Genomic DNA, 72,089 nt, shown 5'->3' with positions numbered 1-72,089 from the left:
TTTTGGTGGATTAACTTTAGAGATCCAGGATTGTCTGGAAGTCAAGACCTCCAAATTGGCTTTTATGACCAAGAGAGACAGGAAGAGATGAGGAGAGAGCACTGAAGTATTTCCTCTGGGTAGTGAATGCAAGAAATGTGTGTAGACAGAAATGGAGAAAAGGGGGTTTAAAAGGGGAATAAGACGCAACGAACAAAAAGTGAGTGAGAAATAGAGTTGAAGTATTTCCTCAGGGGTAAGAGCTGTCTTTTAGCTGGATGTTTGAAGATTGTAAATCCATTCTCTATGGATATTTATCATTTCCCCTGTGAATGTGCATTCCCAACCAGCTGCAATTTATCAAGGTAGACAGACAGGGAGAAAGAGGGCGTGGTTGCAGGGCAGAAAGAGAAACTAGGGAAGCGAAATGCACAATTTGGACGGAATCACTTTTGGAGACTGTGCATAAGAAATTGTTAATACAGGACATCTGCAATATTTGTGTATGATTTGCATAAGGTAAGAGCTTTCTGCAATTACTGTCACAAATTACAGAGATGAGCGTTCGGACTGCTGCAATTCCATCACACACGAAAAATTGTCAGACGCATCATTCAGCTCGTGAATTGAGTGTATGAAAATTACCTGCTATGACATTAATCCATCATGACTGCAAAAAGAAGGAAAATTCACATTACTGGACAACTTAAGGTGGCACAGAATCCATCTCAATACAATTTGTTAGCATAGTAGCATTTGCTGATTAGCACTAAGCACGATGTACGACTGAGAATATACTTGACGAAAATATACTTGAAGGTCAATTAACCAAAGAATTGGACAAACTAGAAACCAGATGGAAAGAGAAGCAATCACTATAATCCATTCAGCTTGAGAGGGGAAGGTGTTTACCGAATTTTACGACAATTTATCAGATGTCATTTCACCCAAAATAGCAATTGTCAAACATATTGGTGCTGAGGGGGATTACTAAATTAGTATAATTTGAGAGCATAAATGTCCATCAAAACAGGGAATAATTAAGTTGATAGTGATAACTTTATGGTTATGAAGTCGAGTACAAGAGCAGGATACAGTGACAAAAAACAGTCTCGCCGAATGATTTTGAGAATGTATTGCACTGGTGAGAAGAGACTCAAATAATAATATCTGTCAACAGGAATATTTAGAGAGAAAATTTTACTCTACTCATTTGAACAGAAGAGGCACCTCAGTCACATCAAACAGGTAAGACTCTACCTGCCACCAGCTGCTCTCCGAACAGTAGATGTGTTCTCAGGATTACAGATCACCAACCTCTGAGAATGAGAGCAAAGCAGTTTTTGATTTCGGAGTGGGTTAGTGTCAGTGTGTTTACAGTTGTTAGACAAACAAATCTGTCAAACCACTGCCTCCCTATTTGATGCCATACTTTGATGCAAAAATTTCTTTAAAACTCTTGTAGTTTTTCACCAGTTTTTGACTGAAGGGAACAAGAAAGGGCTACTTGATGGGAAAAGGCATAAGAGATGTTAAGGACACATTTCCTTTAGGGCAGAGTGTATTGCTCCTTTGAAATATTCTGGATGTGTTGTTTGATGCTTCACTCTCCAGCTATTCTAAGGGAAGTTTAAACCCATAGAGCTCCGTGGCATCTTCAGATGAAAATGAATCTAAGATTTTTATTTTAAAATTAAACTTACGCTTTGTAGGAAATTGACACCTTCACTGAAAAATTGTCTGTGGCATGAATAGAATAGAAGACATTACAGGATATTGTTAAAATTACGAGTCCTTGCAGACAGAACTGACTTCCTGGGGGAAATTGATATTAAGGGTCATCATTTATTGTGTGTCACAGATTATAGTCATTACTGTAGCCATGTTTAAAGGTAGGTATGCCATGGCTTCCCTCAACTGGCTTGTTAACAGAATTTGTCTATTTTCTTATATTAATGTAGTCATTTATTCAGGTTAAGTAGGCTGAAATTTCCACTGGAGATTTTGCATGCACTTTTTCTCACAACCACTAGAGTTGTCTTATATAATCTGGGCTATTTTCTGTTAATCACTTTTATCTTCAAATAAAGCCTTGTCTCCTAGTTCAGTTTAAAATCCCAAACTGAGTAAGTAATCTCCAGATAAACACCTCAGTTACAGGCCAGACAAATTGAAATTTCAAACTATTTAAGAGAACTGGAAAAAAAAAATCACCCACAAATGAAAATGATTAATTTCTGACTGTGGTCTTCCTGCCAATGCCCTCTTGATATGAATGCTTAGAGAAATAAGCTTCTCTAATTTTCCAAAAAAATAAATGAACTCCTGGGAGTAAGGTTTTAAAACATCGTCCTTTAGAAACAAGAGGAAGACCAAAACAGCAGTTACTGTGTTAAACAGGAAATAGTCTTCAGAGAGTTGATTGAGACAAGACAGTCGTTTAAAACGATTAATGAAAGATACTTAAAGTGTGCATTAAATAATCCAGTTAAATGCATGCACTTGTAAAAAATAAGGCAATATTTAGTCTTATCCATTTCAGACAGTTGACCTGCAATTTTCTGAAACATTACAAGTAAATGGAAAAAAATGTGTACATGTAACTGCAGCCATGTAACTGCCTGCTGCGGCCATTCAGTGGGATGATAGCATTCACAATGGCGTCTTTCTCTTTTCAGACCTTCCAAACCAATCCAACCATCCAGTAAGTCCTTCTGGTGGTGTATTCCAGCCCCTTAAAACCACAGGTGCCAGTGTCGGTCAAGTTACTTGAAAATCATAATTAGTTACTAATTACTGATTAATTCTCCAAGAAAGTAATCCAGTTAGTTTACTGATTACTTATTTTCAAAAGTAATTAGTTACCTTATTACTTAGTTACTTTTTAAAAACATGATACACAATCTGTATACGTTATAAAGCAATAGACCTTTTAGTCCAATTCTATTTTTTCTGCGTAATCCATCATATAAAATTGAATCAAATGAAAAAAGTCTTTTTAAAACTTGTTTTATTAGTTTTAATCATTTAACTGTATGCACATTGCATCAAGCAAAAATTAAATTATATACAAAATTCTATAACTTGAAGAAAGAAGTTTTCTTCCCACGCAGAGTGTACAGCGGACACTAATGTTTTTGTCACTTTTTATGGAATCAAACTCAAAGTAATGTAAGTACTTCCAAGCTGTAAACGCTGCATGGTCGTACTCTCTCCCCCACTCTATATGTGTTGATCTACAGAAGGACGGACATCGCACTCACGAACGTCATTGTCATGAGACACTTCCCAAACAAAATCATGGTTTAGTAACGCAGCAGCTGCTTACGGGAAAGTAACAGTAATGTAATTACTTTTTTGGCAATAGTAATCCCTTACTTTACTCGTTACTTGAAAAAGTAATCGGTTTACAGTAACGTGTTACTGCCCATCTCTGGTAGGTGGTCCTTGTGGAATTGTTCTCTTTTACAATTGCATTTCACTGTTTTTCAGAGGAAGAGAGTGTGAAAAAAGCCCACTATCATAAGTATTGGCAGCCCAAGCCAGATTACTATAGCTGACCAACAGCTCCCAGCTATGCACACCACCAAAGAGCAATAAAGATTAATATGGGCTTCCTTGCCTGTGGGGCCATAGATTTGCCACTTCATATCAATAGCTATCTCTAGAAATGAATATAAAAAGACATGCGGCGATGGGGATATATGCCATATAAATGTGTATACTGTAGCAGCTCTGTGTGTGATTCTACTTTTAGCTGTTCCTGTATTCAAAATAGATTGACACAGCAGGTGGCTCTGCACTTTTGATTTGGTAGATTTTTATAGTTTTTAACGTCAGATATTCTTCCTGACACAACCCCAAAGGGATTCATTCCTGCCAGAATCAAGCCAGAGACGCTTTGTCTGTTAGGCGATTGTGTAAACCATTACACTGTGGAGTCACTAGCTCTGTGTAAACTGCATGCTTAAATATGTTGACTTTTGCATTCTTTGTTGCTGTTGTCCAAACTTCAGATGGCTGTGGTCTGATCTCTCTGTGTAGCTCCCTCTCTTCATGCTTTCCTTTTTTTTTTTCCAGTCCATTTCCATCACTTTGTCTAGATCTCTGAATCTCCTTCTGTCCATCTGTTGCTTTCATTCTCTCGTCTTGCCTCCACCCCCTCCATCTGTCTTAGAGGTTTCACTAACAGGGTACTTGACAGGAGAGAAGTGTGCAGGGAGAGTGGCCTTTTTCTAGCAAGTCAGCTAGTCATCCAAGGCTAATTAAATATCGCTTCTGAGTGCTCGAGTCTCTCTTGCTCTCCTACCTCTTGGTGTCTCTGTCACTGTCTTACTTAAAGTGGGTGCTTTTCCTGAACTGAATTAACACTCCTCCCTGTTTCTTACTTGCTTTCTCTCTCACACTCTCTCTATCCCTTGTTCCCAGTCATTGCCTTGGGCTCCTTACACTCAAATTAACCTTTCACTATAAAAATCACACAGGGGAGCAGTATCCAGACAGGTGTGTGTGTGTGTGTGTGTGTGTGTGTGTGTGTGTGTGTGTGTGTGTGTGTGTGTGTGTGTGTGTGTGTGTGTGTGTAAGAGAGAGAGGGGGGAATGTAATGTGCATGAATCTGAGTGTGTGACTGAGTTTACAGGGTCAGCCTGTAAGCCTCTGTCCATGTAATTGTGTATCAGAGTCTTAAATGAGCTCTATTTTCCCAAGCTGATCATGAGAGTGGACGGATGTTCGGATGTTAGGTGGAACAGGTAAATCGAAGGTTCAGAAAAGATGACGGGTTTACGGGTAAAACGGGAGGAACAGGATGTACATGCTCCCAAAGTCTTCCAGCTCATAAGGAATTACACCAGAGACCCATTCATTCAGCAGGCCCAGTCAGTTAATAAACTCGTGTACATCAGTCTGTCTGTTAAAACTTTAAACGTGAAGTGTAGTAACACTGGTTGGGACTGTCAAGATAGCGTGTCTCCAGGGCTGGAAATTAAGCTTTCCTACTTATAAATGTTACATATTACTGACAAGCTGTGTCCAACAGGCTGACAGTGTGGTGTTCAGCCTGTTGGACACAGCAGTGAAGAGTAGGCGGATAAAAATTAGAGTATCCAATTTCCATGTTGTAGAGATAAGAAGTGAGGGGAGCAGAAGGAAGGTACAAGAGTACAGAAGGGGCAGGAGCCAGGAGTAGAGTAAAATAAAGTGAAGTGAATTTTAAAAATCTGGATTTTATGTCTCTTTGGCTTCATGTTCCTCCTATACTTTTTTTCAAACCTAAACTTTCATGAAGGAAAAATGAGTTAACTTTTTAGGAAGAAGATTTTGGAAGAAAAGGACAAACAGCAATACACAAAAAAGCTTAAAAATCACTTTGGATTAAAAAAAATTCCTTGTTAGGTTTGTTCTCATTACCCTATAGATGTTTTTATCACACCTCTTTCACTGCTTAGCTGCATACCACTATTGCAACCCAGTCTGACAGCAAAATGTGAACTAGACCCCAAAATATTTTTATCAGGCTTTTTTAGTCTTCGTTTGTGACAATCAGCACAAATTTGAAACAAATGTGTTACAACAAGAAGTAAATTTGTCAAGAACATGTATGTTGTAAATACTCTCAAATGGGGGCTAAATCATGATATATTTCAAAACCTGAGCATTTTAGTTGTTTAACCACCTAATGATGTTGATTTTTTTTTTTTTTTTTTTACTTTATTGAGTCAATTTTAATGCGTAAACCTAACAAAGATTTTCGGAGCCCTAACCAAATAATTTTTAACACCTAAATTTAATTCATTTGTATTTTGACCCTTTCATGCATGAATTATGACAACCTCAATCAGGATTTTTTTTATTCATCTTTAGGCATGAAAAGATGAAAAAAAAAATCCCCATTGAGGTTGTCATAATTCATGCATGACAGAGTTAAATAACAATAATTACAATGAAACACGTCATACATCTATAGTAACATTAAACGACCAGTGGGTGGCAGAGTATGGAGTGGCACATTAGTGTCCAATGTAGTGGGTTATATGCAAGTATACGATCAACACTGACACATATACAAGAAAACAGCCTTTGTAGTGACCACTATGCATGAAAGGGTTAATTAATAACATATTAAGATTTAAACCGATATTTTTGGGGTGTATGAAAAAATAATTTACTCCACCACTCATGGGTCCATATTCCAGACGTGGACTATTTGCCCTTAAAAGTAGGCAATAATTAATCACCCAGTATCATGTCAAGGCATAATACAATAACTTCTTGGTTTTAAATATATTATCTCCCCCTGCTGGTACTGATACTTCTGCATGCTGCATTTCATGCTTTGCCTCTCCAAAGCGTGAAAAGGACAGGGTGACTAATCAAAACATGCGAGGACATTTGGACAGATAACAATCATATTCAGGGACACAAACATAAGGGTAAGAGGTTTGTGTCACAGAATGTGATACAAGGGGAAAATTCAGGATAGAAACACAAATTAACACAGCAGAGGTTGTGAATATTTCACCAAGTATAAAAAAGGTGAGTTTGTTGTATTTTAGTAGCTAAAATCCCCATGCAGTACAGTAATGGACAAAAGAAGAGTAAAAAGTTAATAAAATAAATAAATCTGTCATACCCCAACCACTAATATCACAGCATTTGTCTGCAGCTGTAATCAATATACTCTAACAGTGAGAACAAAAAACAACCCAGCAAAAACAAATATCACCATATCTCTTTAGATACAGCCAAACCTCTTAAACGGTTATATAGCTTGCTTTGCAAACCTTTCACATATTAAACCTTTATCCTCTTTAAAGTACAAACCTTGCTGCTTCCATTTCTTATTCTAAGAGATGCGCCTCACTTACTGAAAGTTTCTGGGAATAAATACAGATCTATGAAGGTTAAAATGTGGATTGTGTCTAACTATGGTCATTCATGTAGTTTATGGAAATACTGACCCTGTGTTATCTTAATCAAACTGGTTTTATATTATAGAAAGTATGCTATAGTAAGTATTATAGTAAGCACTTTGCTAAATATTAATATGTTCATGTCTTTGTAAATCTCTAATTGGGTGTCCCAGTCTACTGAGTGAGTTGCTTTCTGTCTGAGTGGCGCTTTGTTTCCCGTTGTGTCTCTTTTTCTCAAGTGAGAATTGTAAGGTAAAAAGAAATACGAGCGTTGGTTCGTCTTGTGTGAGTTTGTGCGTGTGTGATAGAGAGACAGTCATGTTGGGCACACAGATGGGAGAGCTGAAGATGATTAGAGTGGTATTACATTGTCACTGGGCTGGCACACACCGCTTTAATTACCAAGTACAGCAAACACACAAAGAAATTTTAGAGACACAAATTTATGCAAACAGACACACGAGCACACTGATAGACAAATTCAAGCAAATATTACGCTACACACAAGCATACTGATATAATGCAGCCCACGCACAGCAACACTCAACCACCTTATATGCAGCACAGATTTTGACACATACGTTAAATTTCGATTCTGCCTGTTTTTCGTCTAGTGAGTTCATCACAGTTACTAAGAACGTACTTTAGAAACCCAAAGTTTTTTTAAATTTACACATTCCTAATGATACCCATTTTAAAAATCAAATGTTACTAAGGGTCAGGATCATAACCAATTACCCTTTTCTTTTTCTCTATATGAAAATATAAAGCAACCTCTGCATTCTGCACTACATTGACAAAAGTATTGGGTTACCTACACAATACATCAACAGTAGCTTTTATGTCATCTCATCCTAAATCCATAGGCATTAATATGTAGATGGTCCTGCCTTTAAAGCTGTAACAGTTTCCACTTTCCTGGAAGAATTTCAACAGGATTTTTCAACTGTGTCTGTGGGGACAGAAGAGCATTTGTGAGGTCAAACACACATTGAACGAGAAGGACTGGCTCACAATTTCTGTTCTTGCCTAAGGTATTTAATGTATTGAGATCAGGACTCTATGTAGACCAGTCAAGTCCTTGCCAACTGTATTCATTCAACTATGCCTTTATGGACTTTTCTTTGTGCACTGGGGTACAGCAATGCTGGAACAGAAAAGGATTTTCCCAGACTGTTCCCATAAAGTTTAAAGCATAGAACTGTCCAAAATGTAGTATTGAGGCATTCAGATTTTGCTTTACTAGAACTAAGGACCCCAGAACTACAGAAAATCAACCTCATGGCTCAATAAAATCAGGCAGTTAAAGTCCTCTTGGAATTCTTAGACTCATTCATCAGACTGCCAGATAGAGAAGCATGATTCATCACTCCACTGACTACGTTCCCCCTGCTCCAGAGTCCAGTGGCAGCGTATTTTACGGCATTCCATCTGATGCTTGGCATTGTGCCTTGTGGAAACCCATGCCATGAAATTCCCAGCTCCAAAGCCTACTTCAGTGCACAATGCACCTCAGCACTTGGTGACCCTGCTCTGTAACTTTACATGGTCTTCCACTTTATGGTTGAGTTGCTGTGTATTTTGAGTTGTTTCCATTTTCCAGTAGTACTGCTTAAAGTTGATTGTGGAATATCTACGAACGATGAAATTTCACAAACTGACTTGTGGCATCCTGTTATTGTACCACATTTAAATTCAGTGAGCTCTTTAAAACAATCCGTTCTTTCACAAATGTTTGTAAAAGCAGACTTAATGGCCAGATGATTGATTTCTACTTTTCTGACAAAGGCACTGAAATCCCCTGAATTCAAACATGTAGGAAGTGTGGCCCAATACTTTTTGTCCATATAGTGTATTTTAGTCTTGGTCTGTCAAGTCATGCAGTATCAGTTTTCACTGCAGCCCTGAACTTGTCTAAATATTATCTGACAGAGAACCTAAATGTCCAGTGCAATCAGACATCAAGGGTCTTAACCAGCCAGCTTCCCAGTACCATCTATGTGTGACTGTAGGAGCTGTGAGTGGGTATGACATGTGCTCCCTCTTACAAGTCACACTCTTGCCTAAATGAAATGAACTATTTCTAGTAGTGAGAACAAGTTTGGACTATGTTGTTATGTGCGATACATATGAGAAAAGATGGCGTTTAAACTTGTTGTTCACCTCCCAACTTGTGTTACGCAGCCAATTTCCCTGGGCTGAAGGCCCAATGTGTGTAAGTGGCTTGGTCTATACATGAATTCCAGTGATACATTGAAGCAGAAGCACAGGGATTCACAGATGGCACAGAGGGAGACTCAGTTCAACTCTATTTTACTTATATAGTGCCAATTCACAGTAATAGTCAACTCCAATTGCTTTATATTATAGTGTAAAGAACCTAGAATATTAGGAAAAAAGCCCAAAAATCAGACATCCCCACTAAGAGCAAGCAAGGAAAAAGTACCTTTTAACAGGAAGAAACCTCTGGCAGAACCAGGCTCAGGGAGTGGCAGCCACCTTGAGGCTGCCATGACCAGTTGAGGGTGAGCTGAAAGAGAAGACAGCAAAGACACACGTATGGGAAAGAGAGACATAATTTACAGTAATTCTACTTCTACTTACTAATGATTAAATGTAATAGTGGAACAAAATGGAGAGTGAAAAGACACGAGTGAAGAAGTGCTCAGCACATCATGGCAAGGCCCCAGCAGTGTAAGCCTCCATCCATTCATCCAATCCTATCCTCTTATCCTTATCAGGGTCGCAGACGTGGGTGTTGGGGGCTGGACCCTATTCCGGCTAACATCTGGTAAGAGGCGGGGTACACCCTGGACAGGTCACCAATAGAGAGGGTATCATTTTTCCAAAATCCAAACTGGGAGCTAGTTCCACAGAAGAACTGGATGCTGAAGGCTGAATTGAATTGAAATTTATTTCAGTCAACAAAAACAATAACAACAGATTATAATTTTACATAAAAGTACTCAAACAAGGCTCTGCCTCCCATTCTACTTTTAAATACCCTACAAACCACAAGTAAGCCAGCAGTCTGAAAGCGGTCCTATATTGGGACAATATGGTCCTATGATATCTCCAAGATATAATGGGGCAATGAATTACAATAGTTCACCTTATGAGTAATGAATGCATGAACTCATTATTTACGCATCACACTGGGACAGGGTGTTTCTAATTTTAGCAACAAATAAAATTAAGCAGTTCTACTTATATTTGTTTAATGTGCACACAGAAGGATATATACTGGTAAAAGTGACTCCAAGATTTCTCACAGTGCTACTTGAGGCCAAGGTAATACCATCTAAAGGAAATATTAGAGCTGAGTACAATAACCTCAGTTTTGTCTGAAGTAGGAAATGAGAGGTCATCCAGGCTTTTTTCTTTTTAAGACATGCCTGTAGTTTAACTAACTGGTGTGTGTCGTGTGGCTTCATGAATAAATAAAGCTGGCTATCATCTGTATAGCAATGAAAATATATGTTATGCTTTCTAATAATATTGCCTAGATAAGATAAAGATAAGATATTAGATAAGATAGCTGGGTCAAGTAAAGGCTTTTTTAAGTAATGTTTTAAGTACTGCCACCTATGAAAGTCTTCAAAATCAAAAATTAAATGAAATGCCTGAATGAAATGACAGTTTAAGAGATATAACACCTAATAAGATAATCAACTTCTATGGGCAATTGTCACAACAGCTGAAAAAAATGGGAGATAACTTTGTTTCCTTGTTTAGGGGAAAACCACTGTGGATAATGGTAATCTCAAGCACATGTAAGAATGGTGCTGAGGTCTGGTTTCCACAAGCAAGAACCAATGCATTGACCATCCATTAACAAATACTGGTGCCAGTGAAAAGAGAAAACAAGCCAAAACAGAACATATGCAGTTAAACCACAGAAAAAAAGAGCCTTGAAACAAGTGTTGTTGTGATTTGGTGCTATTTAAATAAAATTGAATTGAACATTTCTGTGATAAAAATAAAAAAATCTAGTTGAGTTGTTGCAGCAGAATCAGTTTTTTAGATCCAAAGGTCTGTCCTCCAGCTGTTATCATAACCCTTGCAAGGCAAATGCAGTATGAAAAGGAATAATAAAAGAATTGCTGTTCTACATCATGGCTCTATTCTCAGCACGTGTTTTCCAAGTCCTCAAAAGATCTCTGGTATTATTACCAAACGGTCCAGCTTTATTAAACTTGACTCCTACCAACTGTGTTCAGATGGGTTGGTCATTGGTTGATCATATCATACAATTTAAATAACTGTTATTATTCATATTCATCAAAACCTTTCAGTGCATTTTGGATTACAATCGTAGATGATATAACTCCCATCACCACACAAATGTTTTAGCAAAGGCTAGACGCAATCAGTAAAACTAACTCTGTATGGATTTGCTTGCAATATGCACTAAGGAGTTGAGTAAACCGACACCAAAATAAAACCATGTTTTGTTTGAGGGGTTTTTTTTGTTTATTTGTTTGTCTTTTGTGATCTGAATCAGTCTACACTCACTGCAGTCACTCTTTGTCCCCATCTCTGTTCAAACAAACATAAAAAATGTTTGTACTGAGTGGCTGAGGAAATCATAATGGCATGAAAAAATGTTTCAGTCTTTCAAAATGTTCATAATTAGGCTGCATCGTTTGTTATTCAACAAAATATGTCACTGACAAAATGTTGTCAAAAATTCAATATTCAAATGTATATACATAGCTTCACGAGACGAATGTCTGCTATTTACATTGTGTTTGTTTGGCTTCACTTTCTCTCTCTCTCTCACACACAAACAGAGTAATAATGCCTATAAATTTGATTATTTGGAATATAAGTTTATACAGACATTTTATTTCCTCTGCAGACACATACTGTAAATTCACTCACAGAATGATAATAACAAGACAGCATTTTACACTACATGGAGGGAACAAAAGTACTTTAATATTTCAGACAGTGATAAATGCTGTTGTTAGCTTATCAGCTTGTCAGGCATACTGAGTGTTAAACTTTTTTTAAACTCCATTGTATGGGGACTGTTCTCTAAACCCTCTCAAAAAGACCTCACAAGTCATGGAAACTAATATATAAGGACCTACAGTTACATTTAAAAATGATGCAAGATCTATAAGTGTGAATGTTTGCATGTAACTTAAACTTGTCCCTGTGACAACCTGGAAAATGAAGAATTGTAAGATGTGGACTTTTTGAAGGCTGTTTTCTGTGTCCTTTTGTAACTGTAAGCACTAGTTTTGATGTCAAAACTAAAACCAAAGAGCACCTAAATAAAAAAACTTAATTATTTAATCAGTTAATTAATCTATGCAGAATGAATTAATAATGGTCCTGAAAGACATTTGCCTGCAAAACCCTTTCCAACCTTTCCAGTTCTCTGTGTTAAACTGTATGCTCTCCTACATGTCATTTAAGTGATTTTATTATTTTAGATCAGACCTCAGGGACAAGTGCGCAGGTTTGAGGACTTGCTGAAATTATGTATAAATAAAGAGTAAAGCTGCGCACACACTGGAAAGCAATTCACTGGTCGGACATTGCTTTGAAGCTGAAGGTTGATCACTTCTGGACATCCCACACTCTGGTTGCCTAGGTAACTATCAGATGTATTTACTGCCAGTTCATATGTCGTATCAACCATATCGTGTGCTCTCAGTGCAGTTCTTTTAATCACTCACCTGGAAGTTGGGAAAAGTTTTTTTGGGGGGCTCTCACAACTTCCCCAACAAAGTACTAGGAAAAGGTCTGTTTCAGTACTCCCACCAAAAGGTTGATTCTGTTCATCTGGATGTAGAGTTTTCAATCAAGTGACTCCTTCAGACTGGAACAATACTGAAAGAATACTGTTTCAGTATTTCACTTACATTCACAATATAATATTTCATTTACTAAAAGCTTGTGACCAATTTCAATGCTAGCTACGAAAAATTATTATTCTAAATAACTTCTCCATATCTACATGCGTGTATTTATGCTTCTACAAATATGCATACACGATGCTGAACAAAAACTGAATAGAAAAAATAAAAACACAAAGAATGTCAAAGGAAAGACAATCGAAAACAATTTTCTTACCCATCTACAGACTTTTGGGACAAAAACAGGAGGGAAGCCGTTGAGGAGGGGAAAAGGGAGAAGGAGAAGAAGGAGTGGGGAGGGTCAAGAGCTCAATCTATCCTTCAGATGAAAAGCAAACGGCAATCTGTGCGGCACAAACATGCGTGTCATCCCCGGGAATTGGCTGGTGGTTGGTGGCTCATCAGGTTCCTTCTTTCTCTTTTTCTGTGCAAATGGGAAAGAAGTAGAAAAAAAAGAAAATGAGAGGGAGAGCGAGGGAGGGAAAGAGAGAGAGAGGGAGGCATTTATATTGCGTTGGACTGGATGCTATGATGCCTGTTAAACTGATGTCGCAGCTCCCCAGAGAAGGGAGAGGGCAAGAGTAAAAGACCAAAAACAAAGGAAGGAGGGAGCAGAGAAGGGCAGCCACAACAGAAGAAGAGGGTGAGATATGGGTGAAAAATGCATGTGAGTGAGGAGAGGTGGGACAGAGCGCAAGAGGTTAATCTAGAACAAATATCCATAGTGATAGAACAAGAGAGCCGGATGTGGCGAGTTGTTACTGGGAGTGGATAAGAGGGGATTTACACAGTGAGTGAAGAAGATAGGGAGTGAAATTGAAAAACAGAGGAGGGCAGAAACAGAGAGACAGCCGGCAAAAATGAGAGAAAGGTGATAGAAAAGAGAGACGTCGGGACAAAGTCAAGAGAGAACTACTATATAATACGACATTGGAGGAAAGACGGATGTTGAAATGATAAAAAAAAAAAAAAGATGAGACCCATCAAAATGACAGGGACAAATCTATACAGGCAAAATGAAAAAAGGGGGGAAGAAAGCAGAGGAACATGAGACTAGTATAGCCTATGGAATCCGTCACAAACTAAAAAGTAAAGGCAGACAGAGTAGATGAAGACATACTGAGATAGTGAAGTTTACTTATCCTCTGGTGCCACTTGAAGGTATTAAAGCCTGAGCTGAAAGTCGATAAGAAAGTTGTGGTCAAAAGAGCCAGGCTTTTATAGGCGGAGGTGAAGCCCCCAAACCATTTCATCCTTCATCCCTCTCATCATCAAGAGTGTGGATTTGTCACTCTATTACTAGGCCTTTGGTTCATACGAGAAAGATCAGATTTTCTATAAAGTGTAAATTAGTTAAATACAAACACTGCTCTTGCATGCGTCTTTCTGCTTCTTTTTTAAGGCAACATTAGTAAATCAAAACAGCAATCCATAAAGCCAAATAATTTACTGAAGAGGCTAAAAACCTCAGCAGAGCAGACAGAAACTTCAGTCTGAGTTTCTAAATCATGAAGCTTTACCTTGCGAGGCAGGTGGATTCTTTCGAGATCACGATTGAGGCTTCAAACTGTGTGCTTGCAACAAACCCACAGTCAGTTCAGAACAGTTAGTGTCCTGTGAAGAACTACATGTCAATAAGGTGAGAGCCCATAAACATATTTTAACTGTCACAGTTCACATGTGCAAATTTTGTTTAAAAAAGGGCTGCTAATGGCAAAACTACATAACAGCAGAAATAATACTGCATGGCACAGGTGAGCAATTGTTGTGGATGGTCTCAATCTCAAGTATTTTTTGACAGCTAATACAGTTCAAAGTTAAAAAGACAAAGTTGAGATTTTTTAATTTTGGCAATTCTTCCTCCATCTTTCTAATTATTTTTCTGCCTCTAATACTGCTCACTAGATCATCACCTGCTTCAACGTCTACAAGTCTACTAGCTGTGTCTTACAATAAAAGTCAGAAATGAGTGAGATTTTATCACCAGAGCATTCATTCAGTTCCATCCAATCCACTTCAGCACCAACCTCTACCTCCTCTTAAAACCAGCTGTTTGTCTGTCATCAGGACAATAAGGGGCTGAAAGGAGTGCAGCTGTCCAAGCTGTCTTCACCAGGTCGGAACAGAGCAAGAACATAACTGATAAAAAACACTCATGTAGACTAATTTAGGAAAAAAAGATGTTTTCAATCTGTACATTTATTCGTTTTATTTATTTAATGGGAAATAAATGTTGCAGTGACATTAGCATCATGGTCTGACATTAAAAGCAATCTTCCTAACTCAGAAATTGGACATAATTTTTTGTGATCATAGCTGTCTGTGTATATTACTGCTTCACAAGAGAAGACTCCAAGCATGAACAAAAAAAACAACTTAGGGGGTCCTGAGGTGATGTGTTTCTCGATGTCAGTGTGGACTGATGCATTAAAAAGAGTTCTACTCTGTGAGACAGGCAAGTGACAGACATCAAATTTGCTTCTAGTGATAGATGTCAAAAACATGTTTTTTTCAGTTTCGGCTGTTAGTCTATACAGTCTATTCCTTGACGTCTTTAAAATCTGGTGCCACAGATTCCTAACCCAAACGATTTCCCAGCTCTACAGCATCAAACCTTTGCTTAGTCTTCTCAAACTAGAGCCAGTCACTGGCTAGTTGGTGGTAATGAATTCTTAAACCTTAATTGCGATGTTTCTTTTAAAATAAATATTTTAATATATGTTCCCTTATTTGTTTTATTTGCTACAAGAGTTTTGTGTTTTGCGGTTATAATATTTTGTATTTCTGTAGTCAGTTGTCATGGTCCTGGGCCACATTGGCCCAGTATTCTTAGTTTTCATGTATTTTGTTCCTTATTTAGGCCACGCTTCCTGGGTTGCTCTGTTACGTTGTTCCTTATGTGTTTTCCCCTTGTGACTCTTACCCCCTGTGTGCCCCTCTGTGTATCTGTGAGCCCTCGTCTCTCCTTGTGTTTTATTCCATGTTTTACCCAGCCCGTTATGTCTGTGCTCTCCCCATGCTCTCTCTCCTCCTGTCTGAACCTCTGTGCACTTCCTGTTTTACTTTGACAGTCTCCCGTCAGTGTTGCGTTCACTCCTGTTGTGTCTTGTTATGATTATCAGTGTCACCTGTGTTCCCCGTGTGCTCCCACTTCCCTCGTTAACCCTCTGTGTATTTATGTCTGCCTCTCCCTCAGTTCTGTGTCGCGTTCTCCCTCATAGCTGTGTGATTCTCCCTGTGGCTCCTTGTGCTTTAGTTTTCCCAGTTTAGTTTTGTATTGTTTATCGTGTCCCCCTATACCAGCAATAAAGCTGTGTTTTTGAGTTTACCTTTGTCTCTGCGAGTTTGCATTTGGGTCCTTCTCTTGCCTACACAAAGCCGCACTGTGACATCAGTATTGTCTTTTTGTCTGTATGTGTTTGTATACTAGATGACCATTTCTGCCAATGCGTTTATCGTTTGTCTCCCCTGTCACCACTGATTCAAGATGTTTTTTATTACTTATTTTACTTAAACTGGGTTTCAAATAGCTTTCTGTGAATGAATGTTTAAATATATATAAGGTAGCATGCTGTGATACTTGCAGAGCAACTATTCATAGTAAATCACCAATACAGCAGCAACAAATCACACTGTTGTTGCATGAGTAAAACTCATTTGACTCTATAACCATTTTCTGCAAGGCTAAGCAAGGGACAATAATGAAGAGTAAAATCAGAGATGGCCAATTTCTTCATCTTAACAAATCAATACGCAGTGTAGGTGCATAGGTCTATGTTTTCAAAATGTTGCTGCTCATTTTCTCCTTCTGTTGCTGCTATGATGATCGCTATATCTTCGCTTTTTCACAACATTTACAAGCCACCGTTGAATGCAAAACGCCGCACCTGTTCTCTGAGGGCTGTTGAAAATAATTAACAGTGCAAGAGTAGCTGCAGGTGGATATTTCTTTTCCTTTTCCCAGCCAAACCTCTTTGCAGAAATAAAATATTCTCTATGAAGGTCTTTCTCGTGAAGTTTATTGTGAAATTAGTTGAGACAGAACGGCGAGAGCCACTTAGAAAGATGACCAGATGCACAAACAGTATAGCTAGACAGAGGGGAGAGAGGGGCAGATGCAGACAGATAGGGATGATGAGAGAGAAGAGAGACAGATGGAAAGATGTAGATAGATGGAGACAGCAAGTTAGGGAGGATATTCGAGCAGTTGGCCTTGAGCCTGAATCAACACAGCAAGCTGACAGCTATATCTGTAGGCTTTATTAACATGGAGAGGCACAAATCCATGCATGAACACACACTCGGTCATTTTGAAGCACACACTCACACACATATGCAAGCTCCCACACAGGCAGTCGAAACTGAGTAAATATTCCAGGCAGAGGTTTGGAAAGACAACCATCAACAAACATGAAGCCTATACTGATGGATTTCAGCGATAGACGACGATCAAACAAACAGGTAAATAATGCCAGGAAGGAAATGAATTAAAGAAAGAGAGCAATTTGATATATGTTCAGTCTTGTTGTACACATTTACCGGCAGTGTAATATGGACTTTATTTTTTAATGTATATATTGCATTGTTGTCTCGTTTTTTGAGATAACACAAAATAATGCTACTCTAGGGAAATTTTTCCATTTATGACAGTTAAAGTTGTATAAAATCAAGCATGAACAACATTGTATTTTGACCTTCAGAGCAAGACATTTCTGGTTTCATATGATTGGTAAAATCTATCTTTTTTGGAGATGGAAAAAAAGGTGTGTGTGTGTGTGTGTGTGTGTGTGTGTGTGTAGGTAGGTAGGTAGCAGCTGGTTGACACAGTGGGCACTGGGATGGGTATTCTGTCAGATTTGGCACAAGGAAGTGACATCACCTATCATGATGTTTAATTAACACCTTGGCATGTGTGTGTTTGTGTGTGTACTTCTTATTTTGTGAGGACACAGATTTGATTTTAAAGTAATAAATTGGAGACTTGGCTTTTGGTTCCTTTGTTGGGGTAGTCGCCATAACATTAGATAGTAAACAATGGATTTAAGGAAGAGCTCATTTAAATTATTCTAATGTCTTTTAAAGGGATGGAAACACTGTCTGTTTGTGTGTGTGTGTGTGTGTGTGTGTGTGTGTGTGTGTGTGTGTGTGTGTGTGTGTGTGCCTGTCATGACTGTGTGGAGTTTAATTAGCATCTCAGTGCGTGCATGTGAAATTATGAGAGTGGATTTCATGCGTGCATGTCACGGAGCACATGCTCATCTATGTGTATGTACATACCCACATGTGGGTGCGTATCTGTCAATGACAGCTGAGGTCACTCCTGGGGGGTTTAATCTGGATTCGCATCAGGAAGTGGGATGGCTTCAGCTGGTCTGATTGGAGTTTCCGTCGGCAACCCAGAGGTTCACCAGCTGTACTGATGATACACTTCCTGTAACGATGGAAACCTCTCCTTTTCTATCACTTCTTTTCCCTCCTAAGCACACATGCTCTGACACACACCTACTCTTTCTAAGCCATGTGCATAGGCCTGAACAAAGGCTCACATTCACACTCTAATTATCCAACAGTGAATTGGACCTTAAGCCCCTGTCACACCTCAGAGTGGTGATTAGATCCTCTGCCTCTTCTTTGCTCACCTTCTCATAAAAGTAAATACTTTTCCCATCACACGCTGTTATTAGCAGAGCACAGAAACTTTACTCAGTAGGGTTAAGTTCAGCAATTATGATGGTAGTTATGTGGGTAGCCACAGAGCCCTTCTCAAAGACACTGTATGTTCTTAAGATGATGCTTTACTCTGTCACTGGTGCCTCTTCAAAGAAGATTACAGGGTCAAACAGAGCATTTATTCATGCTTTTTTCTTCTATCATTTTTATTTAACGGTCGTCATCTTTGGGTCAATAAAGCTGATGGTACTATTGCAAATCCAGAGCCATAAAATATCCTAATATTTTTTCACCCACTATAACCTGGCTGAGCTGTTTTTAATGTAATAGTGTAGACTGTCATATGAAGAGCAAAGTTCTTCACAGAACCAACTGCACCCTTGATGCACCCTGATGCTATAGCAACTGAGAAAGTAAGTAGAAGCCAAGTTCTGCTAATCAAATGCACTTGATTAACTCGTCATAAGCAATTGTGAATAACTCCTGTAGAAGCAGGTGTTTTGACTGTGATGTCCAGGAATGAACGACCTGGCAAATTCATTCCAAGGTCAGAACACGCAATCCTCAGAGAAACTTCAAAGAGCTACATTTAAGACTTCACAGACCTCGGTTAGCTTGTTAAACGTTAAAGTTCATTATGGTACAATTAGAAAAAGACTGAGCAAGTATGGTTTGTTTTGGGGGCTGCCAGGAGAAAGGTGTTTTCCCCCAAAAAGAACATGGCTGCATGGCTTAAGTTTCTAAAATTGGATCTGAAAAACCACAAAACCTCTGGAACAATGTCGTTTGGACAGATGAGACCAAAGTGGAGATGTTTGGCCATAATGCACAGCTTCACATTTGATGAAAACCAAACACAGCATATCAGCGCATATGCCTCATAACAACTGTTAAGTATGGTGGTGGAGGGGTAAGGATTTGGGCTTGTTTTGCAGGCACAGGACTTGGACATCATACAGTCATTGAGTTCACCATGAACTCCTCTGTATGCTAAAATATTCTAGAGTCACATGAGACCATCTGGCTGAAACTGGGTCATGCAACAGGATAATGATTCCAAGCACAGCAGCAAATCTATAGCAGAATGGCTGAAAAAGAAAAGAATCAAGGTGTTACAATGCCCTTGTCAAAGTCCAGACCTTAGCCTAATTGAAATGCTGTGGTGGGACCTTAAGAGAGCAGTGCATTAGTATCTGCAAATTAAAAACATTCCGGCCAAAGTTAACAATTTAAAGCTGTTCTGCAGCAATGGAGATTGATCAAGCCTTGAAATCTGGTGCTACGAATTCCTACAGGTGTTCCAACTTTTCTCGATTACTTACAATCCCCTCTGTCTGCATAAAAGCAGTGTTGGAACACCCCTGATAGTATACCCCCCTGAACATCAGTTGAACAGTATTATACTGTGGAAAGTACTGTGTTGCTACAAAAATGGCAAAAAAGCCAATTAACAATGGAAGAGGGACAGACCATCATAACACTTAAAAATGTAGGTCTTTCCTACAGAGAAGTTGCAAAGAAAGTCAAGATGTCAGTGAGTACAGTTTCTTTTACCATCAAAAGGCACTCAAACTGGGGCAAGCTCTGACAGGAACAGGTCTGGCAGACTACCAAAGCCACAACTGAATCAGAGGACAAGTTTCTGAGAGTTAACAGCTTGCGTGATACGCAGCTTACAGGACAACAACCCCAATTACAGTGTAATAGTGGTCATAGTAAGCAAGTCTCAGTTTCAACTGTGAAGAGAAGACTTCGAGCTGCAGGTTTGACAGGACGAGTTGCCTATTTACACTATGCTTTCATTTCAGAGTGCAATGAGACATTAAGCTGCAAAATTTTCAATAAAACCTGGAAAAGTTCAGGTGTTCTAAAACTTTTGACTGGTAGTGTATAATAGTTTACACCTGTATACATGATTTGTTATTCCTTGTCTACTACCGGTAAGTGTTTCAAACTTTGACTTTTATTCTTTTAATAAAAAAGACACCAATGTCTGGTGAGGTTCATAACAGGTAATTGCCAGGGAGGCATAACATTTTTAAAACTATTAATTGCAATTATTTTATTGTTATTTGGTAAGTTGGTAGTTGGCAACCTAAGGTTCCTAATTTTCTGAAAGTATGATTTCATCTTTTAATATTCTTGATGTTGATTATTTCAAAATTCAAATCTAATAGGTTTTTTTCCTTGACAAAAGAACCCTTGTTTTAAATTATCCTGCATTTATGATTCACCTGCTCAGAAGGGTAGTAGTAAGATATTTTTATGTGAAACAGGATTCTTCTATAAAAGAAATAAATATCCTCCCTCCGCTTTTCCTGCTCTTTTTCATCTGTCCACTTTTTCTCTCTCTTATTCTGATTTTCTTCTTTTCATCTTCCTGTGGTATGACTACTTCATCATCTGGCGCCCTATGACAGCAGGGCATTAATCATGGTGCCTCTTTCATACACACATATACACACATGCACACCACACATGAGTCCACACAGACACACATTGCATATACATGTATATATATATGTGTATATATATATATATATATATATATATAAAAAAAAAAACACCCAGCACGCCCCTGCGGGCGGTTTATCCTTCAAGCTCGGGTCCTCTACCAGAGGCCTGGGAGCTTGAGGGTCCTGCGCAGTATCTTAGCTGTTCCCAGGACTGCGCTCTTCTGGACAGAGATCTCCGATGTTGTTCCCGGGATCTGCTGGAGCCACTCGCCTAGCTTGGGAGTCACCGCACCCAGTGCTCCGATTACCACGGGGACCACCGTTACCTTCACCCTCCACATCCTCTCGAGCTCTTCTCTGAGCCCTTGGTATTTCTCCAGCTTCTCGTGTTCCTTCTTCCTGATATTACTGTCGTTCGGAACCGCTACATCGATCACTACAGCCGTCTTCTTCTGTTTGTCTACCACCACTATGTCCGGTTGGTTAGCCACCACCATTTTGTCCGTCTGCATCTGGAAGTCCCACAGGATCTTAGCTCGGTCATTCTCCATCACCCTTGGGGGCATCTCCCATTTTGACCTCGGACTTCCAGGTTATACTCGGCACAGATGTTCCTGTACACTATGCCGGCCACTTGGTTATGGCGTTCCATGTATGCCTTGCCTGCTAGCATCTTGCACCCTGCTGTTATGTGCTGGATTGTCTCTGGGGCATCTTTACACAGCCTGCACCTGGGGTCTTGCCTGGTGTGATAGACCCCAGCCTCTATGGATCTTGTACTCAGAGCTTGTTCTTGTGCTGCCATGATTAGTGCCTCTAATATATATATATATATATATATATATATATATATATATATATATATATATATATATATATATATATATATATATATATATACATATATATATATACACATATATTCTCCAGGATCCATACATTCTGGATCCTGGATACGGACTAGATATGGATCCAGAAAGAGTATTAATCTCTCTTCAGCTATGCAGTAGTTCATGTTCATTTTATTGGCGCATGGCACATGTATGGTAGATTTAAAATAAAAACAGCTTCAAAGTTTACAACATTATTATATTATATTGCTGTAGTGAAAGAGAACACAAATACAAATGCAAAGTCCTGCAGATACTCGCATATATTATCATAACAGCACACAAAAAGTCAGTTTCACATTAGAAAAACACCATATCAAATTCTGAAAACAAAACCATGTTGCAGCTTTCAGCTCCCTGTCCATAAGTCCAACTTATCTTACACACGGCATGATGCAGAATATCTCAGTATTTAGATTTAGTGTGTGGACAGCTCTAAGTCATCATCACTCCAACTGATCCAGCTATGAAATTATTTGTAACATCACGTATTGATTAGCTGTTTTTCTTCCCCATCATCTCAGCGGTCTCCTGATAATGGTTGTCAAATTCAAATGAAAGCTCATGCAATGTTGCTGTCTATTAGGAGCATCTTTACTTAATATATATTCTTATCACATGCATCTGATTTCTTCTACATACTTCAGTCCGTATTGATATTTTGTAAGGCCCCAAATAAAATCTGCAACTAAACCAATACTATAAAAAACATATTATTGCTTTTAAATAGCATAGTTTTTACTTTTGATACACCTTTAGAATTTAAACCGCAGTGATTGAGACAATGGAGATTCAACATACTGTATGTTCCTATTATTCAAGTGTGTAATTCAGCTATACTTCCAGAATTTATTAAGCGTTACTTCACACAGCAGTAGACTGGTGCACAATAAGTAAGCGAATAAGCCAGAAAATTTAGATTCTGTAGGGAAACTGGTCTCAAAGCGCATTGGGAGACAGAGCTGTGCAGGAAGTTTGGTTTTATACTGGAGGAAGCAAGACAGCAAAAGTAAGAGGGAATTCATTACAACCGTTTTGTAAAAACTATGTGAAGCGTAGTTTCTGTCTTCTGCTGCTGGTTCAGTGAATGTGAGTGACGAAACCTACAGTTTCAGCATCTGTGAGATGTTTGCTTTCAGCGCCCGATGAGGATCCACGCTTTGTGTTTACATCTTTTTGCAGAATCTGTCCAGTTTGCTGTTTTGGCTTTTTGGTGGTTGTTGAAATAGTTTTGTTGGCTTTTAGCTGGTTCCAATTTTTCTGTGAATACCACACATGCCTATATTTAAATAACAGATCTGGCAGTACATCCTGTTAAACCAGATGTTCTCCCTCTCGCCCTCAGCATTGGGTTTCAACAGGTTAATTGTTTATTGCTTAATTACTTTGTTTAGTATGAATGGCCATAAGGGAGGTTTTTTATTGGTAGGAAAAACTCGTGAAAATACAGTTAAAAGCCCAAATTTATGCGTGCGGTCGTTTGTGGTGAGCAGCAGATCAAACAAGTTAAGAAATATAAATATCTTCAAGCATTCAGGCCTGTGAGAGTCAATTAGACACTCAGACACTGAGCCATGGCTCTGTGCTACAGGCAGCCATTCAAAGACACTTATATTTAGTTTATTTTATGTAATATTCAATTCTGAACTAAAAATTTAGTCTTTTTCAAGGAAGCAATTTGTATTCAGTGTTTCCATTGAAGCCTTCTTTTTATGGATTTACTACTACAACACACATTATGTTTAAGGCCTGGACAAGTTTTAAATCTTTTGTCTTCCACAATGGAAAATGGCTAAAAATATAAACGGGTATCACTTAAGCCAGCTTCTATTTTATAAATTCTGCTGCTCGTTTTACTTTTCCACTCATTTCTCCACTTTTTTCTGACCTGTTTTCATGTCGATCCAGCTCCACTCCACGTACCTGGCCTGTACCACTACACTTGCAGTCTTCTGAACAGCTCCCACCCCTTCCTTCTTTCACATAATGGTATGATCCCAGTCTATCTTTGAGGGTGATTGGTTGCTCGGTGTCCCACCCCTGCCAACATGAATTCTCAGCTGGATAATAGTATTTCGGGCAGATGTCCAGGGGGCGTACATTTGACTCACCTGGTCTTCGAATGCTTGTTTTATTTTGTTTTGGTTTTTGTTGTTTGTTTTCTTTTTATCCTCCAACCATGCAGATAATTGAAGAGTTATAGATATAGTTATGAGTTATCTGTTTAACCAAACACTGGTTGTAGGTTCACTGAGTCATCCCTCACCTTTCACATCCAGTTTGGAAAAAAATTGAAATCTCTTATCCCCTACCAGTGGATGACATCATGGTGGCTATGCTCAGAATTTTTTCCAGCTTCAGAGCATAGCCTCACCAGGAAAAGTACATTGTGAGCACTGACTATACACTTTCACAGGCATTGCCCCAACAGAGTTTAGTCATTACAGGATGCGTGCCCTCGGGGTCATGAGGATGCGGCTCTAAATCTGCCATCTTGTAAATAACATTTTTTCACTTTAGAGTCAGAGAAAACATTTGCATCTCAAGCCAGTCCTCAAGAGGCTGTAATAGATTAGAAACCCAGTAGGTCAATAATTGAATAGCAACATTGTAATGAGAATACATGTAAATATAGATTTAATTTTAGCACAAAGGCTCTGTTTCCTAGCACTCCCTGTGAAGGCTAATTTAAAGACAGCAAATGGCAAGAGCAGAGAAAGATCAATGTAACCCCGGAGGGCAACTAGGGAAAAACAGCATCATTTTAAATACAGTGCACAGCAAGTGATAGTAATATAGAAGATTAGCTGATACATCAGCTTATTCAGAGCACTCAAGTTGTGTGAAATAAGTAGTGTGAAATGATGATATGCACAATCTTGCGGATGTTGGAGTATTAAAGGTACACGAGAAAAGCAGTCTCTTTAAAAACAGAAATTATTATAGAGCCAGATTAAATTTATGCCTTTTTCTGGCCGATCTTGTCATAATCGCACAACAAAGAAGATGCCATGTAAGGATCATGTTCATATAGTATGCTCTATAAAAATCTATAATTAAGAGAGAAATGTTGCTACTAATCACATCAGTCACAAAGCATAATTAACCCAGTTTGAATATGTATTGATGCTGTCTGCAGTATAACAGCAGAAACATAGCGTTTATAGCTATAAGTCATCTTAATTTACAATCAAGAGAAGACAGTGAGATGACTGCTTCAAAACAGAAGGATGTGTTTGTGAGATATGCACAGTTTCAGAAAATTCCTTTATGGGATTGAAAAAATCTTTGTCACAAAAAATTGCAAAGCAAAATTAGTTTAAAGCTTAAAGATGTGATTATGTCCATAATTAAGTGGATGCTACTTTAAACAAGCACCTTTAGACAACAAGAAAGCTGACATTTAATTAGTTTTCTCTCAAGGGTTCTCTACAGCATGCTGAAGATACACTAAAAAACTAAGAAGACGAAACTACAACAGAGGACATTTAAACTGGAGGAGTGTTTTTTTTAAGTCTAGATATAAATTTCAACAGGAGTGATTTTGAAAGTCTGGAAGCCACAACTTCAAAAGCATAAATCGAGTGCCTTTGATTTTACGTATGAAGCGAGGTACACCTAACATGCCCTGGGCTGTATTAACTCGGAAATGTAAAAGGAAGCTTGACCATACAAAGCTTTCAAAGTGATAACAAGGATTTTGAATTGAATTTTGAAGTGAGTAATAAAAGAGGGAAAGGAATTAGACAGATAAAAGGAGGACCGAGGAGAAAAAAAGAAAGAGATACAAGGAGGGAGAAGCTATCATAGCAGTGTGCAGACAAATGGTTCTCAGAGCTGCTTGCTAGCCGGATAAAAGACAGGTCTTAAACTATGACCAAGGTCAACTCCCCTGCTTCCTGGCTCGACCACACTGGCATATTTACACCGCTATCACCAGCAACTCTGTGTCTTTGCTCTTTTTTGTCTCGCTTAGCTGCTTCATCTCTGCCTGTCACTCCTCTCCATCACTTAGTCCCTGCAACATATAAATAGTGAAACTGCACTGGGCACAAATGCACAAATGTGTATGCAGGTGACCTAACCTTAAGCAGAGACCATTTTTTTGTTTTGATTTTAGGCTGTATGCTATAAATGCATATTGTTGAAGCCCCATCTTTGAGTATTTTTAATGCAATTAGTGGTTGGCAACCAATTGTTTTTCTCATTCAGCTCCCAAGTGCAAGTAGTTTCAGTGACCACTTTCAATTCCAAGGCAATTGCATAGGCCACCTGGTGGGAAGTGACCTGTCTCCAAACAACTGGCGACAACTGAGACTGATTGCAATCATTCTCCGACGTGTCGGTGAAGGTTTGCAAATAACTGCCATCTATTTTAAAAACACAGAAAGATGGACTGCCAACACATTGTAATTAGAGCAAGTCTGCAACAGTGTGCGAAAGTCAACTACAGTGAGACTACAGAGGGACTCGACTCAGCTGGTTGCAAATTGGTTCTATTCTTATACGCAGTAAAAGAAATGTTTCCTATTCATTTATTTTTTAATTAATCTTTAACCAGGAAAAAATAAAAATCTCTTTTTGTCTGAACCAAGAAGGACAGCAGTACTATCATAAGTATGATTCATTCATTAACTCATTATAGCAAATACAAATACAAATCCATACACCAGGAAAGTACAAGCAAAGAATATAAAGAAATATTAAAAGATAGTATATAATATAGTAAAAGCAAAGGTGCTTATGTCATTATGCAGTTACATCACTGTGCTGTCGCACTTTTGTGACTGTTCAAGTCTATGACAGTTTGGCTGGTTTTGAATGAAAGTAGCTAATGTGAATTTCTGTGAATGCAAACAGCAACAGATTTGTGATTTTTACAGATTTATCCCAATCTCTAATCATATCATTATGAACAGTTTGCATGAACCATAATTGCCAACTTGACTTTATTCAATCACAGATTGATAGGAGACTGATTAGCTTGTACATAGTTTTATTTCTGTGTTGATACACCTAAGCTTCTTTGAAGATGGCAACAGACTATAAGTGGTCACAGACCCAGTTCCTCTGCTCTGAGCAACTGTTTCAAAGTTCATTACAGATGACTGCAATAATTGTGGTTGTGTGAGGGTCTCTCTGTTGGACCCTTTATACAAATTAAATGCAAATTAAAAGGCAGTAGTGATTAATGAAGCACAAAATATTAAAAGCTGATGGAGAAACTAAAGCACACTTCAATATAAGTAAAATAAAAAATAGGCTAATTGTAAAATGAAAAAAAGCATGAAATAAGTGCTACTTAGACAATTTACTTGTAAAATATGGCAGTAAAATATAAAAAAGCAATAAGAGAACATTTAAAATATGCACATGAAAAAGAAAAAATACAAAAAAATAAGAATAGAATCATCTTTAGGGCTTGATTTTACTATGTAGTGGACACAGACATGGACTGAGATCCAATGGTTGAGTAATCATCCCTGTTACACTTCTTTTAAGTCTGCTTGAAATCTGCCATCTGGGGCGCATGCGTAGTTGATGCATTGTAAAGTAAATTCTTTGCAGATAAGTAAAAAAAAACAGGTGTGCTAACTTTAGATTCCTCTGAAATTTTTAATGTTATCCCTTGTGTGGGGCACCTCAATGTCAACCTTGTATTGGTAAATTAATAAAAGAAATTTTAGTGAATAGTTTGAGGCAAAAGAAGTTGTGCAAGAACACTATAAATGTCAAAATCTGTCTTAACTACCAAAAGTGTGGAAAAAGACATTAAAACAATGGAATCAATCCATAGATTCATCTTAAACACCTTAAAAACAGTGCTTTATCTTTTTTATAGACTGTTTAATAGAGTCAGTGTATTACAATACAGTGTAATACAGTGCACAGCTGTTTACACCTTAAATGTATAACTAAAAAAACACAAACTACATTTTCTCAACCATTGACCGAACTACTCTGTCATCTCTCTTCATTAGGACTTCATAATTGCAGATGTTAAATGTTGCACTAATTAAAAACATCAGCACTCGTCATGATATATGGTTCCCTATTGTTTGTCAGCTTTCTATTAATAGCTTTTTTTTTAGCAATGGGCTTAATTGATTTCCCACTCAGCTAATTGATTGCAAGGCTAGAGGGAGATTTGTTTTGCAAGGTAAATTGAGCTGATTGTCTGAGAGTTTAGCAACTGAGACAAAGAGAGAGTGATACACAGTGACAGAGAGAGAGAGAAAAAATGGCATGTTAGTCACAGAGGCAATTAAGACAGCCTAACTTCAGGCAATGACCAATTACAAGTTTAATTTGTAGAAATGTTTGCCAATTATTTTTGCCCAAACTTTAAATAGTCTTGTGATTTTTATTTAGAAATATATATTTATTAACTTACACTTTTTAACACACACTGTCTCGAAATGTGATTATCTTCTTTAGGCACTGATGTTGAAACATTTTTAAATAAAATGTAATAGTATAATTAGTTAGGTCTACATTTAGGAGCCTGTAACAAACTGAAATACGTGTTTTTTAAATATATTTGGAAAATATTAAGATCATATTAATGTTTTTTAACTTATTTACTTATGTACAGTACTGCTATGGAAAAATAATCAAAATGCTCAGCTCAACACTGTTTACAATTCTTTTACTTTTGGACAAAAAAGTTAAATATATAAGATGAAATGCATTATTTTCATAAATGTAAGAAGAGTAAATAAAGCTACAGATTATATTTAGTGGTTATCACTTACTAGAATTTACAATGACACAATAAATTCCATGCCATCATCTTTAGCAGATTAATTGTTGTCATGCATCTTGTTATCACATAAATTATGCAAAATGTTTCACAGGAGTATTGATTATACCAGCTAACTATGATATTTACATAAACTGAGGCCATTCAGAACTCGAATGTGCACCTACAACACTACTCCAGGGCTTAGATCCTTAGTAAACTTGGTCCCAGGTTAACTATGTGGAACAGGTATAGCATAGTGATGTATGTATGTACAGAGAGATGGAGAAATGGGAGGTGGTATGAGTGAGGTCACAGCCCATTTGGCTTTAACTGTCAGGGGCTGGGTCTGTGACCCAGCTTTTTGAGTTTATTTTGTATTTTTGATTTCTTATATGATATTGGAAATATGTTAAGTTCTTATGTTGTGTTATTATTAGTTAGGGTTTAGCTGAGTTTTAGTCTAGGTAATGCTTCACCCAGTCTCTGTGTTTGAGTCTTTTCCTGTCTTCTGTGTTAGTCTGTCATGTGTTTTTTGTCTGCGTGTTTCATGTTGTCAAGCTTGTGTTATTATGTCTTCGTCTCTTCATGTTTCCTGTTTTACATTGAAGAGTCTAGTGTTTCCATGTTCAATGTGTTTTGTTTTTCTTCCCCTGTGGCATCTTTATGTTCATTCCAGTCAGCTGTTTCCCCCATGTGTCACCTCCTGTGTGTATTTAGTCTGTGTGTTTTCATTCAATCTTTATCAGGTCGTCTGTTTTCCATCTCTCCACGTCACATCAGGTTCATAGTACTTCATGATTCTGTTCAGGTCATGGTCATGGTCATGTTGTCATGGTCCGCGGTGGGTGGCTGGAATTTCCATGAGGCTCTTGAACCTACCTGGGATCCTCCTCCGGGCAGGGCCACCTCTTCCAGCTCCTGCACACCTGGAGCCGATTGCAGGCAATCAAGCCAGAGTGATTAAAGCCTCACGCTGACACTCATTTACTGCCAGTTTGTCTTCAACCCATGTTGGTAACCGGCGTGTTTCAAGTTCTCTCTGTGAGTTACCTCGTTAACCAAACTTTCTTGTGCTGCAGGTTCTGGATTCACCTTGCTTCAAACCATTGGCTCATGCTCTACCCTCGGACTCAGGATACCAAGCCACCATTCTGGAAATCACTCTCAGGTGTTCCTCACCTGCCTCCCCTCCTGCCATCACACTCCATCTGGAACCTCTAGATCTCAGGTCAGCCTCTCCATGCCACTCAGCTCACCTTGGATCCCCGTCACCCTCTCTTCATCATTCGGTTTCTCCTCCTGCAAGTAAGAATAGCTATACAAATTACTTACCACTTCAGGCTGCCTCCACTACTTCACTAACTCCATTGTCCTCTTTCCTCAATGTGACTGCTTACTGCCCAGCTCCAGTCTGCACCTCAGGCCCCATTCCCTCTCTCTAGTTCTGTGTTCCCCTAGCCATGTTACCCAGGCCATGCCATGTCAAGCTCTACGTTTTATTGCTTTTGTTCTTGCCACATTTCCAAAGTCTAAGCCTAACCAATAAAACATTGTTAAACCGCCTGCTGTCTCTGTTCCGGTTTTCTGCGCCTGAGTCCAGTTTCCGTACAGGCCACTCGGTCCCGTGACTCATGTTTTCCTCATCATATATACACACCGGCTGGGCAGCCGTGACATTAAGTCAGTTTAACTGAGTTTGACCTGAACTTGTCAACTGCAAGTCAAACTATGTTTCTAGGCTCATGGAATTTGAAGACACATGCTATGCCAAATTAGGTTAAAATAATTAGTAGCAGGAACAATGAGCATAGAAGGGAATTCAATTAACTATGGTGGGGGGTTTTTTGCTTTGTGTGTGTGGTTTTTTTTTTTTTTTTTTTTTTTAATGTAGATGTTAGGCATGACTGGGTTTGCCAGCAACTTTAGCCTCCAGTTGCTTCATCCTTATTCAACTATCATCCTTAACTTGCGCTCTCGCTGGTCTCTTGTTCTCTAATCTGCTGTACAGGCTCTTGGCCTTTTCTTTTCAGATACGTTTTGTTTATTATAGTTGAGTCATTAATGGCAATCTAGTTTGTCTTGTTTTGATTAGTTTGATATCCTATGCAGCAAAATTCACATTAAAGATTTCTCCCTCCATCCATTTTCTTACACTTATCTGGGGCCGGGTCACAGACTAACAGCCTAAGCAAGGTTGCTCAAACACCTCTCTCCACAACCACCCCTTCCAGTTTATCCAACAGAACACAGAGGCCTTCCCAGGCCAGATGAGAGATGTAATCTCTCCAGGGGCCTCCGTCCCACTGGTGCATGTCCAAAACACCTCATCCAGGAGACATCTTGGAAGGACATATCATTTCCAAGATGCCTCAAACACCTCAGCTGGCTCCTTTCAAAGTGGAGGAGAAGCAGCTCTACTGAGCCCCTCTAAGATGGCTCAACTTCTCACCCTGTGTCTAAGGCAGAGGCCAGCCAGTCTTTGGGGAAAGCTCATTTTAATGAATTTTATCCATGATGTAGTTCTTTCAGCCACTACCCTGTGATCATAGGTGAGGGTAGGGATGTAAATCAACTAGTAAATCAAGAGCTTTGCTTTGTTGCTCAGCTATCTCTTTAACACAAAGGGCCAATACAGCATCTGCATCACTACAGTCACAACCTCAATCCATCTGTCAGTCTCCCCTCACAGAACCCAAGATACTCTTCCATTTGCAGCAGTAACTCGTCCTAATCTGGAGAAGGCACTCCAGGCTTTTCTGGCTGAGGACCATGGCCTCAGTCTTGGAGATGCTGCATCTAATTCCCACAGCTACATATACAGCTGCAAAACCGCTCCTGCATGAGCTTGAGGTCACTACCTGATGTCAACAGAACCACATCTGCAGAAAGCAGAGTCCAATATGCAACTGGAATGGGTCTGAGTTATTGCCAGCAATGCAGACCAAGCACTTGCAACAGTTATGCAAAGATTTGTTTCTTGTAGCAACCAGCCAGACACCCCACAGGATACTTCGAGGGAATTGGTCAAATGTCTTCACCACCACTTGGCAATCAGTTGACCGATCAGCTCCTCTTATCACCCGAGTGTCCCAAACACGTGGTTGCAGGTCTGATGATACAGTTAAATGTATCATCAACCTGTGACCTAGGGTGTTGTGATGCCACATGTACTTATATGAACATCCTTATGTTTGAACCTGATGTTCATGATGGACAAGATTTTATTTTCACAGATGTCTAATAACAGAACAGCATTCAGGTTCAGATGAGGCATGCCATTCAACCTTAAAGCCCCTCCACATCTTGCTATCATTGGTCACATGAGCGTTGATGTCTCCCAGTAAGACAACGGAGTCATCAGGTGGATCACCCATGAATACGCTAACCAGTAACTCAAAGAAGGCTGGGTACGCTGATCGGTAGTTTGGTGCATAAGCACAAATGAGAGTTAGGCCCCCATCTCTTACCTGAAGATGCAGGGAAACACTGACAAAAACCCAAATGTACAAGCAGCAAACTGAGGGGATACAAGAATACCCACCCATGCCTGCCGCCTTCACCGAGGGTAACAACAGACTTGAATGTAGCTCCTGTGATTACTGGGACACATAAACCCCTTTGAGATGATTCACAGAAAGTTAAATAATCGTGACAGACACTGATATAACACATTGTCCAGGACAGAATTGTAAAAATTTGCCTTTAAGTTAATCTAAACTAATGGTGAGGACTCAAGATTATGGTCAGTTTATCCATCATAAAGCTTTTTGTAGCTGTCTGTTTCTTCTTTCTTCCCACTTTTCTTCCTGGCTGGCTCATTCCAAGGTCTTCTGAATGTTCCCTTTTTGTAGGTTTGACTTTGCCTTGACTACAGACCAATTTACCTAAAGCAAATGTCAACCATCTCACCTTGGGAAGTGGTTCAGTGAGAAAAGCAGGAGTATGATGAAAGAAAGAGAGCAGACTCACAATGAGTCCAAAAAAATCAGGGTACGCATATCAAGAAATGAAAATAATAATGAGCAGGCTGCAAGTTCTATAGAAGCCGATACTGTATCAGAGAGTGCATCCTGTGTGGGTGTGCGCACATCATTTAGCGTCTCAGTATTGTTCACAGGTCTGCATTTCCCACGAGGCCATGCATGAGCGAGCGAGCGGCTGGTCCCCAGGGATGATGACAGCGGCAGCTCCATTGTTGCCAGAGTGATATATTGCAGGCAAACCCTTGGGGGCAGGAACCACTTATTTAGACATCAAATTAGGGCTGAAGACACACACACACATACCCACATATCTCACATAATAGGTACGCGCAAGATGCTTCCTAAGCACTGATTTTGATTTACAGGCGTACCGGGTCCACTTCCACAGAGGTGCAAAAACATGCATTGCTTTCTCAGTTCATTATTTTGCATCCTTAGATGAAATTTGAATAATAATTGCCTCTGACATTTTGTATATAACCCATCCTTAAATCATATTAATTAGTGTAATTAGTTTTCAAATACAGAAAACCCGAACAAGAGTATTAGATATAATTAACAGAAAACAAGAATATGGTACTGCCTATAATGACATGGATGTCTGCGTGATTGTGGTACAAACTCAAAATATTTCATGATTATTTCCTTACAAGAAACTTGAAAATTGCCCAAAGTTATAGCACTCTTACCCCAGATAGACATTTAGATAGCAGACTTTGTGAACCGTTAACTGGACAATAGGCAGTTTTAGGACACCGGGTGTTTAAGCTGCTGCCGTCTGGCAGGAGGTTCAGGCTGCTAAGGTCCCGGACAAATAGACTCAAGGACAGCTTTTACAACAGGGCAATAGCCCTAATCAGTGCAAACAGCTGACCTGATTGGCTACCTCCCTGGACTTTTTGGGGGGTTAACAACAATAACAATAATAATATTTATATTTATAACAAGGTGCAATAATAATTAATGTGCAATAATAACAGTGTGCAATACACATACACTTATTCTTCATTTTATTACTAAGTTAAGTTACTGTGTCGTGTTGTGTTGTACATAATGCCGACGTGGGACAGTTTTCCAATTTCATTGTACTATGTATGACTGTGCAATGACAATAAAGAGTTATCTTATCTTATCTTATCTTAGATATATGCACTAGTGCACCTCCTGCTAATTTAAACACATCTTATGGTATTTCCCCCTTACATATGCATATATTTACATATACACACTCAATATCTACATGAAACCAAATGCACACACATTTGGTTTTAGTAGAAGGTGTTGTAGCTGTGTTGTTGTATGTTGTTGTATGATCGAAACCTTCTTCTGAGGGCTCTATTAGAACTTTCTCCAGGCTCATCTGTCACTATTATATTTCAGCAGGGGTTAGATTATTTTCCTGTTTTGTGCATTACAAATTGAAATGAGTATCTATTTATACTGTGTGCTAATTTCTGTTCTTCTGCACATTGCCTGATATTTGTACTGCCACAACAGGGCTATTCAGTGTTTTGGGGGTTTTCTATGCACATTTATAAGAACTAAACTCTTCTAACCTTGATAGCACAATAGTAGAGAGTTGTTGCCTAGCTTAGAATAACATAAAAAAACAAAAACAAAAAACAAGGGACAAACATTGTAAGATTTGCACTAAAATAACCTCAAACAAAAACACAAAAGAAACTCTACCACGTTGTATGGTGTTCAGTTCTGTCTTACCTCTTGCCTGTTTCTTTTAGACAAGGGGCTAAAATGACAAAAAACCAGAGGTGTGGACTCGAGTCACATGACTTGGACTCGAGTCAGTCGAGTTAATTTTATGACTTTAGACTTGACTTGAAAAAAGGTTGTAAGACTTGTGACTTGACTTGGACTTTTACACCAGTGACTTGGGACTTGAATTGGACTTGAACCTGTTTACTTGAAAAGACTTGATATTTTACCCAAATCTAAAATTTAACATACATATTATATAAAAAGTGCGGACCATTAATTCACTTTATTCATTCATTCATTCTTACCACACTCCGTATGTACAGTTAAGCCCATAATTATTCATACCCCTGCCGAATTTTGACTTAAAGTTACTTTTGTTCAACAAGCAAGTTCTTTTTGAGCAGAAATGACACAGGTGTCTCCCCAAAGATAATAAGACGATGTACAAGAGGCATCATTGTGGAAAAAATATTTCTCAGGTTTTATTTATATTTTAGCAAAAGTATCATGTCCAGAATTATTCATACCCTTCTCAATAATCAATAGAAAAAAGCCTTTATTGGCTATTACAGCAATCAAACGCTTCCTATAATTGCAGACCAGCTTTTGCATGTCTCCACAGGCATTTTGCCCATTCATCTTTAGCAATGAGCTCCAAATCTTTCAGGTTGGAGGGTCTTCTTGCCATCACCCTGATCTTTAGCTCCCTCCACAGATTCTCAATTGGATTCAAGTCAGGACTCTGGCTAGGCGACTGCAAAACGTTAATGTTGTTGTCTGCTAACCATTTCTTCACCACGTTTGCTGTATGTTTTGGGTCATTGTCGTGCTAAAATGTCCACTGGTTCCCAAGGCCAAGTTTTTCTGCAGACTGCCTGATGTTGAGAATCTTCATCTATTGCTCTTTTTCATGGTGCTGTTTACTGTGATTAGGTTCCATGGTCCATTGGCTAAAAAACACCCCAAAGCATTAGGTTCCCACCACCATGTTTGACAGTGGGGATGGTGTTCTTTGGGTTGAAGGCTTCTCCATTTTTATGCCAAATGAAGGCAACATCATTGTGACCAAATAATTCAATTTTTGTTTCATCTGACCATAACACTGAAGACCAGAAACCTTCTTCTTTGTCCAGATGAGCATTTGCAAAGGCCAAATGAGCTTTGGCATGCCTTAGAAGTGCCTGGAGAAGTGGCGTTTTCCTTGGTCTGCATCCGTGGAACCCAGCAGTGTCCGTTGGACTGTCTGCCTTGAGACATTGCCACCAGCAGAGCCCAGATTCACCAGAATGGCCTTGGTGGTGATCCTTGGATTCTTTTTCACCTCTCTCACTATCCTCCTGGCCAGCACAGGTTTCACTTTTGAGCTCCGACAACGTCCTCTAAGATTTTCCACAGTGCGGAACATCTTGTATTTTTAATAATACTTTGCACTGTGGCCACTGGAACTTGAAAACATTTGGATATGGCCTTGTAGCCCATTCCTCACTTGTGAGCAGCCACAATGCACAGCTGCAGGTCCTCACTGAGTTCCTTTGTCTTAGCCATGAATGTCCACAGACCACCTGCAGAGAGCTGCTGTTTTTCACCTGTTGAGTTGATCAAAACAGCTATTTCCAATTAATCAGGGTAATTAGGATGCTTTAGAACAGCTTTGACTATTTGGAATGGTATGGAACTTTGGATTTTCCCAGAGACTGTGACAGTTTGTAAAGGGTATGAATAATTCTGGACATGATACTTTTTGCTCAAATGTAAATAAAAGCTGAGAAATATTTTTTTCCACAATGATGCATCTTGTACATCATCTTATTATCTTTTGTGAGACGCCTGTGTCATTTCCAGTCAAAAAATAACTTGCTAGTTGAGTAAAAGTAGCTTTAAGTCAAAATTTGCCAGGGGTATGAATAATTATGGGCTTAACTGTATGTGAGCGTGGGCTGTAGCACAGCCAATCAAATTAACCAGATTTGAAAAAAAACAAGAACAAAAACGCTCGAGCCAAAATGCTCCCAAGAGTAATTTCTTTCGGGTACATAAACTACGAAGTAGTCAACAAAAAACGAAATGCAATATGCAAAACATGCAAGAAGAGAATCACAGACGGAGATGGAACAACTTCCAACTTTGTCCGACATTTGAAGTTGCATAAAGAACGGTAGGTGGTGCTTTTTTTTTTCTTTTTTTTTTGCTACGATGAGACAGCTGACTTAGCTAACTTCATCTTATTAGCAAATGTTCTTCGGGCTACGTTGATGATACTGTTTGGCTTTAACAGGTATGATATGTTTGTCATGTTATTTTAAATCCGGTCCTGCAAGCGCATCCAAGAATAACATGCAACTTGTTAGCTCAGAATTGTCGGTGAATGGTGAGCAGGGTCCGTTTCAGAAAGTGGGTTCTGTAGCTGTACTCAGTCTCTCTCCGTCTCCTCCCCATCATTAACCCCGTAGATTTAACCCAGTTTAGACTGACAAATATTTATTTTACCATCACATCACAATTCAAAATCACTGTGTTTAATTTGCAATTAGTGTATGGTCGTGTTTAACTTTTGCATGTCTGAGCCAGGAAATTTTTTTTTTTGGTTAGAAAATCTGGCCCACCTTAGTGTGTAATTGAGTAGTCCTGCTATACATGGCCTTTTTCTTCTGTCATTTATGTCAATACATCAAATAAAATACTTTGATCTTATATTATTAGCTGTTGTTTATTTGCAAAGGTTATTCTCAACAGGGATGCTAGACAAAACGGCGTTTTCTACAGACAGCCTAGCATACGCTCTCCACTTGCGAGTGAAAAAAAAAACACCCTTCCCTATTGGTGTTAGAGTTTACCATGTCAGCCAATCAAAAAAAATGATAAGGCAACATGTGACATTTGGTTGTTTAGGGAGAAGGGGAAGTTTTAGGGAGTGACACCCATGACGGAAAGCGGGCGAGCGAAAGAAAGAGAGAGAGAGAGTTTTCATATGTGAGACATTAGTGACGTTTAGCGTGTTTGGAGGCTATAGTTAGTTTGTTGTGTAGTTATTGTTTTGTATTGTGTGTCAGTTATACTGCTGAATTTCATATTTGATCTAAAAAAAGCTGTCAAAGGCAGATTCCAGTGTAAACGCTGTCTCCACATAGAAAACTGGACTGTTGCACCTCCAGTTGTCAGACCTGCAGGGTTTAGGCCTGTGGTGTTCTCCTCTGTCTTATACTGAACACAAACTACATTTTTTGGACTGGCACAAATAATTTGTGTGCCTTCTTATTTGATGCAGCACACCTGATTGTTCTGTAAATAGATTTAAATGGTTATATAAAAAACGCCTGAGGCCTTGGCTGCATTTTTAGGTAAATAGTACCATATAACTTTGTTGTTTGCAAAACTTGTGCATAATTTTTAGAAATGTACAATTTCTATTTGCATTTCAAGTTATGAAAATGATTCGTTAAACATGTAAAAAAATATAACTTTTTCTACTCGGATTCTGAATTTTTTGTCTGAATTTAGATCAACTGTGCTAATATAGTATACCAAAATGAAAAAAATAACTCAAATTTCAGATATTTGAGGTTGTGCTGTAAATAATGATACCAAACAAGGCAAGAAAAACATATTTTAAAAGTGAAATATAGAAGTAAAATCAAAAGTAGTCAAGAACGGCCAATTATACCCGGGACCCCAGAGGGTTAAAAAAAAGACTTGAAAGGACTTGAAATTCAAAGTTTCGGACTTGACTTGCGACTTGACTCTGACTTGCTTGACTTTACTTGAGACTTGACTTGTGACTTGAGGATAAAGACTTGGGACTTACTTGAGACTTGCAAAACAATGACTTGGTCCCACCTCTGCAAAAAACAATTGCTTCCTTTTTTACTTTTTTCTTTCTTTTTTTTTGCTAAAAATGTACTAAATCTAAAAATCAAATGGATTTTTTTAGTACTTGTGCTCTTAGAAATATTAAAACTAATACCAACCTTTGTACTCTTTGCTTGTAATTACCCCAAAATCGTACTCTAAACAACATTCCACTAATTAATTTCAGATCCATAATTAAGTAAAGAAAAACAGGGTGTTTATTGTGATGACTCTTTTCTTAATCATTTCACGACAGTTAATTTAATTTGCTTCCCTGGAAGTTCATTAGTGCTTTTGTATTTGGCTTTAAATAAGGAAAACTTTTCCTCCATCTCTTCTCATCAAGATTTGATTTCTTTTTGTTTTGTCCACCGTTTCACTTCTTTTTCCATACTTCCCACTGGTGTATGCTCCTCTAATCTTTACTCCTCTAGCAGTTGCTTCTTCCCATCATCTTTCTTCATTCAGTAATTAAAATGTAGTCCTCCTGTCATCCCTTTAGAAACATCTTTAAAACACATAGCCCCTTCTCCTTTCTCAGTGTCTAATGAATGCATATGTTATTTTATTAGCACATTCATATCATGTCCAGTCAGGAGAAATATTATCCCTCAACATGAGATGCAGTTTTGGTGTGAGTGGTAATCGCATGTAAAGTGTTTGTGCTCATTAGTGGCAGTGATGTTGAACCGAAACTGAGAATAAATGGTGGTGATTTCTCAATGTTGCTGAAACTAGATTATTTATCCCTTTATCCTGAGATGACAAAGCTTGCTTCCTCATGACAGCATGTTCATTATTTAGTTATAAGAGTTCAGAAGTGCCACACCAGCAGGGTGTGAACTACAGCAGAGACACAGAAACTGAGCAGTTTAGGGGGTCTCTGAAATATTGACAATATGTTATTTTTCTATGCATATTTGTTTTTCTGCAAGTTTTCTTTCTTCATCTTCACTGATCCTGTGTAAAATCAGGATATTATTGATCTATGATTCATGCATGAGCTTGATTCATCACTAATTCGCTTTGAGTAAGATACTGAAAAGTATTCTGTACGTTGCCAGCTTGATTTTCCTTCTCACCTTAGAAAAAATTTATATAAAAATAATCATTTGAATCCCAACATTCTGGAAAACAAGTTAATACACGTCTTCTTATAATTATGGTGGATTACAAAAGTATTCTCTGTCACCATTAAAGTGTAGTATTATCACAGTACTGAAATAAAAAGCTTCTCCGCATACTCACATCTTCTTGTAGTGCTATAGACCACAGCAAGCAGCAGAAACTGCTTCTGTTTTCATATTTGCATTCTTATAAAGAGAAATGATGACATGAAATCAAAAAAAAAAAGCTAAATTAAATGTTTTATAAATGATGTATATTTTCTTTTTGACCACAAGGGAAAGTGAAAAAAATCCAGCATCCATGGTATAGCTCACACACTACATACAAAATACTAGTCAGGTTTCAACTTGAGTGAATCTTGTTATAGCAAGATAATGTTTCTCAAGATAAGAAGTGGGTCAAGTTAAGAACCTCATCAGAAAAATTAAAGTGCACTCACTTTTCCGCTTTAAGGAGGTTAGCCTGTGCATGCTAGCACCTAGAATCTAAGGTAGCTCTTGTGTATGTTTTTTTTGGGGGGGGGGGGGTCAGAGAAAGAGTTTGAATTGTAGTTAGAAAACAGACAGAAGTAGTAAAACAGAGTAAAGTAAAACAACTTTTTGTAGCGCTGTAGCTTTTCTTCAAATCTCTGTGGACAATCTCTCTGGAATGTATGACTTCATAATTGCAGTTATTTCCCTCTTTCTCTCTCACATAAACTCTGCTTGGAAGATGAGGCAGCTGTCTTGGTCTGTGCTTTTCAGTGACGGAGTACTTGAATGAGGGCTGTGTAGTTTGTGAGAGAGAAATGTAAGAGACATTCTGTTCTCTTTTACATTTAAGAATTAATTATAGTTCATTCATAATTATAGCTGAAATCACAGTAAACACATCATCTGTAGCTTATATGTAAGGTGATTTGCTACCAGTATGGTAAAGAAATCTTACCTCTGTCAAGGCCACAATGATTCAGTCACAAATTTGAAAAAACAAAAACAATTCTTATTAAAAGGGAAATAAAAATAATGAAAGGAAAACTGCATTTCCTCTCTCAGTCTGTTTACTCATGACTATCAGTAAATGTTAATGTACTCAGTATCAGCTTTAGAAAATCCCAGTAGGTGGCTTGCATCAAGTTAAAAATGAGAATGATTCCCTTAGGCTAATGTAGTCCCAGTGAGCTTTATGTTACAATTTAACATCCCACTGTTTTATAATTAGCATCGAATTTATTGCTGGAAATGTTTTTTTTCCCCCTTAGAATGATCTATGTGATTAAAGTAGCTTTGTTATATTATACTTGTACTTACTTGTAAATGCTCCTTCAGGCAATTTGTATACTACTTAGAAAGTGGTATTAAGATGGGAGTACCATTCCATTTCACAAGAAACAACATAAGCACTCTACTTGCTAAGGCTGGAACTGGTGGGGCACGTGAGCAGGTGAAATGGGAAGTCTGGAATAGTACAGTCCCTGTTCTGTACTTGATACTACCGAGAAGAGTGAGAAAGATGTAGAGTTATACTTGGGAGGTTTGTGGAAAGGTGATAGGATATGAAAGGCATATGTGGTAAATTGACTGTGAAGGTGAGTGAGAGAGGTGAAGAGGTGCATAGTGGGTGATATGCCCAACAGTGAGTGCACTGATTGGATAATTGGATGACTGGACCTCACCAACATTGCTCCTTGTGAGAAAAGGGAACGACGAGCTGTGTGTGAGAATGTGCAGCCCTGTGGGGTCAGAAGAACAGAATCGCATGAGAATCCCCGCACTGAGATTTCATCTTGAACTCCAATTATGAGATCTGTTCCAAGACTGTCCATCCTGTAAGAAGGATCCTTCCTCTGTTCTTCTTCTCGAGGTCCCCCCCTTCCCCTTCAAATGCTTTTTCTAGGAGTGTTTTCTTGCCTGAGTTGAAGGTTGACGGAGAGAGGCTGTGTTTCATGTAGTAACTGTAATGCGAATTGATGATTTGGAGCAATATAAATGAAATATAAATGACTTACATTCATAGTGCTTATGAGCTACTGTCAAACTCACACTCTTTAGTTCATGAATGCAAACTTGCTTTTTAGTATTTTTACATTTCTCCCCTCATTTTATACAGGTATAATAGGTGAAAAGTGTTTAATAATCTCAGAACTAATATTATTTCAACTTGTACACAAATGTAACCGTAGTACATCATGAAAGCCCTCAATATTGTAGAAATGTGGACAATACACCAAATATTTACTGATTCACAGAAGTAGAAACTGTGTTTAAAGTCTTTAAAACTGACAGCACTGATTCAGTTGCAAAGTGATAATATTCAATGCCCAGTCTGTAATGTTGACATCCCAAAACAGAAAAGTGAATCTTAAGTCCAATAGCAGTTTTGTCGATTAAATCTTTAATCATAAAATACAACTTTTACTAAATCTTTTAACAATATATAAGCAAAACTTGCAAAATGCTATTTCTGTTATGTTCAGTGCCCACACAGCTCTTTGTTTTCCAAAGCTCGGGTATGATGAGCATTTTTTCAATACCTATAAGTGTATAAAAGCACCTCTTCTCACCATCAACAATATAGTCATTTTCAGTCTGTGTCTCTTGAATGTGTCATTGCTTTAGAAATGCTATAAAGAATTGCTTCAAGAATGCTGCAGGAATTGCAAATCCACAGAACAAATGCAAGCTTACTGAAATAATTGTAATGTCTAACTGCTACAGTATAACTGCTTCCATACAGTATGTGTGCATTTGATTACTTCTGAAACTTGTGCTTTCTGAGACTGAATCACATAAAAGTTGATTTTCTGCATAAAAGCGTATTCCTGTATGTCCTTAGGTATGACTCAGCACACTAGTGTGTGTGCGTGTGTTTGTACTGCGATTGCCCAATTGAAGTACTGGCCAGGACTGAGCAGGTCTATCAGGGCTGAGCTGATTCAGCACTCCACGGCACAGAGAGAGCGAATTAAGGACCGGACACATTCACACGTGCACAGACGCACGCGCACATACACACACATTTTCTCCAGCCAAGTCCCCCTGAAGCATGCTCACTCACACGGACACTATCTCAGTCTTCAAACACACTTTGACACACATGATTATAGAAACTGCTAACACACATCAACGTGGAAGCAGACACTAGGCACACACGCACACAGACACACACACACACCCTTGTGGAGCATATGCCTAATGGAAATAGGATTAGATGTAGCACCAGTTATTACAGGAAAGTGGTGTGTAGCTCTTAACTCGCACAGGTCACACCGTCCTCACCGGTGGGCGGTGTGTGAGTATGTGTGCTTGTGAAAGACAGGGAGAGACAGAGAGAACATGTGTTTGTGCCTGTATGGGTGGATGTGTTCCTGCATCACATATACTGTTGTATTCTTTACACATTATGTCCTTGTGCAAGTTTAAGTCCTTCTGATTTCATATGTGAGTATAAATGTTAGGTTGTGTTGCAATATTTCAGTGGTCAGCCAGAGTGGCTTTTACAACAAATGGTAATATACAGCAGCTTGATCAAGATAAACATGATTTTCTGTGTGCTTGTAAAGTTATAATCAGCCTATTTAAAAAAAATTTTTAAAAAAAATAATTTTTTTTTTACTTATTTAACAAAGAAGGCTCAAATATACGTTTATAAGGAATTTACACAACATTGAATTTACTGTAAATATAGATAATGTTAGTAGGGCTGTCACAGTATCACATTTTCACTAAAGGATTATCACATCTGAAAGAATTATCATAGCAAAGCTATCAGTGAAATTCACTCTTTATTTATTACAGTGTTTTTTGTACACAAACAGGCTCCATGGTGCCAGTGTGAAATGATTTTTGCAGTAGTTTCCAAGTAGTGCAAAAAAAGAAAAGAAACTGCATGAACACAAAAAAAACCACAAGTTACAGTAGCGCAGCGTACAGAGCGACCAGCAGGCGCTCGTAGATTCCAGAGACCAGAGAAAAGCAGAGAAGTCGGAGTAAGAGCAGTCAGCAAAAACTCGCATGCTAAATACAAAAGTCCATAACAGTTCACCTGTTTCCGGTGCTTCAGTCAACAACTTAACAACAGCACCTGTGTGTATAACTTGGTCTAATTAGGAAGGTTTGTTGTGGAAAGTGAGTCTCTTCTTGTATGTGAAAGAAGTTCCTGCAGTCATTGAAAGGGAAGAAGGGTAAAATAGTGGGAATGTGAATCTGTAATTTTAACTGTATTAGTCCTGGTTTATTTTCAATATTATTATATGCACATTATTAAGGGGATGTTAAAAATCCTTCTACTTCATGAACCTTAAAAACTAAAACTAAGGTACTCAAACTTATGATGGCTCTACAAGCTATTCAAGAATCACGGGCTTCTTAAATGCCGCATTTATTTGGAGTCACCCCCTGTGCAGAGGAGAGATAGTGGATAGAGATAGGATTTTGCACATGGAGCTGCCAGGCAGGATTGAAAGAGGAAGACCACAGAGGAGACTCATGGATGTAGTGGAGGGGGACATGAAGAGGGTTGGTGCCACAGACGAGGATAATAGGGATGGTGTGAGATCGAGGCAAAAGATCAGCTATGGTGACCCCTAAAGGAAGCAGCAATAAGAAGTTTCATTTCTGTAAGTGTACATATATCTTTTACATGTAGAGGCCCACATAAATACACACAACTGCAGATTAAAACCATAACAATTGTGTAATATACAAATTTCTTCATTCATTCTGGCAGAAGTGTGTTTGTACCGTGTATGTACGGACAGACTGCTGTCAGACTGAATAAAGAAATGTCCACATACGACACAAACAATAGTGTATCTTAATCCTTTACACAGACGCACACACACAAGCTACTGTATATCAGCAATTTACACAAGGCCCCCCCTCAAAAAATAAGCAACTGCAATATTATTAGCCACACACATAAACAGACGCACACAGGCCTACTTCCAGAGTTAGAAAGTGATCAAACTCTGTGGTTTGTGACAGCACTGCAAACATGCCTGGCTCATTAGGGGAGGCTACTTTAGTGTGCCTCTGTGTGTGTGTGCAGATCTAAATATGACAGTCTGTTACTTACTTGTTTTTGTTTGTGTTTAAAATGAACTTGTTTGTGTGTGTGTGAACATGTGGTTACTCAAGAAACATATCCGTGTATTAAAATCTGTGTGTAGGTGTATATGAGTTTGAATGAGCCAGTCTGTGTGTGGGTAGGTAAGTGGGTGGAGATGGAGAATGTGTGGATGAGTGTGTGTCTGCCTGTGCGCGTTTGTCCCATGGGGATAATGTGACGAAGCCTGTGGTGTGATGTGTGATGTAAACAGGGATCATTAGCATAGCGACAGCCACTAGCATTCACACTGTGTCTACACCACCTGGGAACAGATGAACACACACACACACACACACAGGAAAAAGATATGCACCCATAAAGAAACATACAGTCAGTGCATGTAAAATATAAGTAAACACACTTACACACATATATTACATATATTACACATTACATACGTTCAATCTCATCTCATCCCCTCCTGGAGCATCCCCTTTGTATCTTTATGGAAATTGACTGCAGACAGGGATTGGCTTTTTATGTCTGATTTATATTGCCTGTGTGTGTGTGTGTGTATGTGAGAGAAAGAGAGAGTGTGTGTGTATGCGTGTACATGTGTGCATGCGCAAAAACTGAGCTGAGACAAGGATTGCGTTTTTATGCCTGTTTTATTGGACAGCCTCTATTGCTGTCAGGACCAGGTAAGGGGGGGGGGAGTGGAGAGGAGAGCTTGGAATAAAGAGCATAAATGGTGATTCAAGGAAGCAACATTCAACTGGACAGTGAACAGAAGAGTGGGTAAGTAAGCTGAAATGCAAAGAAGAGGAAACAGGTTAAGAGAGAACTGAAAGCAAAGAAGTTTAAAAAAAAGGAGAATGGATGGATAGATCGAAGGAAGATAGATGGAAGTTTATATTAGAACAGAGATTATTTAAAACTAAGATTATTTAAAACAAAGAAAACCAGAACACAGGGATAAAGATGAGATGAAAAGAGGAATAAAAACACAAGTGGAGAGGGAAGACCAAGAGGAGAAGAGGAAATAAAAGAGGTATTCGGGCGATCAATTCTCGCCTGCTCACAGGAGAAGCCCATTTTTCAACCCCTTGTTTAGCAACCTGTGGCGCTACACAGTGGAACACAACACACTGCGTTCCTGAACAACCCCCCCACCACCACCTCCACCAACCCACCAACACTACCATCAACCACCCAACGCCTGAGGAAGCCAGCAGGAGTGCGCGTAAGTGTTTGTGTGTGTGGAAGACGATGAGAGAAAAAGCATTAGATTGCTTTGCTCTTCTCTGACTATTGATGTTCTGCTTCCCTAAATACTGACCAATCTGTCTCTCCTGTCACACGCATAAGCACATTTAGGACACACTCATAAACATGCGTTTCTCATGCACACGCACACGCGTGCAGCTTTAGACATGGGTCTAAAGGTGGGGAATTGAAAAAGAGAGGAATACGAGACGATGGGAATTTAATGAGAAGAGGCGTGGAGGTAAAGAGGAGAGAGGACAGTTGTAAAGATAAAGAGTAAAACTGAAGATAAAAAGCGACAGAGAAAAGAGACGATAAAGAGGAAGAGGAGGAAAGAGAAAGTGGAAGTTAGACGAGACAAGGGTGAAGAAAGGGAAGGATGTGAGCAGAAGGTGAAAGGGACATGAAAAAAAGAAACACAGTCCAGTGATTGAAAGGCAATCTTCACATCTCTGCCAGGAATGCTATCCTTAACAGATAGAAGACACGGGGCTTCTGTTTTCTCTTTAATTCCTTTTTTTCCTTCATTTTTTGCATTTTCAGTATCTTGTCTATTTTGTTTTCCTGTTTTATCATCATAGCCCCCCCCCTCTCTCCAGAGTAAGAGGCATTAATTTGCTTCAGTTGATTGCTTTGGAGCATTTCATAGAGCAAACATACTCATCATAACTCTCTTCTTTTACTTCCCGTCCTCTCCCTTGACTCCTAGTTCCTTCTCCTCCCCCTTTCTTTTCCCTCCTGTCTCTTTTTGCATAATTTCCAATTTCCCTTCCTCACTTGAAAAACCACAGCAACAGCCTCTGTCTATCAAATCATATTTGTGTCTCTGTGCACTTCACTTTTTTGGGGGGGACTTTTTCCATTTAATGTTTGAATTACTTAGAGGCACAAAGTAAACAATATCTTCAGAAGCACTGTACAAGAATCAGCTAGAAATAACATAAAATATGAAAAGTGAAAACAGCCCAGGGTTCTGGCTCACTGCTAAAATAATACGATTCAATAAAGTAAATGACCATGTTTTAAACCTGCAAGAGTTATTATCCGCTCACATCTCTGGAACACTGTGACAACCATCAGTTGGCCAAAAAAAGAGTTTGTAAAGATGATTTTGGTAACTTTTCCCACATTCATTTTTTTGTTTTGCCCATGACTTCCCAAGGACTGTGAATAAAAGTGGATGTAATTCCTAAACAGTACTGCAATACTTTTATTAAAACCCTTGAGTTAAAGCTGAGAGTCTGCACGTCAATCACATTTTGATGATTTGATTTAAATCTACTGTGGTGGTGTACAGAGTCAAAATTATCTTTAAAAAAGTGTGTCACTGTCCAAAAATGTGCTAACTGTAAAGGTCATGACTGTGGTGAATTTAATAGTTACTTTGCTATTTCAAAAATTGCACAGATCTCAGAATCTGTGATACACGCTCACCTGAAATTGCATGTAACATCAAACAGCATCTGCTAATTAGATCATGTCACATTATAACAACAGCAGTATATGTGCTTAAAATTACCGAAGCCTTTGAAAGCCATCAGTATTGTGTTATACTTTCCATAGACATATAAAAGCATTTGTTCAGTAAATTGACATTCATTAAGTAGTTTTCAATAGAATTCAATTGCTTTTAGTACAGGTGCTCCACAGGAATCCACTGTTGGACTTCTTTTTTTTGCTTTTTATTACAAAAAACTGCCATGTCATGAACGTCTATGTTCATGATGCTATTTTATATACCATTGGAATTTTCCTTAATCTGGCCATTGAAAATCTATAGTCTGCATTTGGTTGATGATTCCCAAATAAGCTTGTTGTAAACTTTAATAAAAAGCAAGTGATAAGTTAGAGTTTGCCACCTTGTGCCACAACAAACCTTGTTTTATCTAATGAAGCCAGGATTGGAATTTAGCTAACATCGGAGAAAAATTCAGAGAATATAAGCAGCATGTCAGCAATTCAGGCTTGAGAGTACAGCTGACAGCTGGAGGTTGCACAGGTTACACTGGACATACAGTATAAGCCTTGTTTCTGTTTAAAGTGGAAGAAATGGAGAGCTGAAAACAACGAGCTGGCATTTAAATGACAACCGCCGGAACAGCCCGGAGCAGTCAAAGGGACAGTAGTGTATTTTTAAGACATTTATATTCCAAACACTGCTTTTATGAAGATTTAAGGAACATAAACATGATTATTAAGACATGCAAAATAAAAAATACTGCATTCACTAATTTTTCAACAGTTGGTGGTGTATCTTTTTTTTTTTCTTGTTATTCATTCAGAAACAGCATCATATATCACCCTTTATGTGTGGAAACAACTCTATTCAAAAGAGTCAAATGTCAAAGCTTAAACAGAGACTAGGTAAACTGGGTGTTGTACTTCTGAATATATTCACATCTGTGTAATGGCAAAAAGAAACAAAAGTAATAAAATGTTGCTATAAAATGTCACACTTATTAAAATAAATTATATCTGTTTGCATGTTTCGCCTCTCTTATGAATATCAGTCAGTGGAGATTAATTCTGACCCCAACAAAGGAAGCTTTTTTTAATACATTTAATAAAAGTTATATTTGCATAATGGTCACTGTTATGCAGCTGCATCTCGTCATTGAAAAATTCTTTTGACAGACGGGTTGAACAAAAGAAGCTGCAGAGATACGGTTAGATGAAAAGGGAGGAGAAGGAGAGAAGAGAGAGATCGACAGCCTGGGACAGACAGGGTAAGCGGAGAGGAAAATGTATGAATAGATAAAGGATGGGGAGCAGGTGAGTCAGAGAAGAGAAGGAGTGAGAGAAGAAAATGGGAAATGATGAATGAAGGAGAGAGGAAACGTATAAAAGTGATGAGAAATTACCAAAGATACGTAAGTAACTCTGCAGAGGTGTAATTTTTCTCTTTTGTGACGCATGTCATGATGTCAATCAGAGAGTCACTCATGTTTAACTTTCTTTGAGGTTAATTTCAGGGGGAAAGCAGAGAGAGCTCCATCTGATATGACATTTACTATAGTGTGTGGGTTTTCTGTTCAGTCAGCTGACAAGAAGATTTCAGAAGCATTTTCACATTCCTATGGACCTAACTCGCTCATTGGAATAATATCTATGCCAGTTCGCCAACGCATAGTCTCTCCAAAATGTAGTTTTACAAAAAGTGTCATAGGTAGCAAAATTGTATTTTGAATCTGCCTTAGAACAAAAAACTCCAAAAGTGCATTTTTTCTATTTAATACTATTTCAGAATGAAAGAAGTCCAAAATAGTCACTGCATACAAATCTTGCAACTTCTATGTATTATGCAACACGTACTCACCGACTGCAGGATTTAAATGGTAGCCCGGTCTTCCTACTTTATTGATATGAACTCTTCAAACCCTTTTTGAGTCAAGTCCTCTTTTATTTTTCATTTCAATTTGGGGGAGCCTTTTAAATCGTTTGTTTTATATTTTCCTATTTTCCATGACTGCCCTTGCTAGTTAAACCATAGAGGAGAAATAGAGACGTTCAGTTTATTTTACAAGAAATGTCAGCGGTCAGTCTGAATGCACAGTTCACTCAATCCACTGTCAGTGTTTTTATTAACTTATCAAATTATTATTCCCCTCATAAAAGGTATAAAGCCCTTTAAAGACTCAAAAGAATGAATGAAAATGCATTTGAAAGTTGTGAGATGCTGCTCAGCAATCCATACAAATACAGACACATTATTTAACAGATAGTTTTATCTTTCCTAAGGGATCATTAGTGTGTTTAACCCCTCAGCCAGTGGTTAAAGGATTTTGGCTAGTAAAGCCAAAATTAAAGAAAGAAATAGCTTTTTTTCCCTTTTCAGGCAGAGTTTAGAAGGATTGTGATTTCACTTGCCCCTCCTAAATCACTGATGAAAAATGAGTCTGAATTAATCAGCTTTTTAATCTCAGTTTTGTTGAAAAACTATTTTTGGTAAGAGTAGAGAAACTATTGTTGGGCTCAATAATTAAACAACTGATCTATCTACCCTGACCTGTCTTGGTTCAGCAGTGTGGTAGTCACGAATGTACCCAAGTCCAGAGACAAAAGGTGAACTGTAATGGCAGGGACAAAAAAACCTAGCAAGGAAGAACCCAGGAAACTCAGAGACTACAAAGGAAACACACAAGGTGAGAGTACACACACCATGAGCTGACAACATGACAAAGAACTGAGAAAAACTGAGAATTTAAATAAACATAAGGTAGTAATGCAGAGTGGAGACACCTGGGGAACACAGATGAACAGAATCTAACTAATGAGACAAAACTGAATATGAAGCACCCAAGACACAAGACTATCAAAATAAAACAGGAACACGGGAACAAACCTTTGCACAGAATAACAAAACTCAAAAACACAAAGGAAAAAATGATTAAACCACGATCGTGGTGTTTGGTTAGGAAGCACAGGTACTTTTTGTGGGGTTGGTCTCTGGTTTTCTTTTTTTTTTTCTGTGTTATGCGATGCTGCAGAACGAATGACTCTGAAACATGTGGCCTAAACTCAAAACCAATGATATTACTTTATTGGTAACTCTCTAAGAAACTCTTGACTCTGTCCTTTCTCTCAGTCTCTTGGGACTTAGGAGTGCTCTCTTTTCAGTATTTGACCATAATTCTGCTCTGTCTACTACAGTAACAAAATGCATCATTTAAAACCGCCTTTCAACACACACACAGAGTGATGACATTTGTATTCTGTCACACAAACCACACACACACACACACAGTGATGAGATTTGTATTCTGTCAGACAAAAGCAAAGCCACACACACACACACACACACACACACAAACACACACATATTGACATTGATGTCTCTGAAATAGGACACAGTTCACTTAGCTGTAACAGTAATCAGCCATGAGCTTTTCTCCCAGGGGTTTCCCCCTTGAGATGCAGAGTCTATGTACTACTAAGTGTGTGTACAGCTTATACTGTACATGTAGGTACATGTGTGTCTGTGCACCTGTCTACAGTGTGTGTACAGTGTGTGTCTCCAACCCATGAGCATGATAACCTTGAAATTGTCCTGACATGTTCATTCCTTACAGGTGTATTCAATGCCACTAGATCCTTTTCCTCTTTTTGTGCCATTTCTTGTCCTTTCGTCTCTCTTTCCATTCATTGCCTTACATTTCTTTTCCACCTCACCTCTGCTCTTAAATAAGTCATTTTCTTATTGAACAGTCCTCTTCTCTGCTTTTCATCCTCTCTTCAGCTGCAGTTGACACTCATATCTGCCTGTCTACATTTCTTTTCTTCTCCTTGTATTGCCGTTTATCTTTCAGCTTCTCTCACCTCATGCTTCTTTCTCTTCACTTCTTTTCCCTCTTCTCAATCTCTCAATGTCACACAGTGACATTGTCCTGAATTGGCAGTTTCTTTTTTCTCTTGCTGCTAATTCAATTAACAAGATGCCATCTCCCCAATTAAGCTTTCCAATTACTGCTCCGCTCTTGGTCCGAATGAGAGTTGCCCCTCGTTTGTTGAAGGTTTTCCTTTGTGCTGGATGTTGAATTAAAATGAACTTGCAGCTTGTGTGATAAGACCTGCTCATCATCACCAAAAAAAAAGTAAGAAAAAAAATGTTCACAGCTCACTTGCTCTGATTATTCTTGCTCATTACTGTTTCTGGACTTTGGGCTGTATTAGTTTGGTTCCGCCTTACTGAGATCTTATTTAAATAAAATATCCTGTGTATTTATTGGCTAAGTGGAGATGGATGGATGGATGGATGGATGGATGGATGGATCCTGCCATTAACCTGTGTAACATCAGAATAAAACACTAACACTAAATGGTCAAACACTGACAGAAAATGTCTGACATGATGAAAAAAACATAAATGTAGTGATGTATACATACATCATGGTTTATAGAAGACCCACATGGCATTGTCTATGTGCTTTATTCATATGCATTGCAGTGCCAGTCATAGGTGGTTTCTTAAATCCAGATGAATATCTATGTCAAAGAAGAGTGAGAAAATATTAAAACAGGAATATAAGATGTAAAACTGTACAGTTGCACGTCTTGTCATGTCTACTTTACAGGAATCTTCAAATGTCAAAGTCAGAAAGTGCCTGAAAGTGTGAAATTTCTCATCTTCCACTCTGTGTGAACGGCATCTTATGATAATGTGGGTAGAGAAAAGCCTCTTGATACAGGTGGCATTATAATGCAGGATATAACTGCAGAACTGTACTCTGAGTGAATCATGAGTGCCGCATAAAATCATTGCTATGATGTTCGATTTTACTTCCACATAGAAATTAACTAACATATGACAATGGTGTTATTTGCTCTTTTTATTATTTGATACTATTTATAACAATTAAATACAAAAATCTCTAACAAAGGATGAAAGGTGGGGTACACCTCCAGATAATTAGAGTTAAGTAGAACATTATTATCACACCAAATACAACAAGTTGGGGTAATCCTGTGGGAAAATTCCTAAAGGTCATCAGTTAATAAGTAACACTGGATAATCAAACTCTCTGAGCCTTTAATTTTTAATTATGTTTCACTGCTGTAGTGGACTACACACTACAGTGCAATATTTCTCAAGTCAGAAGTTTTTTATTAAACATTCTTTTTGATTTGTTTTTCTTTGACTTTTTCTGTCTGACCCCTTCAGGGGTCGCCACAGTGGATCATCTTACCCTATCCTAGCATCACACCCACCCTCTGCATGTCCTCCTTCATAACGTCTATGAACGTCTTCTCTGTGGCCTTCTTCTTTTCCTGCTGCCTGGCAGCTCCATATTTAGCATCTTTTATCTAATATATCTACTATGTCTTCCCTGCACATCTCTAAACCATCTCACCACCTTGCATGTCTTTGTCTTCTATGTGCTCATCCTGAGCTCATCCTCTGACATGCTACCAGTAAAGCGCTTACCATCTTCACACTTCTCCACATCTGCCACATCTCTAAAGCATACATTATAGCAGGTTTCACTGCCTTTTATAAATCTTCCCTTTCACTTTTGCCCTCATCATTCTGTCACTTATCTCCACCTTGACTGAACTCATCTCTTTAATGCACTGTTTGTTGCTTTAGTTGGTTGATCCCAGGTATTTAAACTCATCCACCCTCACTACTTCTCCACCTTTCCACCTGTCTTCCACTCATTCACACACGTTTAGCCTGTCTTGCTTCTCCTGCCTTTCCTCTCTCTTCTTCTCGAGCATACCTCCACCACTCTAGACTCTCTCCCGCCTGTTCCCTATAGATCACAATGTCGTCTGCAAACACCATGGTCCACGGAGACTCCTGCCTGACCTCATCTGTCAACCTGTCCATCACCGGTGCAAACAAGAAGGGGTTGAGAGCAGATCCCTGATATAATCCCACCCTTACTTTGAACCCACCTGTCACTCGTACTGCATGCTCTCCTTCTGTCATACATGTCCTGCACCACCCTCACATAATTCTCTGCCATGCCTGAATTCCTCATGTAAAAACTTTCATACAACTGTTTGAAATTCAAATAAAATCTGGTGCAAAATAATTTACATCATACATATATATATATTTTTGCCATGGTAATTTGTGTTTAAAAAACTATTGTGCTAATAGTTAGGGGAAAAGCTCAAGCAAAGGTAAACCTAAATGATCAACAAGGAACCTGGGAACTGCTCATTCAAATAAGATGATAATTAATTGGTGCTACATTTCATCACCACAAATTCAACATGGGACTAGGCACTGTTGCTGTTTTTGGGCAAGGCAAAGAAAAGCCTACCCTTCAACCTTGATTATGTTTGGTGTTTGTCAGTGTAACACTGTAGAAACCAGCAGCAGGTGCAGAGAGCTGATTAGAATCTGGCACAGTCACATGATGATGACTCATCGAAACACATGTGAGACACCGAGGAGGAGGAAGCGGAGGGCAAGACCAAATCATCAGCTACTCTTATCGCGCCCAATCTCTCTCATGACTTTGTCAAAAGACAGACAGATTAGGAAAAAAACACTGTTAATTAAAACTTTTTTGTATAAATCTGAATCTAATTGCGCCGGATGATTAAATAGCTTTTCAGAAGTACGCAAGGCCATCGATGTGCCAAAGTTACTAGCAAGGGTAAAAAAACTGCATCGGCTCGGATGGGATGTGAGGTTGTCAAAACACGGCCCAATTAAAAAAGTTAATTCATTAAAACTTGCTGGACTTGTAGACGGACCTGCAAGATGACTGATTTATCTGATTTTCATTTCACCACATCTTCCCATTGTTTTTTTTTTCCTTTTTGCGAGCAACTCTGTGTCCTTGCTCTTGTCAGAAATGGATAAGAAATGCTGTTCCTTTCAGTAATTTACTGTGTGCTCTAATTAACATACAGAGCGTGCAGACATGTAAGATTACTTAACTGATGCTTAGTTGAATAGCACCACTTACTTTAGACCACCTTGAAATGTTTATCACATCTATTCGACATGACTGCTGCAGAAAGTTCTTTCCAGGATTTTATGCAGCAGTGCTAAATTGGAATGCAGTGAGAAAGATAAAACCAAAAAAATTACTTTCTGAATTGCCTGACTTCTTAAGTGTCAGCAAATAATTCTTCATAATGAATAACTTTATGGATTGTGCAGTAGTTTAATAAGTGTGCAATAGGAGGTTAACAGGGTTTGAGACCACATATTCTTGATTCAAACTTCTAAGGCAGCTGTTATCAGTAACTAAGTGGACACTGCTCATTTAAACTCAGCTAAATTACAAATTACTAAAGCCAAGCTGTAACTATCGCGGCCCCTAGGTTTCGTTACAGGGTTAAAAGTTATTTTTCTTTGCTTATCTTTGTTTATCTTTGTTGTTGTTATTGTTACTTGTGTGTTTTCTGAGCCCTGTACTGCTAAACAAGTTCAGCATACCCATGTTGTTTGGGGTGGGGTTGGCAACATCTGCCCAATCACAGGGGCAGGGGAAAAGCTGATTTTACAAAAGAAGACTAACATATATTGTGTGGAAAACATGAACTCATAATACAACTGAAAGCAAGGCAGGTGCTGCCAAAATAGCAGTGATATGAATGTGCGTGTTTATGAAGCACTGGAGCATTATAAATGTGCACTTTAAACATTTTAGCTAGAAGACTGGAAAAGAGTTACTATATTATATAAGTTTATTCTATCTGAAGGCAAGAAATAAAAATGCAGACTGTGTAATTTAATAAACTCTGTGGTGTTTAAAAGTCTTGAAGTAAATATTAAATATAAATGAGAATTCACACATGTGCTTATTCTACATGCAAATTTGATTTAAGATGTCCTGTTTTCGGATCATAGATTAATGCTATTTATTTGTAATTTCTTGTTTTATATCCCCTGTAGATATATTTTGATACTCTTATAAATGCACCATGGGGGGCTTGGGGTAAAACGGCAATATACACAGTATATACTATGTATATTGCTGTATTGACAATAAAGATCTTGAATATTAAATCTTGAAGAGATCATATAGCCCGGTAAAAAGTGAACGACCTTTGTTGAACAGAAAACCCGGGGTCATACAGTACTTATCAGTCTGTATTTCCATTGTGGGTAGGCATGTTTTCTGAGACCATTTGTTTACTTTACCATCCGTGTACATGTATTTGAGTTCTACTAACTGCTTACTGTTTATGGAGTTTGTAATTTTCATTTGGTTCCTGGTATTTTGGTTTATTGTTTCCTAATCATAATGTATGTTATATAAACTATAGGAGAGTGGCTGGAGAAAAGGTAGGAGATTAGCGGTATATTGAACAAAAGAACAAAGAGGTTTCTGGACATGTTCCTAAATTTAAATAAATCCAAAATTTGACAGTGGTTGAATATGCTGAAACACCCAATTCAAGTAACTATAGATTATATAGATATATATTGATAGACTGAAAATTTGTGTAGGTATTTATCTGATTCATTAGTAGTGTACATGTATAGTAAAGGTACTTTCAACTGCTACTCTAGTGTACATATCATATTTAAAAAATGGAGTAAAGGAACCCTAACAATGGGCATACAGTATAGTTCCCAATTCTAAAGTCCCAGAATTATAAAGCACCTACAATTATATGTGAGAACTATAGGATAAGTGAAAGGAGGATGTCAAAAACATAAAATTAGCCTATAAGGATAGTCTTCTCTTCCACACACTAATGGATAGTGACTGCAATAATCAGTACACCTCAGTGAGTAAAGTAATGAGCAAACAATGTCACCATTAGAGCCTTTAACTCCTGCTGAGCCCACTCGTGCTAACTCTGAATGCTCTTGTGCTACAGTACCACAAATCACTCTGGATTGGAGCATCCACCAGATGGCATCGATATGTTCATAAATGACAGACTACAGCAGATGGAGACAAGCAGTCAAGACAACATACTGTATGAGATGGAGATTGGCAGAGAGGAGCAGATGGAGAGAATTTCTGAGAAAAAGGAAAAAATGATACCACAGGATGGTAAAGAAAATCAAGTGGCTGTATAGCATGGACGGGATTGGCATTTAACAAATCTGCACTTGCCAGGGGAAAAGAAATAACCATTCACTTTAAAACTGAAACCCCACAAAGTTTCTCTCTCCGTAACTGCAATTTTGGTTAAAACCTGTCTTATTTCACTCAGCTGAATGCTGCTTTTCAATTTTAATTTCTGTAATATCTGAAATTATTTCTTAAAACCTATTTTTCTTAGCAATATTTAAAAGGAAACATATTAAATGTGAGAGCAGAGGCCGTGGTGAGGATTAAAGCTCTTGCTGAGCTAAACCTAACAGAATAAATTCCTGAAATGTGAATTAATTTCTTTAAACTTTCTCTTTTTATTAGTGATCCTTAAATGGAAAAATATTAAATATGAGAGCAGAGGTAGTCAGGAGGATTACATTTCTTGCCAAGCAAAACTGAATCAGAATAAACTGTCGAGGATGATATGTTCAAATCTGAAATGACAAGAAAATCATCTCATGAGCTCATGTCCATATTAACGTGTTCTTATCAGTTGTCAAAATAAATCAAATTTCAGCATCACACTGTCATTGTATACATAAGAAAGGAATTAGTCAAATACTTTAGGATCAGTGATGCTAAATTATGTAGATATGGAAAACTTTTCAAATCCCATCATTCATAGAAATAGTATCTATGATCAAGAATGATCTAATTTGCTTCATCTTCTGCTTTGAGGTGAAAACCAAACTTCACAGAACTATTTTAATGTAATAGCCAGAGCAAGGCTCAGCATTTCGGAAACAGGTAGTCACTTATTCCACTGCTCAGATGTTTTGTTTGTTTGTTTTTCCAAACTCCAGTCAGAGTCACAGAACAAAGGATATAATCTCTCACACTTACAGACAGCAAAAGAGGGTGACCCAGGGGCGCCACCAAGGGGGTGCCAGGGGGGCACTGGCCACATCCCAAAATTTGCTGCCCGCCCCCCCTTGTTCTTACAGTTAACTCCATTCTGAGAGAGTGAACTTTACTCTGCTTCTATTCAGCTCTGCTGAGACTCATTAAAGCGATGGTTTGGATGTCCAGTCAATCAATCAATCAATCAATTAAAACAGATTATAATAGATTTCAAAATCTTTGGCTTCATATGTACCTATTTTCAGTGATATCAACCTTAATAGCATGAAATGAACTCAGCATATAATTATTTTCTTTCTCGCTTTTCAAGTAACCTATATTTTACAACAGCATAATAAAAGTGGAAAGTTGACATTTTTTAATATGTCGAGACACTACAATGAAAGTAGATTTAGTAATTTAGCTAATAAAATTGACAAATTTTAGTTTGAGACTACAAATAAAAATAAATGAAGTTGTCTTTGAAGAAATGATTTTTGTTCTAAGAGGAAATCATAATGTCTGCAATCCAACATCTGCTGCACTAAAACGATTGCTGGAAAGGTGAAGGTGAGGCAGAAATAAGCTGTTATTAAAGTGATTTTTCATCTAAAATCATTTTCCCAGAAAGCATTTAGTTCTTCCTTAAAACCAGCTGTGTTTTCAGGTTAAGAAAAAGGGAAAAAAAACCATCAGACAAATAAACAAGTTTCCTGCATTAACTTATTCTGTTCATTTGACAAGTTTGATCCTCATGGTTACATTGTTTCTTTGTCCTTTTTCACATAAACCTGAAAGTCACAGCTTTATGCTAATTTTTCAATTCAGTTAAAATAGAAATAGAAAATGTATTCATCAGAGTTTTTTCTGTCAAATACTTGACAATATGATCTTTAAGAGCACATGATGGAAATGTCCTGTATCTTTACAGTACAATCAGTTGGTTTCATGTTATTGGTCCTCAGCGTATGATATACATAAGTTCGCTTTTTTTCTCTTCTTTAACCTCCCTGTCTGTTATTGAAATAAATGAAGGCACAATGTTGTTGACCTCAGTGTTTAGTTTTTGTTTAGTTTTTTTGTTTTGTTTTGTTTTCTTTATTTTTTAACCAGTAGTTTGTGATTGGAATTTACAGCATTGCTGTCCATTATAAGACACCGATGTTGTGAACTTGTAACCTGGAGTTAAGAAGTTAGTTGTGACATTTTGGGTCAAAGACTGAAACTTTTAAAATAGTGGGAGTGCATGTGTATCACACATAGTTGTGTGATAGTGAAGCATTTCATTGTTTTTTGATGTTTTAGCATCATTTGGAATTTGGAAAGTGGTTGCAGCAAATGCCATTTAAAAGAAGCAGAAATCATTCAAGCAAAGTAACTAATCATTCAAGCAAAGTAACTACTGTGTGTTCAGCTGGTGCTAATTGGCCACACCTAGTCATGGTCCTTGGGTTTTTTGTGTTGGTTTGAGGAAGAAAAACCTTTTAATTCTGATATTCATCTCCTTTTTTTAAGCTCTTCCCACACAGGTCCTTGGGTTTTGTGTTGGTTTGAGGATTTTAATTCTTAAGCTCTTCCCACACAGGAAGCGATTCACTCGTCACGCCTTTCTTTGTCAATGATGGTTGGGCACTACCAGATTTTCAAGGCTCTGTTTGCCTAGGTAACCCTCTAATGTATTTCCTTTTTATTTAATGCCACATGTTAATCAACAGTATGCTGTGCTAAGTTTTTGAGAAATCTCTCATACAGCGATTGCATTTGCACTTGTATGCGTTTGCTGCAGACTGAGCAACTTGTTTAGATGTTCCTATTGGCCACAGTTAGAACTGCTAGATCCTGGCGTTTCCTTTTTTGATCCTCGTGATCAGAGTCAAGCCTACAAAAGATGATCACTTGAATCTGTAGCTTTTCTTCATACAGCTTTATAACTTTAACTCATTCTGTCCAACCCACAAGCTTTGTACAAAAGCTGTTTTGGTTTATTCTCAGACATGGCATTGATTTGTTTTTGGCTGCAACAGGGAGCTCTTTACAGCAAAAAGAAGAAAAACTTTGAAAATGCACTACATTTGCTCAACACTGAACCACAAACAGACACGGTTAGTGGCTAACTGGTAAATACAGTGGAGCATTTAGCATCTAAAGAGGCAGAAATTTCACTCAGGAGTTGGAAAAGAGAGCTCAAGTACAGTCACTTTGGTACAAGTAGGCAAACAGAGACCTAACTTGAAAAGTGTTATGGAATTTAAAAAGTTACAAACCAAAGGGTGTATTTTGCTTTATTTACTCCAAAGTAACCAAAAAAAAGAATAATAATATGCTGTAAACGTGTTTGTTTACAAGCTCAGGGAATAGACCTGAAAAGCCTTACCTCAGTGGACTGAAGGTCCATTTTCACTTGCACCACAGATCTGATCTGAACTTACAGGAAACAAACAACATATGTTTGAAAACACAAATTCCATAAGAAGTCATATTATGTCCATCGCTGAAGTTTTTCACACATCTAATAAATTATTCTGGTTCAACCTGTCCAGGATGAGACGCACAAGTAAATACAGGAAAACAACACTCTGCTCTGGATTTACATTAATTTTAAGGTCACTACAATTTGTGGTTTTTGCACATATATGTTTCTATGTTTGTTGCATCTATGTTTGCTGCATGCCTGACTAAGGGAAGGTGCACAGCTGAAACTTGCAGCATAGTCCTGGTAGTCAGATCGAAGTTGGATCAGATACCACAAACAAACTTCTCTGGAGTTCATTCTAAACCAAACCAGACCACCTCATCCTGAGATTACTGTGTTTATGTCTGAAAAAACAAACCCAGTCAAGCAGGAAAAAGCACCAGAACTTACTAGACAGTGCAGGTGTGGAAGTATCCTTAGAGTGCCAGGTGCAGAACAAAACCAGGAGTGTGTTTATTAACTTTTTTTTTCACAGGGCTATTGAGCAGCCATTCACTCAGAACAAATCATCCCTTTTATTAGTAGCAGAAGTAGCTGTTGTTGTTGGGTTTGTAATGTTTTTATGTTTTGTCTGAGTTATCTTGGAAAAATGTGCACATCACCTACTGCAAACCGAATCTACCTACAGGTACAAACAAGGTAACATCAAGGTGAACCTGATGCACGATGAGTTGGCTGCCCAGCTTTCTACTGTAACAGCCTGTGGCTACTGAGGAAAAATGAGATAAACACAGTGAGGTTTTATGGCCATGCAAACGTTCGCTCACCACCTTGATCCCTTACCAGATTTGCCTCACTTTAACTTCAGCCACTTTGTGAAAATCAAAACCGAAAAATCAGCATTTTGACATTTTGGAGAAGAACCATCACATACTGGAGAGGGTAAAGATGGTATAAAGGCTCTTCTACAGAGCGATCTTTAAAAAAAAGTTCTTAAAAAGTTCATTCTTGATTTTTATGATCCCTTTATGAGAATATTTTGATCACATTTTGCAAGATGAAAGACTTCCTGAACAGAAGTTTAAGTCTCCTTTTCTTCTTCTTCTGCTTCCAGATGCTTCCTTTTAGTAGGGACTAAAGTGAATCATTCGTCTGATCAGCGCATTTGATTTGGCAAAAATTTTACACCACATGCTCTTTTTGATGCAACCTGCCCGTCTATCTGGGCTTGGGACCAGCTCCAGGAGCCACTTGTGACCCCCAGCGGCTGGTCCTAAACAGACGATGAAGTAAAGAGATAATATCTGTAGCTTGTTTTATTTATGACATTAACATCCATGAAATGTTCATCAGTGGCATGATGAAAAAAAGTGTAGCAGCTGAATAAGTAAAAGGATCATGAAGTCATCAAACTGACACTTTGCATTACATTGCTTAAGTTAGGCAGAGTTAGCCCTGATAAATCACCGGCTATAGCAGTAATATGGAGGAAAATTTACTACAAGATTTACAACTGTGTGCAGTGATTTTGTTATTTTTGGGGACTCAACTAGGCATGTTTCAATATACACACAAAGACAAAGCAATTTGACCACAAAACTATTTAAGAAATACATATATCCAAACATGATCACCGCAGTTACAAAGTCAACATTTATGCACAGTTGTTGAAGTTCAGCTTCACAAATCTGATCATTTTTGCTTTCAAAAAGTTTCTGTGCAAATGTCTAAAAACATTTGTGACATTGTTACTGCCCACTTTCCAAACCTTAAACGCATCTGCATGAAACATCTCATCACATAGATTTACCTTCATGGCTTAAACGAGCTGCTGCTACATCCTGTTCTTCTGCTGGGAAGTCAGTCAATGCTAAGCTGGAGATGGAAGAAAACCATAGCTGCACAGCTGTTGTTAACTACCCTCTGTATATGTTAAATATTGATATAGTCCAGGTAATATGGAGTAACACTTTGACGTTAATCTTACCATTCTATGATAATAGCAGGCTAGCACTGATGTTAGCTAAATGGCTAATCCTGAATATTTTCTTGTTCAGCTAGCATAATGGGATTTATGTTAAAAGTTCCATAACCTACTTTAAATGGTGTAATTTTGCATGAAAGTTTTGGTAGTTCTCTTTTGTGATCCCTTCCTGTTCCTTCAGGCTTGTCTCCATGGTTGTTTTATCTTCTTTCTGTGTCAAGTCTGTATGTCAGAGTACCTCTGTCTTCATCGTTTCCTGTTTTATTTTGACAGTTCTTGTTATTTGTGTCCTATGTTTAGTTTTACACCCTGGCACACCGATCCCAGGTTATCGAGACTGGCGATTGGAATTGAGCTTTTCTTCTGAAAGAGCAGAATTGCGATATGTCTGGGAGGCCTAAAAAGGGGGTAAATTAGACATCTTATTACGGTTAGAGTTAGTTTACCCTAATTATATAACCTCACCAAACATGATGAATAACATGAACTGCACAGGTGTAACTCACTCTCTAACATAATGGCAGGAAGGTCCACTGACATCATTATGTTAAGTAAAAACAACATGTTTGTCTCAATGAACTCTGGGTGTATAGTGTCTTTGACATAGGTGAAAGATTTAGTCACGGCCAGTTTCCTCCTTATTTCTGTCCTCTAACAATATCAACTCTCTTAACATCTGATTACCTATTTCTGTAGAAGTGTTGGTGCTTTTTTGCACCTTGCGCCAGCCTCTTTCATCTTTCGCCTCCTCATTTTGAGTGTCATGAACAGGCTAGTCATGAGTACCTTGCATATGAGGCTCTCTGTAGGTAAGAGGGCTTAAGAGGCTACGTCCTCTCAGAAGCCTGTTGAGTTGTATACGAGTTGGTCTGGACCTCTCATAACATTAGCAGTGGGTGTCCTAGACTGCTAATACTGTCACACTGAGAGAGAAAGTCAAACAGAGAGAGTTGTTACTGTGTGTGCTGCACTTAAATTACAGGTAATATACCTCATTGGTTGATAGTAACATGCAGGAAAACATTGTGAGAAGCGTTGGCGTGAGTGTGTTCAGTATGACCATAGTTTGGGAGTTTGTGGCCAATATTCTTCATTTGCTTTTAATATAAACAACCACAGCAGGTATTACTTCCAGAACCTGTGTGTGTGAGACAGAGTTTGTGTGTTCCTTAATATAATCACTCTGCAGTAGCCGCGCACACACAGAGAGCACATGCAGAGAAATACACAGAGGGGTCTGTGGGATGAATTAGACAGCAGTGTGTGTAATTTACACATTCTGCAGGTCAATATTTTGCTATTTTGTGTTTTTACAAGCCACTGAAAAATTTCATATATTTATTTTATGCAAATACATTTTGTTCGTAAGGTTTTTTTGTTCTTGATTTATGTGTATGCCCTCTTGCTATACTGATGTCGAGGAATTGAAAAAGAATATTTATTTTGTCTTGTTTGCCTTCTTGCTTTAAAGAAATCTCTGGAGTTTATCGTTACAGGTGACTGGTTTTCTCGTTGTTTACAGTAAGCTTTGTTTACCACCTGACTCCCAGTACACAGCAATGAAGTTCAAAAGGGCATAAATTGGAAGTGAAACACTGCAGGCCGTCATTAGTTTGAGTGTATTTTGCATCATACATATTAACTCCTAATGCCACTTTGCAACTGTCATATATAATGGACAGAATTGTCCACTTTCAGTCTGATGCTGCTTTTAAGGGAAAGGGGGCTTTGGTTTTACTGATCACATCAATGATTCATCCATCTAGAGCCGATACCATCTGACACTGGACGAGAGGAAGGGTACACTCAGGACAGAGTCCCAATCCATTGTGGGCTAACAAAGGCAGACAACCATTCACGCGCACATTCACACCTACAGCCATCAATCAACCTTACAAGGATGAATATAAATACCAGTCAACTAAAGACGAAAGCTGGTGGCACAGTGGTGTTGTGTCACATGTTGTGTGGCGTTTCCATGTTCTCCCTGAGCCTGTGTGCATCCTGTCCAGGCACTCCGGCTTCCACTTATATCCAAACACATGCAGGTTAGAATAACTGGTGTTCCAAGTGTGAACGTGAGCATGAATGGCTGTCTCTCTGTGTTATCCCTGTGACAGATTGGTGGCCTGTCCAAGGTGTATGAGGTGTATTCTGGTATGACAGCTGGGATAGAGTTCAGCCCAGCTACAACCCTGAAATGGATAAGTGGCAGAAAATGGATGAATGGATAAGGAAGAAACACAAAGGTTGAAGTTACAATTCTAAAATTCAAGGCAAAAGCCAAACATTTTCCATCTCTGCCCACTAAAAATCAAAAGACAATATCTGACTTCAGTTTTACCTGATCTACCCTACTAGGTTTTCTCCTTGTGCATCTCTGGACAGTTTTCTGCACTGCTGTTGTTTTTATATAGCTCTGTGGAGGTCCTGTTTTTACCTTTCGCATGTGTCCTTCTGCAGTTTGACAGTGGTTAAAGTTACACTCAAAGCAAACACCAACTTTGTGTCACACTGACCCTTCAAAGATTATCACTTGTGGTCAGTGTTGAATATTTTACTGTAAGCCAGAGACCTTTAAAGGTTTCTAGTAAATGAGCAAATCACATTTTTTCAGCATTTACAGAAGTTGACACTATGAACGCTGACGCTGGCTGTCATAGCAGAGATTCTCCTGAAGCAAGGTGGAAATGACCTGAACTGTGGTGGATGCCATAATGCCAAAACAGAGTACTGAAAAGTAAGGAGTAATCTAAAAATAGCAGCCCTGCCTGAGACGACCTCTGGCAGTCTCCACCTTAAGGGGGAAGCTGGGCAAGTTTAAATTGCGTCTGGTTTTTGTTTTTATGGGTGAAGTCATACATGTTGGCATGCTAACAGTTAGTATTTAGCACAAAATGCAGCTACAGCTGAGAGTGATGGGCATGTCATGTTCGCTTTCTAGCCATATACCTGAACAGATGGTGATCTATGGATGAAAGGTAACATGTCAAAAAATTTAATTCAACTTAAAAGTTAGGCGTATTCTTTCTGTCACAGAAGTAGAAAAGAAAATCTGTCAACACGTCCTGTAGAGTTTGACGTACAAAAGAACTGATCTGTTACTGGTGCCGCATAAAAAATAAGGGGATCAGTGGAGACAATATGTTTCAGCTTCTGAGATTCTGAATTTTTAACAGATTTAATGGCAATTCATATTTTTAAAGGAAGACGTTTATTGATTTTATTTATTTATTTAAAAAAAACATAAACCAAAGAGTACAACAACAAAAAGAAACATTAATAAATCTAATGAAGTGAAAGCTGTCGGTTGGCCTGATTGGTGTTCTTGCACGGCTTTTGCAGTCAGAGGACAGTCAGCCCTTCTCATGTTTACTCTGTCAGTTCCGTGCCATAGTCCCCTCAGCAGTTTTTAATGCTTCTCAGGTGTCCTGTGCCCCATATTGATTTTGTTTTGGTCAGTGTCCTGCACAGCTACACAGAACCTGGCTCAGTCCCAGTCCTGAGTCACCAAGCTTCAACCCTCAAGGTAACACATTAAAAGGTCACTGGTTCAATTACTGGCTGCTCTAGTTCACCAAAAAGGCCTCTTCAGAGAAACCATCTCCTTTCCTTTGCTCATTAAGTTACATTTACATACATATGCTGCCAATTAGTGTCAAGAGTCACAGGATTATTAACCTGTGTGGTAGCTGGTTTGCTGCTTGATTGGTTACCAAGGAAACTTTCAAATAGAGGGTCAGTTATTGGAAGCAATAGGAAAAGAGGACACGATAGAGTGGAATTTAATGATGATTTCTAATCAGCTGATTTTGCTTTATCAGCTTTGATGTTAGCTGATATTGTTTTGTGTCCTTAGCAATTTTAGCCAACTTAAATGTCCTACTAAATCTTTTCATATTGGACCTATTGTGCTCATTTTCAGACTTATATTTTCATTCTTGGACTCTAGTAGAGTAACGATGTAAATCACAATCCAAAAATGTGTTTTTATCTTAAACCGGGCCTTGGTGCAGCCCCTTAGTTCATCCTTTGTCTGAAACAAGTCATTTAAGTTCCTCTCCTTTGAGGCTACCTTCCCTTTTAAGCCAACTTTCATTTGATTGACTGCCCCGCCCTAACAGAAGGTTCGAACAGCGGGTGCTTGTGGCTGCTGTGCTCATGGTCTCATCTGTGTGCTTGAGATCGCCATGTTAAGAATATCCACTCACGATCATGCAGAGCAAAACTGTCTGAAACTGACTTTAAAACATGAGCATCCTCAGTTGTGACAATATATGCGGCAGAAAACGAGGAACACTGCAATGCTTAACAATTAAAACACATTCAATAAATAGTAATCAAGTAAAACAACTGCATTTTGCAGAGCATTTACAGTCATCCACAGCTAATAGTTCAACATGGTTTAATATAAAGTCACTTAACAGTGCAACATGGGCAGTACTTATACAAGGATACGACGCTACTTCATTTCATGTGTAAATTAGGCAATCTAAATGCAGTAAGGACAAAATGAGACGCTGCCTCTGTTGTACTTTTGGTAGCTGATTTTATACAAAAGGGCTCATCACTTTTTATCCAACCATCCTTTTCCAACCAGCATCAGCTTCTCTCATTCTTTTTTTATCCATGCTTTTCACAAAGCAATGACAAACACACACAAGAAACTGTCTTTCCACGCACACACACATACTGGCCATTCATGTCAAAGACTGATATATTAAAAGAGGAGTCAGACTTTAGTGGGCTCATTGAGGCCCCTTTTTAACAATCACATTTGAAAATGATTTGAAAATGAAAGTGCCGCATGAAGGGCCTCATTTCAAAATACCATGGTTTCATTCTACAATATATGATGCTGGCTGAAATTAATCAGAAATCTTTCGAGGAGACAGAAAAAGCAACATGACATAGAGAAGAAAAAAAAACAATATAATATATTACAGTAAAAATAAATAAATTATGTGAAGTCCATCCCATTTGTGAATTTGTGAGCCCCTCAAACTGCTATTTTTGGTCTTCCAGTGCTGTGGTCTTGCTAATGTAATGGATGTTACTTCAGTCTTCAGACTCAAGTCGTTTACATCCCATTACTCTGTACTACAGAGTAAAGTGAATCGCTGCAGGAAGGAAGAAGAATTAAAGCAGGTTGTTGAGTTATACTGTGCTGTGAAAAAAAGATTTGTCCCCTTCTTTGTTTCTAATTTGTTTTCACACTTTCGTGTTTTGGATTGTCAAACGAATTTGAATTTTAGAGATAATAATATGATAATGTTAAAACAATTTATATGCTTAATAAAATACCCGGCGTAATTACAAAATGGAAACTTAAAATAATGATTTCATTTAGTAAAGGAAAAAAATCTGCCACTGTGTGAAAAAGTCATTCCCCCCAAACCTAAAAAAATGGTTGTGCCACTGTTGGCAGAAAGAAATGCAATGAAGTGTTTACGGTAGCTTGTAACTGAGTCGTTCACATCGCTGTGGAGGAATTTTGGCGCAGTCTTTTTTGCATAATTAGTCTATTTTAGCCACACTCTAGCATTTTGAGCTTAAACAGCCTCTTTAAAGTAATACAAAAGCATCTCAATCAGATTGGGAGGTCTGACAGTAATCAGGTCTGGGTGTGGCTAATGAAACTGAAGTTATCTTTCCAAAAATACTTTTCCAGAAATGCTCGGTTAGCTTTGAAGAGCTTTTTCCCTTACAGCATTTTGTATTTGCTCACTATCTTAGTCTAATATTACAATTTGTGTGATCTGAAACGTGTAAATTAAACAAATACCAAAGAAAAAAGAAATCAGGAAAGTGGCAAAAAACGAGACTGGTAATGTGATGACTTTTTTAGGTTTGGATCTTGTTTCTTTGTAATCTTGGTAACATTTGTTTGGCAATTACAGGAATGAAATAATCTCATATAAGCCTTAATTTAAACAAGGCAATTGCCACTCAGTTGCTGTGCCTCTGCCAAGCCACCAGCGTAATTGCGAGGCACAGCAGGGAATGTAATTTCACTTTCAAGCACAGTTTAGACAAATCTGCATTTGAGTGAAATGGAGATACCTCAAGTGTTTGCGGAAATTGTCATTAAGTGTGTATCCAAATAGATCCAAGGTTTTCACCGTGCGCCTGTCTGGGAAATGGAACTTGGAAAGGCTGGGAAGTGAGTGCTAGAGTGGCATTGCAAAGGAGAAAAAGGGAAAACATTTTTTAAGTGAATTCTGCACGTCAGAGAGAAATCAGATGAGGGCTGATAAAAAGTGACAACACAGGAAGTCAGGAATGGAGAAAATAATATAACGAAAGGAAAATGATAATCACTAAATATCTTTTCTGCACCTTCAGACAGAATGAGGTGACTGGGGCTTTGAGTTCTTGCTGAGTCCAGACATTGAGTATTTTCTTAATTAAGTTCCTACACACACCTAGATACAAATTATTTATGCACACGTGTGTATAAATAAAGTGAAATATACAGCAGGAGAGAGGATCTCGAGTATATGAACCTGTTTACAAATTAATCGCCACAATGTTGCAGCATTATGCATGCAACAGTCAGGCTGATGGCAGGCAATTAATGCTATATTAATGTGCAACAGAGCACAAAGTTCAGCTCTGTGATATTACTAGCTACAAATTTTTGTTCGTCGTGGTCTGTAAATGAGCACATTACAATATGAAAAAATCAGCCAGTTAACTGGCAGGTTTTAGTTTAATTTGAGTTCTGGTTTCCATCAATATTTGAAGAACTGCATGCTCTTTTAACACATTGATTTGTGGAAGTTCAAAAGTATTTGCAAATATATAAAATCCAACACAATCACTTTATTTATTTATTGTGATCAGGTGACTGACTTGTTGAGGTTATTTTGCCTACTGACCCTGAAAAAGCTCTTTGGCCATATGTTTAAGATAGCTGTCCTAATAAGTAATGAATGTGAACACAAAGAGCGCTCCTGTAGACCTCTTCCTTCATGCTGTAGCTTTCATCAGTGAAATCATAAATAACTGTGCCAGGTCTGCAGGCAGGCATACATACCCAAGCCATAAAAGAACAACCATGTTTAACAGATGAAGTGAGGATGTATGCTTTGGGTCATAAGCTATTTTTTTTTTCAGACATTCCCCATTAAATCATTTTGATTGAATATTGCTTCCCTGGTCCACAGAACTTTGTTCTACAAGTCTGTTGGTGTGTTTTTCCTTATTTTGACGTGCTACAGTCATTTAATTTGCGATTTTAATATGTGAAAAAATCTATCCATCCATCTATTTTCTTCTGCGGTCACAGTGGTGCTACAGCTCAGCCGGTTTAGAATCACCAGTTAACCTAACCAGTACACGTTTGGTCTGTGGGAGGAAGCTGTAGAGGAGAGGGGCCACAGGGGCAGCATGCAAACTCCTTGCTGTGTGGTAACAGTGCTAAACACAGCACCCCACATTGTGCTGTATATCCATTTGAGTTGACTGAAAGATCAAAAACTGTACCTGATTAAAATTTGGTTAATTTCCATCTGCTTTTCTTCTGATTTCATGTCTGAATTCACTGTGTAAGTTGCACAGGACAGCAAGACAGCATTTTTCTCTTTAGTTTTCCACATAGGGTCAGAAGTTCAACCAACTGTGTGCTCATCTTTTTCTCTTTCCTGACATTCACAGGATTGTGCGCAGTGAATCTGTCCACCAAGGTCAGGCTGACAATGAGGTGTTTTACTGTAATGCACTCGGGCATCAGGGTGAACGTTTTCTGCAAAACTAACCTTGAATGAAGCTGGATGACATCATGCTATTGTTTCTTCTGGATGTTTTCTGTACAGAGAAATACAGTGTTTGCTCATCCTTCATTACTCATCACTTTTGGCTTTTCAAAATGAAATTCAAGTTATGGGTATGAGTGCAAAAAACAGAACTTGCACAGAGTTCTTAGTTTTGAACAGTGAAATGTGGTTGGCTCCAACCTCGTCTTCCTGTGCATCCCTAGACTGCTTTTCACAAATACAGCCAGACTGAAAGCAGTTCAGGGATGGACAGGAAGATGAGATTGAAGTTTAAAAAAAGCCTAATTCTATACTATATAGTATTTTGACAGTACTGTTCAAAAATAAGAATTCTTGTTCCCAGCATTGATTCAACATGCCAATCTAAAGGAGGATTTTAAGTCAGTAAGTAAAAGATTATTTATTACGCAATTTTCACAAGCAGTCACAAAGTGCTGCACACAAAAAGAGTAATACGAACATCAAGTGCCATAATAGCCGATAAAAAGTTACAATAAGACAGAGTAAAATAAACAGGCAGTTTAAAATAAATGAATATTAATTCAATATCATTCTCATTTTATGGCTTATATCATGCATGATAAAGTTTTTAATATCTGCATAGATTATTTTATTAGCAGAATTTAACTAGGCATTTTAGTTGCAGTTCACTGAGATACGCAAGTGGGGAGCACAAAAATGCACCCAGACTGGGTTATAAATGAAAGGTGTCTCTGGCACAACAGGACTTGATTGTTCATACAATGTAGCATTTAAATTAACTATCCCTGGACCCTGTTATTAGTGCTGCCCTTTTGAATCCTACTCTGTTCTTTTTCTGCTGGTGACCAGTTTAAACACACACTGAGATAAAAATGGTTTTTATCTTCCAAATTTTGCATTATTGCTCCGTGACAACAAGGTTAGTTTAGCGCTAACAGAGGATCTGTTTTATGGGGCGTTTTTTCGAGATAGACAGATACATATTTAAATGAAAGTGTAAGGACACGGAAAGAAATGATGAGCTCAGTAAGTAGAAAGGTGAAAATGAGGCACAAGTTGAGAAAGTTTTCATAATAACAGTATTTTTTCATCCTTCACCCATCTCTCTGGGAGAGTGGCAGATATAAATTTTGTTTTGTTGGTTCTTATGTGCCTGCATGTGTGTGGGCGTGTGTATGTGTGTTTCAGATATTGCGGGCAGTCCTGGGGCGTCCATCTTGGTTATGGGGCTTCCAAAGCATTTCAATCTGTCCTGTCTCTATGACGGGTGTCTCATCGACAGTCTCACACACACACTAACACAAACTCCAATCTAAACTTTGTTCATGTTAGCAGTACACGAAGGCAGTTGACAGTATCTCTTATAAGAATAAAGTGACATGATAGATAGATAGATAGATAGATAGATAGATAGATAGATAGATAGATAGATAGATAGATAGATAGATAGATAGATAGAGTGCCTCCATAAATGGAGGGTATAAAGGGATAAAGACACAATTTTTGTAGTTTTGCCTCACTTGCACTAACAAATTTTAAGTATGAGTTGGGCCTCTTGTTTAAAGATACAAAAATGAAAGTGAAAAGCTATCAAATGAAAATTTAACACTTTGAATCAACTTCATGTATTATCTTTGCTTTATTTCTCATCAAATAACAATGGGGTAGTCCTCACCTGAACCATAATGTCAGTATAATTAAAGCACTTCAGTCAGTTGTCAGTTGTTTGACTTATAATCTATTGTGGTGGCGTACAGAAACAAAAAATGTGTCTCTGTCCCAAACATTATGGAGGGCTCTGGGGACAGATAGTAAATAAGATGCTACATTTTTATTCAAACGAGCAAGAAAGCAAAAGTAAAAATCTGAGTTTTGACTTCAGCTTTTATTTAGACATGCATGTAACTTTGACATCATGACTGATTGGGAACAAGCCTTCCAGCTCAGCCACTGACCCGAACAGACACTCTCAAAACACGCCATCAGACTTTTTCGCACTCACAACAGCCATGCATACACAAAAAGCACACTTTTGTGTTCCCAGCTGAAATGTGATTCCAGCAATTGCAGTGTGACTGAGGGGAGTTTGAAAGACTCGTGCATTTTGATAGCATTTTAGGTTCTCTCTCTTCCTGCTCTCCCTTCCCTGGACAATCATTTTACAGCTCCATATACTGCATGTATTAATACATATGCTGACCATCTGCTGCATTTATCATCTTTGAGCTTTATGGCTTCATGATATATCAAATTTGTTTAAAAGTTGTATTATATTTACTTATTCAGTATTTATCAGGTTTATCAGATTTATAATTTATAAATTGAACAGCTAAAAAGGTTTATTGTGACAGCTTGGACTTATAAAATGTTATCTAAATACATCTGTGCATTTATTTGAGGAATGTAGCAATTTCTGGTGAATGACTGTAGCTCATCAGCTGGCAGGTTAAGCAGCAGGAACTTGCTAATAACAATGGATGGATTTAATTATAACTAATTAAAACTGCTGAATTACCTGCCTTACACTCATGTCCATTTTGAGTCCCCCTCCCCTTCCATTTCTTGCACTTGGAAATTCTTATACAGTAGGATGGCAGTATACCATTTGAATCAACAGGAAGACACTAAAAAAAAGCACAACAAACAAACTGTCAGCTGTGGTTTTGAAGGCCCAAGTTTTAAACTGTAAACAACGCCAGAGACACTTGAGCTCATTTTGACAGTGGCAAGAAAGATATAAGAAAGAAGCATGTGAGACAGAAAGAGAAATTACATCATAAAAGAGAACTGCGTACAAATGAGTGTGACTGAGATTTGCTTCTTTGATGGCATTCAGTTTAGATGGAGAAGAAAAGTTAGTGCTTACATGTCTGCTTTGTAAATGACCGTGCCTGCGTTCTTTTAGAAACTAAAAGAGAGAAATTTCAATAACAGATATTTAGTTTCATAATGAATCGTGAAATTGATGTATTTTACACTACTCAGTGTTTGGTGTTATCTGGATCAGAAAAAAATTGCGTTCATTATTTTTTGGAATCATTACTTGAAGCCCATAACTTACTTGCAATCCTCAGAATAGATCTCTCA

The 72,089-nt window shown here is 38.3% G+C and overlaps 1 long non-coding RNA gene across 1 annotated transcript; it reads left to right on the top strand.

The window, feature by feature from the left end:
• The first annotated feature begins 48,148 nt into the window (after positions 1-48,148).
• On the top strand, positions 48,149-52,797 carry LOC120442973. The gene is made up of 3 exons (XR_005615032.1): positions 48,149-48,358; positions 49,512-49,630; positions 52,745-52,797. It is a non-coding gene; the product is annotated as an uncharacterized LOC120442973 (long non-coding RNA).
• The last annotated feature ends 19,292 nt before the right edge of the window (positions 52,798-72,089 follow it).

This window comes from Oreochromis aureus, linkage group 12 (assembly GCF_013358895.1).
Source record: "Oreochromis aureus strain Israel breed Guangdong linkage group 12, ZZ_aureus, whole genome shotgun sequence".
NCBI classification, from domain to species: domain Eukaryota; kingdom Metazoa; phylum Chordata; class Actinopteri; order Cichliformes; family Cichlidae; genus Oreochromis; species Oreochromis aureus.
The sequence above is the reverse complement of the archived record's forward strand: the minus strand, read 5'-3'. Positions and strand labels throughout refer to the sequence as shown.